A 72,089-nucleotide genomic window follows, 5' to 3' on the forward strand; every position below is an offset into this window, starting at 1 on the left:
AATGAATATTATTTCATGTACATTCGTTAATTTAGATAAGTTCTTTAGTTCAAAAATCCTAACGGATAGGGATGGCCGTTTGTCCCATCCAAACCCATCCCCGTGGGTACCCGTCTTTATTGGGTAGGATTTTATCCGTACAAACGGGATTGGGGTTGGGTATGGGTAATACCCGAAATTAGTGAAGCGGGGATGGGACGGGGATGGGATTCTAGGTCCCCGCCCCGTACGCTCTCATTTTAGGATTTTATATTTTTATTAATTATTTATATTATATTTAAACTAAGATATTATATTATATTATATTATAAAAGAAAAGGTAAAGGTATAAGATATCACTAATTATTTATATTATATTTAAACTAAGAAATTATATTATATTATATTATATTATAAAAAAAATGTAAAAGTATAAGATATCATTAATTATCTATATTACATTTAAACTAAGAAATTATATCATATTATAAAAAAGATACTTCATAAGAAATAATTGAGAACTAAAATGAGTGATGCTCGTTTATAGACCAATTTGTTTTTCTTTGCTTGTTTTACGATGAATTTATGAGTTTGAAATTTTAAATTATTATTATTATTGGTTGAACTTAGGTATTGATTATTAAATTAACTCATCATATTTGAGCTTAATGTTATGGGTAACCCGTAAAAAACCCGCCCCGTACGGGTATTTATCATACCCACCCCGTCCCAGATCAAACGGGTAATGAGGAGGGTGTGGATTTTTTTTTTTGAACGGGACGGTGACTGGGATACAAGATCCCGCCCCATACCCGCCCCATGACCATCCCTACTAACGGATACACCGAACAAAAGTAATCTTAAATGCACGTACGTTCAACTACTACCCGACTCAAAAAAATCCTACCTATATATTTTCTCAACCAATACAATACTTATGGCCACCTATAAAATAAATTAATATTGGTTGAGAACCCATGTGGGGATCTGGGGCTGATTGCCAGATCGATATTTTCTATCCAAACATTTTTTTTTATCGTGATATAGAGATTATAAGGAAGAATTAAGAATTGATTATCAAACTTAAACTTTCATGAGCACGGATCAAAAAGACGACCTAGAAGCACCAAATGAAACCCTTATTCATTGTAGTTGCTAAAAATCTAACAACCACACCCAATGATAAGATGAAGATCTACTCACAAATAAGAGATGAAGTGCATCAAAATAAACATGGACACAAGAGTTTTTACGTGGTTCGGCTATCAAGAAAGCCTACATCCCCGAGTTTCACTATGATCGAAAGTGTTTACAAAATTGGAAGTGTTACATACAAACTCCATTAAAAGGGATTGGAGTTCTTGTTGAGTTCTAGGTTGTGGGAGGATGAAGAAGGATCCCTACAATCATCTCTCTCTTTCCCTTATAAAGGGTATGGATAGACCTCAAGTTACCTTACTACTCTTAGGTCTGATTAGATAGGATAAGAACTAGTGAGAAAGTCTTATTTCCTATACACAGTTGCATCTAAACTAAGTTACTTTCTCCTGGATCTTTTGACACGTGTTCTTTAGATATTTTGCCACTACATTTATGTCCCTTTTCTTGAGGTTTGTTCGGAGAGCAATCCTTAAGAAAATTCTTTCCGATCTTGCGTCTCCGTTGTTGTTGTTGTTTTGCATTTGATACTTTTGCTTCGGGCCTTGGTTTACTGATTCTCTGTATTATCCAAACTGGTTGCTAGTGGACTATCAACTTGTAGCGACTTAGGCTTTCCGTTGGGCTGCTAGTTGTTGAAACATGGGCTTGTGGTAGCATGTCTTCGGACTAGATGAATCCCACTATTTTCTGGAAACCTATTTTGAGGCATACCGTGATTTTTCGAGGCATACTCTTCTTTCAGCCGAATTTATGTTTTTACTTAGATTCGGCTGATAACTTAAGGGTTCGGCTGGTAACTTTCAGTCGAACGTATGCCTCAAAAAATCACGGTATGCCTCAAAACAGGTTTCATTGTCTGTCCCGATCAATATGTACTTCCCGATCCATACATTTCAATCGCGTTCGTTGTTGTAGTGCTTTTTTTCCTCTTTTATTGGCTCTGGCTAGGTTCTCCCAAAATCGAAGGCGAACTCAAATTGCACTGAAGTAGATGACCGGCTCGGAGTCGACTGTATCGTTATATAAGAAATAATCTAATACTCTCCTTGGGTGGTTCTTAAACGTGCAACTCTGGTGGTATAGTTCTGACTCGATCGAAGCATCCGTCTGGAGTGAAGGCATCACAAGCTTCATTTGACTGGTACAAGTAGCGTTCTTTTCCGATGTAACTGCTTATGATTTTAATCATGCTGATATCTAGGGTGTTTTGACGGACCCGAGACAACTGAGTATGGATGGTTATTCAAATAAATCAAGCCTCGGTGACAAGTTCTCCTGGTCGTGGTTGCAAAGCTCTCTTAGTTTCTTTTTCCAATGCAAGTCTGGTGGTGTTTGCTTCTGTTGAGGGTCCTTTGTTGGGGCGAGTTGATAACTTCGACTTGATGGTGCATCGGATGGGCGTTGCAGTGAGCTTCGCGGCTTTACATTGTTGCTGAAGGAACTGAGCAGAAGAATACAAACTGCGGCTGCAGTATGCATACTTGCCCCTATTCTTATGCGAAGTTTCGAAGCAACTCTTGGTTCAAAGGTTGTTGATTGTTGTCGTCGCGCTGTGGTATTTCTTGTAACTCCGCTAACGAAGGATCTTACTGGCTGGTCTCCGCTAACAATTGTGAATCACTACATTTGCCCCGAGCTATGTGTCTGCCTTGGTAATCATCGAAGCTTCTTTCAAGATGACTTCCTAGTCTTTTGTGTGAACCACTCCCGAACTAATTAGCCCCGAGAAAATCTGGTCATGCATTCTTCATGTTCGAAGTTGTGATCATGCCTTGGTGGTCAATGCTCGAACTTTGCCTAGTTCAGTTGGCTTCATTTCTTGATGAATCGCAGTTGAAGTTCTCTAGATGAATTGTGGGTACCTGCTGCTCATGGAGAGGAGTGGTAATTGCAAACATTCTCACAAATATTTCAGATTCAAATACGAGATCCTACCATGTCTTGCAAGCTTAAACATTTCAGAGATTATATGATGCCGATGTGAGGATGTTAAAAAACATCCTTAAGTCAGTCACTTAATCCGAGTGTTATCCGAACTTAATAATCTAGCATACTTTCACGAAGATAAATCAATAGAATACATTCAATGCCTGACACGATTTTGAAAAAAGATGTAGTTCTAGTGTCTTATTAAGAGCTTGTTGGGTTCGACTGTTTTGCATAGAGTACATGTTATGCCCCGAGAGATTTATGTTTAACCTTAATAAAAAAGAGATGGTCTTTTATGTGCAGCATTTCTATGAATAAGCTCGTTACTATGCAACTGTAAATATGTGAAGCGAGCGTTCCAGTTCTTGCTAATGTTATTCGGTAAACATGCCAGTAGTATATGCAAATGAAAGTGAGAAGATGTATGCAAGTTATTCAATTTAATCAACATGGCATGTTGTTCTGATTATGCAAATGAATAGCCACTGAAATACACTGTATGACAGTTTCTCGAAATAGGTGATACTTAGCTTTCTTGTGAACCAACTAACGAGTTTAGTGTCCTTGATTTGCTTCAACTGATGAGGGTTTTCTTGTGCCGCTCCTTCAATTCATTTTTCTCGCATCAATATTGTGACCATCCAATTGCTGTTGAAGAGACTGCACAAAGGAATACAATCTGCTCCATCCTAGTGTAAGAATATCTCAGTCATACTTGCCCCTATTCGTTTGTGTAGTCTCGAGACGACAATTGTGCCCCATACTAGCTCTTGTCCTTAGCTTCCACGTCTTTATTCTCACCCGAAGATATGCGTCCAGATCTGTAAACAAAATACTTGAGCTCCTGCAAAGTCGGAGGGCTTGTAACAATTATAGCAAAATATCATCATGTTTGGTACAAACGATATCACATCCGTAATTCGCAATAAAGCATGTGATATGGGTCTGACAGGTGAGCTAATAAGCACACATGCTTGTTTTAACACTATTGGAACGAGTAATCACTTAAGATTTTATAGTGGCTGATGATGAACCGAAATGTGTGTATGACATGTCCCCTTTAGCTAAAACAACTTGCAGCCTTGGAAATAGGAGATACTTAGCTTGTTTTTTCGGTGATAGATTTAGGTTTTGCTGATGATGAAGTCCATAGGTTCCTATTTTCGACCTGGAAAGTCCAAGTAATCGGGCGCATCGTTCTGCTGCATTTTGCAACTGTGTGAAATGGCTAACTGTAAGCTATACTCCTGCATTGCCTCGTGACTGCATTACTCTTGTTTATGACTTTTAGTGATGTCGATACAGCATGTTAAATTGTGGCGTGTGTAACTCTATAAGGCTAAGCATTCAGAAATACTAATTCGAGACTTCAAAAACCACATTTCCACCATCAGTCAATAAATTCCGACACACCAGATAAAATTTCTGAGACGAGAAACGCTTAGCTTTGTGCTTTCATGATAAAAGAACTGATTGCAATGCCCAGAATTGGCATTCACGCTACCCTTGTCGGAGGCGGGAATCATCTTAGGCACGTAGAGCATAAGAGGACCTTCCGGATCACAGTTTCTGATGGCATTGGCATGAAGTTCCTCGTCGGATTTGCCGTGTTTCAACTAGTACCTGGGATTTACAGCTACAGTCAGAGATTATAAAGAATACTAGGCGGCAGTCATCCATCCTGCTTCAATTTTAACAAAGGTTGGCACCATTATGCCTGTTGCGGACGATAACATACTCAATTAAAACAAAATGTATCACCGATACGACATACGAAGGCTTCTTGTCTAAGTGCCATTATCAAGTTAGACATATCCACAAATGCACAGAGAGACAGAAAAATGTACGTGAGAATGGTATCGGGTTCTAGCAATTTTACTAGTCGTAGCATGCCACTAGGTATGCCGGCTCGTAACTATTTAAAACTCGAGACAAATGATCAGTTTGTTAATTCGTTTAAAGTTCTTGGTAGGCTAAGGAACCTAAGTGTGTCGTGGTAAATGTGGTTGTAATCGCAAGGATGTAAAATAACATTATATTTGTATTCATCTGTATTTGTCTCAAATTTCCCAAGAGTTTTTGCAGATGTTACTCAAACTATTAGTAATAAACGATTCGGAGACAAAAGGGAAAGAGTTCTTCCCTTTTATGTGTTGCTTATGAGGTGATGAGCCTTTCTAACCGAAACATGATCAATCCGAGTTGGCTACTATGGAGATATTGTTCGTACTGAGGAACTGTCCACTGCTAGGACCCGAGATGGATTTGAGATGTCCCGATACGGTCTGACACGAGCAGGTACAATTTGGTGTACTGCTTTGTCTCGAGATAACTGACTTTTGTGCATAATCCAACTGGCATATCCTAATGAATTTTGCAGACTTAAGCGACTGGATCGTTCTGTCGTCCACCCTTTGTGCAGATCTCCTTGTTCAGCCTTTCGAACTCCCTGTGAATTCAAATATGTAAGTAGCTGTGATTCCTCATTAGGAAGATTACATATGAAGAGCTGGCCTTATTATCCATGATATGCTTAAGAACCATTCAATCATAGATATATCAGCAGTGGTCTTTTGCCGTAGGGTTATATCACAAAAACAGGCTAAAGAAACTACGACATATTCACGAGTTATGGATAATAGTTTAGTGAATGTAAGTAAACAGGAGCTCCTAGATGATTGAGATCGCGAAGTGACACCTCAGGTTCAAGCAGGTTGCCCTAATCTTCAAAAAATCACTCTTACGCAGCATTTTCAACAACGTGCAAGTGGAAAGGGGTTTACAAGAATTGACTAAAAAATGGTATTTTCTCATGTTGTTTAAACAGAGTTCTATTGAACGTTGCTTACTATAGTTGCTTTAAGGTGACCTAGAATTGGAACAACTAGATGTTAATAAAGCTTTCCTTCATGGTGATTTGGAAGAGCATATTTATATGCAACAACCAAAAGGGTTTGAAGTTCCTGTCAAAGAAGATCATGTATGTTTATTGAAGAAATCTTTGTATGGTCTAAAGCAATCTCCAAGGATGTGGTACAAACGTTTCGATACGTTTATGTCAGCAAATGGAAATGATAGCAGTAAGTATGATAGTTATGTATACCACAGGAAACTCTAAGATGGTTTATTTGTGTGTTTTCTCTTGTATGTTGATGATATGTTGATAGCTTGCAAAGACATGTCAGAGATATAGAAGTTGGAAGTGTTTTCGAATAAGTGAATTTGGATTGAAAGATTTGGGTGCATCAAAGAAGATATTGGGCATGATGTTTCATAGAAACCGAGCTGAAGGCAGTTATATTTGTCCCATAAGGATTATATCGAGAAGGTGTTGGAAAGTTTTTGTAAGAAAGATGTAAAAACAGTAAGTAATCTTTTGGAAGCTCATTTTAAACTCTCTAGAAAGCAATCAACTCATACTGCAGATGAGGAAGAGTACATCTCTCTAGTTCCATATGCAAATGAAGTTGGTAGTATAATGTATGATATGGTTTGTACAAGGCCGGACATCGCACAAGTTGTGAGTGTGGTAAGTAGATTCATGGGAAGTCCCGAGAAGGCTCATTGGAAAGATGTAAAGTGGATTTAGGTATCTGAGCGGCAGTACATATATTGTTTTTTCTTTTTGACAAACATAGTGGTGATTCAGCAAATGTTGTGGGTTATGTTGATTTTAATTATGCAGGTGATATTGATAGAAGAAGGTTATTGGCATGTTACACTTTTACGTAGTGTGGTAGTACTATCAGTTGGAGGTAAATTTTGTAAAGTACGGTTGCATTGTCTACAACTGAGGAAGAGTACACGGCATCCACAAAAGAAATGAAGGAAAGTATATGATTGACGGATTTGGTTGGTGATACGGGGTTCAAACAAGAGAGTATAACTCTGTTCAATGACACTCAAAGTGTCATTCACTTGTCCAAGATGTATCATGAGAGAACGATACACATTAATGGCATGTATCATTTTATCAAGGATGCAGTTGAGGAGGGAAAGAAAGCGATGATAAAGGTTCATACAACGGATAATCATACAGACATGTTAACAAAGACGGTTCCAAGTATCAATTTCAAGCTTTGTTTGGATTTGGTTGGTGTAAAAAAGTGTTGAGATCCCATGTGAAAAACTTTGTTTCACAAAACCAAAAAGGCATCAGGAGCTTTTATGATAGGTATAAAAAAAAAGTGCCTTTTTTTTATCTTCTTAATGGAGAGAGAAACTCAGGCGAAAAGAGTGTGAGGCATCAAAAAGGATCTAGGGTTCTTGAAAGGGGATGGACTCAATAGCTTGTAAATTTTTTTGACCATAGTGAAACCATTTTGTTTCCTTCACAAGTGGATGTAGAGCATATTGACCGAACCACTATAAATCCGAGTATCATGTATGTTTTATTTACTTTGATTTTATTCAATTTCATATATGGATTGACTATTCTTGATTGAGCCATTTGTTATAATAATAACTTAGCAACACGAAAGACAAAGCGATCCAAATAAATATCGAAGATGGTCATCTAATAAAATTGGACTGATTATCATGTATTTTGATGTTTCTGTTATTTTTGTAAGCGATCATGTGATCACGATTTTCATATGAATAAATCGAAATTGTTGATTGACCAAAATTAAAATAAAATTACGCTGACTTTTACTTATACATCTTTAGATTAAACACGTAAGAAATCCACCAGTATTGGATAAAAATAAAAATAAAAATAAAATAAAACTATTCACCTAATGTCAGCCGTCAAGAAACTTAAAGACCCGCATAGTGAGATTATATTAGTTCGTAATTGCACCGGTGTGTCGAGATTATATTTTGCAATGAGAACTGCCAATAATCCTGCTGCCCTTAAACAAGCCAATGATCTTTTTGATGATCATTTATTTCATTATTTAAGACTTTTGTTCAAAAGAGATGGGGCTGGTTTTTGACTCTTGCAACCGACATTAGCTACTTTTCCTATCAAGGAAGGTGGCTTAGGCATTTACACTATGACAAACTATTAGGAAATAATATAGGAAAGACTATATTTAGAAGAGTTGTGTGAGTTATATTAGGAATAGAATATCTTGAGAACCAAGTCTTGTGCCTTGAAGATGGTGAAACAGGGACCGAAAATAGGTGAAACAGTGACCGATTGTTTAGTTCAATTTCCTAGAGTTGTGTGAGTTATATTAGGAATAGAATATCTCCCATATTGTTTCTTCAATTTCCTAGAATTTCATTTTGAACCCTTTGAAAATCAACAATGAGCAATACCAGTACTTATTTTGATGGGAATGGCGATTGTTTAGTTCTGTGTGACATACTAAGTAGACTTCCTGTGAAATCTCTAATGAGATTCAAGTGTGTGAGTAAACGTTGGGAATGGATGATCGCCAAAGATCCTTACTTCATTAATATACAACTTACAACATCGGAAAAACGTGGTTCTAATGAGAATAGCTATCACACCAACACCACCACCTTATTAATCTATCCCATTTGGCCTCCAACTTCTAACCTAAAAATCCAGAGGGTTTTGTTCTCCAAAGAGGACTTATCTTTTGACGATTCTCAAGGTGAATCATGAAACCACCGTCATCGCTTCATTATCATGTCCTTATTTCAGAAATGATATATCTATATCTCTTGGTATTGGGACACAAATGATGAAACCTGTATACGGTTTGGTCTGTTTCGTCTGTCTGGATGGTGTCAGCGAGGGTCGGCATTCTGTTCTAATCTACAACCCCAGCAACCGAGAAAAGACATCGTGGACCAAAACAAGAAGTAAAATGAATGCGTTCGAAAGCGTCTTTCATGAGCTAGAAGCAGGTAAACAAAATTATCACAGGGCAAGAGGGCTTACTACCCAGCGCCTCATCAACTGTATGTTTGCATTTGGAATGGACCCAAGTACTAAGCAACATAAAGTGCTATTCATATATACTTTACTTTACAGATTAACATCTTCCAGTTCCCCCGTCTCTGATCATGTTAAAGTTATTTGCGATGTCATGACTGTAGGCGAGAATACTTGGAGAAAGGTTGATTATAACCACACCCAGCTCAACACTTCTAATGGTACACACCCCGTTCATGTGAATGGATCTATATATTGGATAATGTCACCAGGTAAGGATGAGGATAAAGTCATGATGGTATTTGAGGTTGGAAGCGAAACGTTTTGGGTGATTCCAATCCCTAATTTCATCCTTGATCGTCTCTTGTATTTGGATGAACTCACACCACTTGTGAATATATTAGTAGAAGTTGATGCACATTTAACTATACTTGTCACAGAAGGGGATGACTTGCTCAACTTGTGGATTTACAATGATAATGATGGGGTTACAGGTGCTAATTGGACTAAAGAAACAATCCAAATGCCTCGTCATTGGGATGAAATACACTACTTAGTTTTCAAAGCCATTACTGACACAGACTTGATGATCATAAAATTCTTACCAGGGCCGGGATGCTTAAAATACGAGAGGCACCAATTGCGCGAATGTCTCTATTATTATAATCGAAAAGAGAAGAAATTTTACAGAAATCAGTTTGAGATTTTATTAGATGATGGCGGATATAATGGCGCACATCATATTACAATTTTCTTTGAGACTCTATTGCCTGTTCAGAGACCATCCAACACACTGAAGAAATTGTTACTTGAGAAACAAAATATGGAAAATGAAAAGATCAACTGGTTCTTCTGATCTTCAGCGCCATCATCAGTTTGTTAACTACTACTCTTCTTTCATTTTTTACTTCCCCTGCAGTTTTCCAGCAATTTTTTCTGCTGATGTTGTAACTACTACTATGTAATTTTCCTTTTGCAACTTAATATATATATATCTTTTGGCTGAAGAAAAATTTGCTCATGGTGTACATGACCCAGGAAAAATGTAAATTATCTGTCTAACAAACCCACTGCAAAATCAACGATTTGGTGGTAGCATTTAAAGTTTGATGTCGGTCTTTCTTGATTTTACCTTCATATCAATCCATTTCTGTGTTTAATGTTGCTTCAAAAGTTGGGTATGAGTTTCAGAATGGCAGGGTTCAAGGCTGGGTGTCTTTTATTTAGAGGAACATAAGGGTCAAATTCTTGAATCTTGATTACCTTAGTTCTACATGGAACAGACTACAGCTAAAAGGGAAATTAGATTCAAACTTACTAGAATTGGTTGTGCAATGCAGGAGAAGAAACTTGTTTCTTCTGTCAATTTTCTCAGTTGGCTTTCGAGACATCAACCCATCTGCCTTCAGGTAGTTGAGTCACGTCAGACAAGTTTATCCCATCATGCCAACTGCAAAATACAAGCAATCAGATAGCTAAATTTCTGGATTCGGAATGGAGTAATACACGGATATGCTTTAAGTTTGTCGTTTACCTGTTCATGACTGGAAAGCAACTGGGAGGACGGGCGATGGAAATAACCACCAAGTGAGCCACAGCAGCAATAGCAATTTTCCCCTTTTTAACTATCAAAATTTGGGAGTTGGGAGCAGATAATCGATTTCATGGAAACCCTGTTGAGAGTAGCAAAGAGTTACTCAGCTGAACATTTCAAACTAATTTCAATAGGTGGTAGGCTAATAATTTTGAATATAGTTCTTTGATCACTAGTAAACATACCATAAAGCTGCAACATCTTGGCTACAAGCACAGTGAGCTTTCCTTGACCGAAACCGCTCAATGCTGTTCCTCGCTGATGCTGAGATATATCACATGGTAGGGCCTTGAAAACAATGGAAATAATACTATTGGTTCCACCCGTTAAAACTTCTTCAACTTCCCATACCTGAATATTTAACGACAATGTTTGTTCAGAAACATAGACCAGGACAAGGAAACTCATTTCTTAGTGGTAACACTTTAAAATTCATTTGATTCAACAATCCTTACCTCAAAGCTTGAAATCCATTATCCTCCAGTGATTGAAAAAGTTCGACTGCTTCGTCAACTTTTTAGTTCAAGAACAGCCGTCCAACAATGCACTATATGTGGCTATGTTGAAGAGCTGTCCAGAAGATTCGATCTCAGTAAAGCAGTGTATTGTTCCATTGGAATAGTAGTCTTCAAAACTGCACATACATCCTTTTTGGGAACAAGTTCTCTTCCATCCATTTTATGAAGAAATTGCGTTGCCTTATCAACCTCCTGTTCATGAATAAAACCTGAAATGATGGTGTTATATGTGATGGCATCTGGTAAACAACCACTCTGTTCCATTTCCATAATAATTTTCTCAGCTTCAAATGGCCTTCCTTTCTTGCACAGGTTACTAATCAGTATGTTATATGTTCTAACATTCGGTGCTAATCCTTTATTAATGAGTTCAGTAAATAAGTTCCGCGTACTTACCGGTTTCCCAGACTTGAGCAACCCATCAATCAGTATATTATACATACAAATATCAGCTTCAAATCCATTATCCTCTAGCGCATTAAAAAGTTCGATTGCTTCGCCAACTTTTCGGTTCTTTAACAACCCATCCAACATTGCACTATACGTGGTTATGTTCAAGGGATGTTCAGAATATTCGATCTTATTAAACAAGTATATTGCATCTTCAACTTTCTTATTCAGGCATAATCCAGTTATCATCGTACTGTAAGTAAACTGGTCAGGTTTCAAACCCTTTCTTCCCATCCTGTCGAATAGTTGCATAGCTACATCCCATCTGTGAATACTGAAATACCCCTTCATCAGTGAATTATAAGTTACCACAGTAGGCTCCTCACCGGACCAGATCATTTGCTCAAAGACCTGATAAGCTTCTGTTATCCTCCCTTCTTTGCAGTAATAATTTAACAACACATTGAACGTAACTACACTTGGTGATATCCCTCGGTTCACTAATTGATTATAGTACTCCTTTGCTTCCGTCCACCGACCACACTTGCATAATCCATGAATCAAAGACGTACATGTGACAACATTCGCTGCAATTCCTCGATTAGACATCTCATCAAATATCCATAACGCTTCGTCTAACTGGCCAATACCGCAAAACCCATGAATCAAACAATTATAAGTAATCACATTAGGACTACACTTCCATTTCACCATCATCATCCTCAAAAACTCCACACCAATCCCAACTTCTCCAGTTCTACAAAGCCCACAGATCAGAGTATTAAACGTCACAGAATCAGGCCGAACCCCCTTCTCAGACATTATATCGAACACCTTAACCGCAACACGGATCTTTTTTTCTGCACAAAGCCCCTTAATCAGTGTATTGAAAGTGATTATATCAGAATTACACCCTCTCTTAAGCATTTCACCAAACAAACAGAACCCATAATCAATCTGACTTAATCTACAACAACAATTAATGAGAATGTTAAATGTATAGATATTCGGCACAACACCAACCACATTCATCAAATTATACCACACAAAAACAGCAGCAGAACAATGTTTGATCTTCGATACACATGTTAATAGATGATTAAATGTCTCTGTAGATGGTAATGGGTTTACTGAAATCATATCATTAAAGTAAACTTCTGCAGTATCAAGATTTTTAATCTCTCCAGACTTGCATTGGTTCTTTATGTAAGTTTCAAAAGGGGTTTCTTGAGTAAAATAGTTTCTGAGAAAGTTAGCTGATTGTAGGAACAGAGGAGAATAGTGATTGCTGAAGATTATTATTCTTCTGAATAATTTCATTAGTGATTTCCTTCATTGATGGGTATTTAGGCCAGACATCCTCCTCAATGTATTTAGGACATTGACAGTGGAAGGTCTTAAAACTGGAGTAACACTCAAGAAAAAACATTTAAAATTTTGACCGAGTCAAGGCACATTGAGTTTGATAGAGATTAGTGGGACCCACCAATTCTCAAGACAGGTTTGCCATGACCTTTAAATGGTTGGTTTATCTGGAAATGGTATGATCTCTTTTGTTGATTATATTGGTTGATGCACCAATTCCCACACCATCGCCGCCTTCTAGGTCTCTAGTTGGTTTTGGAATAAATGTTTCCTCATGGTTTTTCTGCAACTACTTTCATCTCTTTTGTTGATTATATTCGCTAATGGAAAATCTACGGGATTTTATCTTGTAAAGTTTAGGGATGTAATGTTATCTAGACTATGAACTATATATCATAGATAAATTGCTATTCAAATTATTGTAGTTATCGATTTTAAACTGAGATCGAAGGTGTCACCCAGTAATTTGTTGTGACATCAGACATAACTCAGGGCAGACCTTTACCGAGTAGGTTTAACGGAGTAACTTCATTAAAAAGGGACAAATTTTAGCAGATGGCGTCCGAAAAAAGCTGCCTAAAAAAGAAAATGAGTCGATTAGGAATCAAGTATCTCTATCTAATTATCTCATCTAAGAAGAAAGCTTAGCAGAACTAGAAGGAAAAATTACTCATTGACTTGTAACTCTAATCTCATAAAACCACTCAATAATACTTTCGAAATTCGCTTATGAGCAAAAGAAAAATTACAAATTTACGATGTGTCACCTCTGGTTATATTTTTATTAGGAGAGTTAGATTTATGGGCTCGAGACCCATCTTCACAGTCTCAGTTTGAGACCCAAGACCACAGTCTCAGTTCACAGTTATCACCATTGTTATGGACAGTCCAATAATTCCACTGTGTTGGACAGTCCAATGATTCAACTGTTATGGACAGTCCAATGATTCAACTGTTATGGACAATCCATTGTAAGGTCGAACTCTAGGGTTGTATATCTTGTATAAGAGGCAGATTGAATGAATGAAGGAAATACGAAACTATTTTGATATATGAGTTTTACAAAATCTAACATGGCATCACGAGCCAGAGTTGATTAACACGAATAAACCCTAGAACAGTAACCATGGCGGATGATACAGAATCATCTAAAAGAGGAAAAGAGGTAGAAAACAACATGCAAAAGAAGAAACCAGAATATCATCTGGGATCCAGTGATGGACCAGGGATTATCATCACACCTATTGTATTAAAGGGAGCAAACTATGATGAATGGGCTAGAGCAGTGAGAAGATCATTGATAGCCAAACGAAAATTTGGTTTTGTTGATGGAACCATCAAAGAACCAACAGAACCTGAGGAGTTAGAGGAGTGGATTGCAGTGCATTCGATGCTGGTCTCTTGGATCAGCAATACATTGGAGACAAATATTAGATCAACGTTGGGGGATTATGATGATGCGAGCATGTTATGGATGCACTTGAAGAGGAGATTTTGTGTTGTAAGTGGAACTCGGATCTGCCAGTTGAAAGCTGCCTTAAGTGAATGCAAACAGAAGAAAACTGAGGAGGTTGCAGTGTACTATGGGAGATTGAACAAGATATGGGATGAGATGGTGACGTACATGAAGATACCAAAGTGTAGCTGTGGCCAGTGCACGTGTAACATTGCAACACAGGTTAGTACGTTGAGAGAAGAAGATTTCTTACACTATTTTTTGATTGGTTTGGATACCATGTATAGCTCCCTGCGTGAACAATTACTGGCAAGAGAACCACTGCCATCTATAGAGTGTCTTATCAAGCTGTGGTTAATTCGGAACGTCTAAAATTGGGGGAAGGAGTTGTGTCGTCTCAGACACAGGAAAATATTATGGCGTTCAAGGTTCAGTCAGATCAGCGTCCATACAATAATATGTATGATCCTAACAAATTTTGCAAGCATTGTAGCCGAGAAGGGCACTCACAGGAAGGGTGTTTTCAGCTGATTGGATACCCGGAATGGTGGGGTGACAGACAAAGAGGTGGAAGAGGATATGGTCGAGGAGGCCGAACTGGTGGTAGAGCTGGTGGTAGAGGACGTGCTGGTGCCGGTTTTGTGAACAGCAGAGGAGGTAGAGGACAAGACAATATACGTGCGCATAATTTGAACATCTCGGGAGCAACAGCATCATCTCATCCTGCCACTGGATCTTCAGGAGATGCATCAGGACTGACAGGCGTGACTGCAAGTCAAGTTCAGCAGGTTCTTGAATATTTAAATTCAAGAAAAATCAGTTCCCAACTCCAAGGTAAGACAAATCAAACATCCTGGATTATAGACACAGGAGCTACAAATCATGTCACGTGTAAAAGAGATGATATGATAAATGTAAAGATATTAGAGCATGTTCAGTGGGACTGCCGGACGGAAAAATGCTCACTCTGAGAAAATAGGAACAGTTATTCTTCCTGGTGGTTTGAGATTGGACAATGTGCTTTATGTGCCACAGATAACTTGTAACTTGATTTCGGTTACACAACTCATTGATGAGGTAGTATGTAATGTTCAATGTACTAACACTTTATGTCTTATACAGGACCGGTTGACGAGGAAGGTGATTGGAGTGGGTGAGCGACGAGGTGGACTATATATGTTCTGTGGTGTGCCTCCAGTTAAAGTGCTTACGGTGAGTGAAGATACGTATGAGCTGTGGCATCAGCGATTGGGACATCCATCAGAGAAAGTGTTACAACAGTTACCAGGTCTGGGTAGATTATTGAAGAAAAATAATGATGCGTGTGATATTTGTCCACGTGCAAAACATCGTAGAAGTAGTTTTGCTAGTAGTTTGAGCAAATCCAGTTGTAGTTTTGATTTGGTTCATATAGATTTATGGGGTCCTTATAAGACGTGCTCGTCTTCTGGAGCACAATATTTTTTGACAATAGTAGATGATTTTTCAAGAGGTGTGTGGATTTATTTAATTCAAAGCAAAACTGAGGTTGCAACAATATTTCTTAACTTTATTGCGCTTGTGAAACGTCAATTTGGTAAAGAAATCAAAATTGTCAGAAGTGATAATGGAACCGAATTTAATGCATTGCGTGGCTACTTTAAGACTAATGGAATAGTTTTTGAGACATCCTGTGTTGGAACACCTCAACAAAATGGAAGAGTTGAGAGAAAACATCAGCACATAATGAATGTGGCAAGAGCTTTGAGGTTTCAAGCAAATTTACCGATCAGATTTTGGGGAGAATGTGCTTTGACAGCAGCGTATTTGATTAATCGTACGCCTACACCGGTTCTAAATAACAAAACTCCATATGAAGTTCTATTTGGGAAACCGACACCATATAGTCAGTTGAAAGTATTTGGTTGCTTGTGTTATGCACATGATCAAAGTAGTAAAGGGGATAAGTTTGCAAGTCGAGGAAGAAGATGCGTCTTTCTGGGTTATCCTTTTGGGAAGAAGGCATGGCAATTATATGACTTAGACAAGAGATAATTTTTAGTTTCAAGGGATGTAGAGTTTCATGAACATCAGTTTCCTTACATATCTAGGGTGCCTGATCATCCAACTGAGACAGTTCAGGCTAATAATGACGTGTGTTGGAGTGATGATGAAGAAATAGTGCAGCAAGAGAACCCAGAAGATATTACTGAGAACCCAATATACATTACTGAGAACCCAGAAGACAATACTGCGAACACAGAATATATTACTGGGAACCAGGAAGGTATTACTGCGAACCCAGAAAACATTACTGAGAACCCGGAAGACATTACTGATAACCCTGCAGATAATACTGAGAACCCAGAATATATTACTGAGAACCCTATGGTCTCGAAGGAAGTGACGGATGCTAGTATGGGTAAAGGAAGGAGACAGAAGATTCCGTCTAGTAGGCTCAAAGGTTTTGTAACGCACACTGTACGACAAAATAGTCCATCTCATGCTCACTCTCCACAATCGTCATCCTCAGGTACGCCGTATCCTTTGACATATGATTTTAGTTGTGATAAATTCTCTACAGTTCATAAAAAGTTTCTTGCAGCAATTACTGCTGGGTCTGCGCCTAAAAATTTCAAAGAAGCCATGAAGTATCCAGGATGGCTTAAGGCAATGGCAGAAGAAATACGAGCTTTGGAAGAACAAGGAACATGGGAATTAGAAGAATTACCGCCGGGAAAGAAAGCTCTTGGTAGTAAATGGATTTACACAGAGAAGTATGATGAGAATGGACAGTTGGTGCGGCTCAAAGCTAGACTGGTGATCTTTGGGAATCATCAAGTAGAAGGGTTGGATTACAATGAGACATTTGCACCAGTGGCGAAAATGACGACAGTGCGGACTTTCCTAGCTGTGGCAGCAATTCAGAATTGGGAAGTACATCAGATGGATGTACATAATGCATTTCTTCATGGAGACTTGGAAGAAGAAGTGTATATGAAAATACCACCTGGATTTTCTCAAGGTAAGTCTAATATGGTGTGTAGGATGAAAAAATCTTTATATCGTTTAAAGCAGGCACCTCGGTGTTGGTTTGCAAAATTGTCTGCAGCTTTGAAGAATTATGGGTTTCGGCAATCATATTCTGATTATTCTCTTTTTATCATGACTAAGGGAAAAACCCAACTTAATGTTTTGGTCTATGTGGATGATTTGATTGTTGCGGGTAATGATTTGGTTGCGCTTGATCAATTCAAACGTTACTTGGGACAATGCTTCAAGATGAAAGATTTGGGAAAATTGAAGTATTTTCTGGGTTTGGAGGTAGCACGGAGTGCACAAGGTTTTTATATGTGTCAACGCAAATATGCGTTGGATATCATCATGGAAGCAGGTTTATTAGGTGCAAAACCTGCAGAATTTCCAATGGAAACTAATCACCGTCTTTCTTTGGACAAAGGAGATTTGTTCACGGATGTGGAAAAATATCGAAGATTGATTGGGCGTTGGATCTATTTGTCCGTGACTCGGCCAGACCTAGCATATTCTGTTCATATTTTGTCTCAATTCATGCAACTGCCGAGAATAGCACATTGGGAAGCAGCTCTTCGTGTGGTTCGATATTTGAAGAAGAATCCTGGGCAAGTAATTCTGTTGCGCTCTGATAGTGGTCTTAATTTGAAAGGATGGTGTGACTCTGATTGGGCTGGTTGTCCCTTAACTAGACGCTCGTTGACGGGTTGGTTTGTTCTTCTTGGGTATTCTCCAATATCCTGGAAAACTAAGAAGCAACATACTGTTTCTCGTTCGTCAGCTGAAGCGGAATATAGATCTATGGCAGCGGCGACGTGTGAATTAAAATGGTTGAAAAAATTACTGGGTGATTTGGGAGTTCATCATCCACATGGAATGCGTCTTCTCTGTGATAGTCAATCGGCTTTGTATATTGCTCAGAATCCAGTTTTTCATGAACGAACAAAGCATATTGAAGTTGATTGTCATCTGGTTAGAGATGCTATCGTGCAGAAGCTTATTACGCCTTCTTACACTCCTACAACAGTGCAATTGGCGGACATTTTTACTAAATCTTTAGGGAAAGCTCAGTTTCAGTTTTTTATGTCCAAGATGGGCATGTGTGACCTCCATGCTCCGTCTTGAGGGAGGGTATTAGGAGAGTTAGATTTATGGGCTCGAGACCCATCTTCACAGTCTCAGTTTGAGACCCAAGACCACAGTCTCAGTTCACAGTTATCACCATTGTTATGGACAGTCCAATAATTCCACTGTGTTGGACAGTCCAATGATTCAACTGTTATGGACAGTCCAATGATTCAACTGTTATGGACAATCCATTGTAAGGTCGAACTCTAGGGTTGTATATCTTGTATAAGAGGCAGATTGAATGAATGAAGGAAATACGAAACTATTTTGATATATGAGTTTTACAAAATCTAACAATTTTATTAGGTCATTTTGCATGGCTACTAAATGGGATACTAAATAACGCGATAAGGAGAGCTCGGTATCAGACCGGGGCGGAGCCATGATTTTGGGAGAGGGGTGCAAGAAAAAAATACACAGCAAAATCAAAAATTAGAAGAATTTTTTTTATTGCACAACCAAAAATATGTTACAGTCACCTAGTAATGGTAAATATCAACAATGTCACAATACACAAGGTGCAACCTCCACCACCGAAAAATATACTACATTTTGATCTATAATCTACTGATACAAATATTTGAAGACTTTATGTGAGGATAAATACCCTTGATCGACAACTATCTATATAACTATCTATTAGAGATAACATTCAAATGTTGTATTCTTAATTAAACTCCAAAATTAAATTGAGAAGGTATCTGGTCCTCATGATGTAATCTACACAATTCTAATTATCAAAACACTAGCAGACGTACCACCTAAGCGCTAAATCCCGTGATGTAGCTGGGAATAGAAAAAAATCTTAGCCATTAGAATATATGTGTTGCTGATTCAACGACTCCACTCGTTACGCCAAATTATTAGGCGCGGATGTGTTAACCTAGTGTGTAATACCCCGATTTCGGCAGTGGTTGGCCGAATGAAATATAAGTATTGGTTTGTTCTTTCCTAACACCAAGGCATTTTCAGCGCAGTTGGCTCCAAAGTTGGCAGAAAACTTTGCAGTTAACAGTGCTCGGGCGGGAGTTATCCAGGGATGGGCGACCTTCCGGGAAGTTTCTGCTGGATTATCGCAGCGATGTCCATTGAAAACCCCATACTACTGGATAATCGTAATGGCTAAGTGGGACAGTACCGGTGGAGGGATGGGTCATTACAAATGGTATCAGAGTCGATGACACGGACGACGGGTCACTTCCTAGGGTGAGAGAGTACGTTGGAAGGATTGAATGTCAGGTATTGGTCTCATGAGGGGCGGGGAAGGACGAAGATTTGGGCTCTTATATATTCCGAAGTCGAGGACGACTCCAATTTAAGGTAGTAGTATTGTAATACCCCGATTTCAGCAGTGGTTAGCCGAATGAAATATAAATAATGGTTTGTCCTTTCCTAACACCAACACCTTTTCAGCGCAACTGGCTCCAAAGTTTGCAGAAAACTCTACTGTCAAGCGTGCTTGGAAGGGAGTAATCCAGAGATGGGTGACCTTTCGGGAAGTTTATGTTGGATTACTGCAGTGATGCCCGTTGAAAACTCCACATTGTCGGATAATCGCATTGGCTAAGCGGGGACAATATCGTTGGAGGTACGAGTCATTAGATAGTGGGTCTAAAATACTTGATTCAACGAAAACTACGAAATCTAGCTCCTAGTTAAAGCTGCCATGTAATTACTTGAAAGTTAAATTTACTCACCATAAGGTCCGTTTTTATGGGCATAGCAAATTGGCCGATTTTCCGGTTTTGCACCTACTGTGGAGCTGGCAAACCAGCAAAAAAAAACCCTGGTTAAGTAGCCAATTTTCCACTTAGCCAGGTAAGGATGAGTCTCTACCGAGCAGTGGAGTATCGACCGCTCTGTAAAAATTACACCGAGCGGTCAAGAACCGACCACGTGTATATCTCATCCAATGGTCCTAAATTAATCACCATATAAATACCGAATTCCAGTTTCATTTGAACTCAAACCTTCACTCCAATTTTCTTTCTTTCACTGAATTTTTTATACTTTCACTATACAAATTCAAAATGGCAATTCGAGCTCGTAGATTTTCCTTAGCTAAAGATGAATGCATTTGTAGGAATTGTGTATTTTTTACACCGGATATTATCAATCGTGCACATCGACTACAACAACAAATCACTTTTTGGGAAAACATATTTCAAAGATTTTGAGAAGAAACATTCAACCTCAATAATCGAGATGCAAATCGGTTGTGTGGTCGCTTCAAACTAATCAATTAGGATGTATGCTTATTGGTTGCCTTTCTTATGCTAAGCAATCGAAAACCGAAGAAATGACAAAGAAACTGATGTGTAACAAAGATGTCGGGCAGAATGACGCAATAAAAACGGAAAAGATTTCCAATTCGCCGAGCTTCAAAATTTTAAATGAAAGATTGATTGCATGATAAAATTGGTGTATCAGATAGTGTTTGTTTCTAATATATTTAACTTATTTAACCAGGTGCAAGATCATTTATATTTAGGGAAAGTCACGCGACATCATGAAATGCTTTTTCTTTGAGTTATTCCGCTTAACTCTTTTGCGTGCCTCCACAGATGAAAATGATCCGTTTCCTTGAAAATTTGAATCACAGTTTCAAAGCCCCAACTTTAGTTTCCTCCGGCATCCTAATATAAGCTTTTACTTATATAGAGAAAGTTTAGACTTCATATCATAGTGTTGAAACTTGAAAGGGCACCAAAATTTACGAACAACCAACTTCACCGTACAAGTTTAAACAAGTAGACAAACTCAAAAAAAAGGAAAATGGGTTATTTGTCCAAAACATGGTTCAAATGGACGAGTAAAAATTAGTATGGGTAAAATGGACACCAAAAAAATAGAAAGGATGAAACTGGATTCATCCTGGCTTAAACTTAAAAAATAGGATGGATGAAACTGGATGCATCCTGATGTAAATTAAGAATAAAAAAAAGTATTTGAAAATGGGTAGGATGAAACTGTTTACATCCTGACTATTTTTACATTTTTGTCCATTTAAACAGTATCAAAATCTAGATATCTGTTTCACCCAAAAATTATTGATTTTGGTCTTTTTGACCAATTTTGTGAAAAAAAAAAGTGTAATATGATTTTAGGTAGTTTGATCTTTGTAAATACATGCAAGAAAGATGACGTACGAAAGTATTCACACAAAAAAAGAATAGTTCAAATGAAAAAAGTCAAGTCCCTTTCGATATGTAATCCATGAAGAAGTATCCTTTAATAAATCATGACAACTGACATGGAGCCAACAAAGTATTTTTATTTTATTTTTTATTTGTTTGTTTTCCATGACATTAGCATACCAATTTGTTTGGAGTGTACCAAATAAAAGATAACACAAAGGCTAAGTCTTATGTGGTTCAACTACAAAATTGAACTTGAAAAAGCAGATGATTCAAGTTTCGGTTTCAGGAGATTGTTGAACGTAAAGATAAATCAAGTTCTTTATGCCGGTGCAAAAAATATGAGCCATTAAATTCACATGTCCATTGGTGATCCAATCATTCTATTCTTCATGCCGAGTTGTTGGGAGTAGCTTTGCCAAACCGTTGGGTGCAAAATGCTTCATTCAAGTAAAACCATACTCCCTCCGTCCCACTATTAATTAACCTAACAGTACAATTTATAAATGATTTATCTCTCAAACTATACCACAAATATTCTTAAATTCTATATCATTGAAAAGCATCTTAAAACACCTACATAAAGAAAATAAACATGAGTATCAAATGATATAAAATCAAATATTAATGGGACAAAATCTAAAAATAAATAGGTCAATTAATTGTGGGACAGAGGGAGTATAATTTATCTTCTAATTCAAGCTAACGTGTAACAACTTGACAGTTATATTACCTAGTCATACGTGGAAATTTGGAACATTCCCAAATGAATAGATACCTCATATTAACAACGTTGTTGTTTTCCGAAGAAGAAGTGATGAGTCGTAAATCAAAACAAAAAAAGAAAAGGTTGACAGTAGGAATGAGGGAGTTCGAGCCGAAATCACTTTATAAGGTGTCCCAAATAATTGATTTCATCAACAAAATTATGACCAGGGAACTTCATAATGGCAACTGACACTATTAACATTAATTGTCCCTAACCTATTTAGGTGTAACAATCTGCCATGCGTCCATATTGGTTTACCAGCATTATGCTAAGAATCCAATATTGGAGCCCATTATAGCAGAGTGTCGAAACCAAGAGGTAGAGTTTCAGATGAATTTTTGGGTTCTACAGATGCTTATCAGGAAAAGATAAATATCCATCTGTTTCTAGGTGCCACAATTCTAGTGGCAGACATCTGCAGTGCACTTGTAATGTAGTACAAGTTTCACATTCGAGAACGGATAAGCAGATTCCTGAAATTCATGGTAATATGGGGTATACAGCTTACCCTGTAATGGTATCCATTTCCACCCCCAGAAGATTTCTCAACATGCATAGCAATTGCAAACCTCCAGAAGATTTCTCAATATACATAGCAATTGGAATGTCAGTACGTCACCGGTAGGATCTGTTAAGGTATATTTACGCTATACAAAGTTATAAACATCGAGGAATTCAAATTCAATGATTCAGAATGTTCTTACTCCATTTTCTTCTTTAATCCAGCTATATCCGACTGTTTTGCTCATCCTTCTTTCACTCAACATGGTTCTAACTCGAGCAGCATCATCCCATTTATGTACTGAAGCATATATATTTGCCAAAAGAACATAATTTATGTACTCGGCCTAGAAGGTCGACCATGCACGCAATATGTTCATGGTTCAATCTTGAAAATTGTTGTCATTAGCTTGAAATACTCGTACCCTTGTTCCACGAGTCCAGCATAGCTGCACGCATTCAAGACTCCTAAGAAGGTAACTTTATTTGGTTTTACTCCCTCTTTCTGCATCTTTGAGAAAAGCTCCAGAGCTTCTTGAGGCCTTCCGTGATCAGCAAGAGCAGTGATTAGGGCACCATGGGTGATGACATCTCGCTCACGCATTTTACTGAATTCTAGCAATGCTTGGTCGATGCTTGCACATTTTGCATACATGTGGATTAAAGCATTAGACAAGATAAGTGTTCGATCTGCATTGTTCAAACAGAGAGTATGAACTTCTACATAGGAAAATCGAGTAAACATGACAAGTACAATGAGCCGCTACGCAATTGTTTATGTTGGATTAACTTCAACATTGAGACTGAGATTGTCTCTAACTAGTTTGGTCAGATTAAGGAAAGTCTAGCATGTATTCCTAAAGAGAATTAGGTTCTAACTTGTTCTAAGAAAAGGAATTACATGTACAAAAGGAATGTGGCTAGGAAAAGGAAATCCTAAGCTCTATATATGAATCTCCAATGTTGTGGATGATCATATGGAAGATTGATAGCTTTGTGTTTAGTTTTGAGTGATTTTCTAAACATAATAAAGAGAGTAGTCTTTATATAAGTTGAGTTTTGATCTACCTAGTTACCATTAATTGGTATCAGAGCTTGTTTCTGAGCCATGGAAAACGAAACCACCATTATGGGTGCAAAAAATTTCTCACTTCTGCTAAAAAAAATTTGTCATCACTATTGACAACCTTTATAAGAGTTGTCATAGAGGTATAAACACTTCTGCTAAATTTTTCTCACTTGTGCTAAATTTTATTCACTTCTGCTAAAAAATTCTCTCTTGAAAAAGGTTTGTTTAAGGTTTCAGAGAATATTTCGATGGAATGTTACCTATGAATGGTCGGTTTAATCGTTCTCACTAAGTTTTCCATTTGTAGTAGTCAACTCCCCGCCAGGTTTCGATCTCGAAGCCAAGTTATTTCTCGTAGTCGCCAAAAAAGGGGTTTGTTTAAGGTTTCGGAGAATATTCCCATGAAATCTTACCCTTAAATGGTTGGATTCATCATTTTTGCAAACTTTCAGACTTATATAGTAGTCCGTTCCTGGACAGGTTTCGATCTCTGAGCCAGTTTCTTTCTCGAAGTTGATGAACTTGTGTGTTTTAATTCCACACAAAAAATTACTATTTATGTAATAAAGTTAAAAAGTCATAATTAAGTTCAAACTCAAATTTCAAAATGATTTTTTAAAAGCAAAAGAGTAACCTTTTTGTGAAACTTTTTTATTTTTACTAATGACTTTTGAAACTAATTTCGCGATTTTTTATTAACCACTCTTCGTGTACATGTATCTTAATGTTTAGAGGATTAACGATTGTGTAAAATTTATATAACTTATTATTTATTTTTGTTTAAAGGAAATGGCAATGCTTCATAATTTCATTACTGTAAAATTTTGGTCACATCATGATCATTTGTATTAGAAAATAGAAAGAAAAAAATTAACACTAAGTTTACAAATTTCGAAACTTTTTAAATTTTAAAGAACGAAAAACTTAATTGTAACAAGGTTTTACATTTCGATGAAGAAATTGATATCATGATAATATTTTCAAGTAATTTTTTTTCTTGATCATTGACATCATATGTGTTATTCAGATGCTTCCAAAATAGAGAAATAATATGCCCAAATAGATGTCACAGCGATCAATATAAGTCTTATTTCCCAAATCAGATCGTCTTCTTTCAAAACATACTTGATATTAATGCAATAATACCACCAAAATTCCACTAAAGCTATATATAACAAGTCTGTTATAATATGGGCATCCAACTCAAAACCAATTGGAAATGAGTGGAGTGGCCCAAAATATTATGAATCGCAGGATCTTCGGTAACCCACACAATGTGGGGCTAATAAGCTCAACACGTCCCCTCACATGCAACCTCGTTGTGTCTAATACGTGGACAACAAATCGGGAGATGCGGAGTAAAGGTGCGATTGAATTATTCGACATAAATAGCCTGCTCTGATACCATGTTAGAATATGAGCATCCTACTTAAAATCAATTGGCAATGAGTAGAGTATCTCTAAGGATTATTAACCGCAGGATCTTCGATAACTCAAACAATGTTGGACAATAATCTCGACAAGTCTTGATAACATAGATGAGTCATCTGAGCGATTCGAAAAATAAAAAGAAACCACCTAAAAGATAAAATCAAAAAAATTGTAATTTTCTTATTCAAAGCATTAAATATTAATTATTCGAAATATTTAATATCTCTCATCATATTTGATCGAATCTGGGTTTGGAGATTTGAAAATGGGAGAAAACAAGTTTTAGATAATAATTATTTGGAAAAAAAAAATGGGTTATGCAAAGAGAAAAGTTATTGATATCAGGAATCTAAAATTTAACCTAATATAATCAAAGACTTGGTTGTGTCAAAAAAAAAGAATTTTTTTTAAAAGCTTGGTAGAATGTCCTATAAACATGATCCATTTAACTTAAGATATAATTAACATTTTTTGAATCAAGCCGCTTAATGTATAACAACCTTAGCACTACTTAAACATGATCAAAAATCGATGAAGTTCCAGATGTTCGTTGGCCCACTTATCTCCAACATGATATGTTCTGTCAAGCATGTACACTCTTTTCAAACTCATAGTAATCAAAATCTAATCAGTAACTTCATTATGGTTGTTGCACAGCGAAAAAAACCACTGCAAAAGCTATGTCGTCAATCTTATTGTTCAAGACCATGTAATACGTACTTAATGGATTGAACTTCACGGTTTTTTGAAATAACTTCATTGTGGTTAATTTGTTTAGTTAGGTAATCAGGTTTAATCCTCCCTTAGCCATTGAAATATTAAGGGTTCGGCTCTGGTTTCCTCTGACATCTCAAGTTTTAATCCCTGGATTGTTGTGAACTTACTTCTAATTTCTTTAATTTGAGTTATCTAGCTGATTTGGTTTCGATAACTTTATCCCTTGTTTCTTCCTTTCCTTTTTTCCCTTTTTCTGTGTATCTTTAGCAGTCCTATGAAGTTAATTACATTCTGCAAAGGAAAATTAAAATCTTTAACAAGTATAATGCATACTCGTCTGATCCCAGGTGCCATTTGCTACAACTGGAAAAAGAGGAAGCTACTAGAAAAGCCAGAGCTTCAAGATAATATTGAAAAGAGGAAGAGCAGTAATTCAACATCTAATGAGGAGGAAACTTCAAGGAAACTTGACTCAGTAAATCCTTTCAAAGCTCCTACCAAAAATATGGAGAAAGCCTAGAGTACAAATCAGGTAACAAAAATCAAGGAGGGGGTTTTCACTCAATCGCCTGATTGCGATAATCTCTACCCAATTTCTTCTGGTTCTTCCCATTATGATATTGAAATTCAAAGCTCGGTTGAGGTAATCCTAAACCACAGTATTTATCTATCCTAGTAACATGATGAATAGGAACACATCAAACCATTCGAACAACAAGATCTCTATTGACTGTCTTTTAATCTGTGTCTATAGGAGAAAGATGGTTAAAATGAATAGAATCAATTACTCCGTTTATACAATTAGAAATTGCTAACTTGGTATGTATTTTTAGATAATATGCTATTTACTCTAACTGTTCAACATAAGTCACAATCTAGAAAAACTAGTATATCCTCATGTATCTTATTTCTGGCAGTTCATCAAGACAATTGCGTGGAACTGTCAGGGACTAGGTAATCCCAATAAACCTGAGACATACTTAAGTTTGAATGACCTTCTAAACAAAGAAAATCAAGATATCTTGCTTATCTCAGAAACTAAACAACAAACTAATAATGTAGAAATAATCCTTAGTAAAATTAACATACACAACTATTGGATTGTACCTCCTAGAGGTACGACTGGAGGTCTTATTCTAGCCTGGAAGAACAATTTAAATACAAATTTCATATTGTCCCCCGGTATGACCAAAGTAGCAAGCATGCTGCAATTTTTTGGGTTTCTTGTGGCTAAAGTTAGCTGAGAAAGTAATAATCGGTACTTCTGCCTGGTAAAATTGACATTGTTGCCTCTAATATCAAAAATTTAAGAATTGCAAATTAGAAATAAGTACAGTAAAATTGACATTGTTGCCTCTAATATCAAAAATTTAAGAATTGCAAATTAGAAATAAGTACAGTTCATTCTTCATCCCTTATAATATGAAACCATTTTTGAAGGAATGATGGACTTTGAAGAGACCCTAAGTTTCCTTTACTAGACTACCTCGTTCAGATTGAGGTTTGGAGGATTACATAGAAAAAATGGTAGATAAACCTTTATATACATCATGCATTACATTATCTAACATAAGTTCGGTCATCACACAACACACCCAAATGTGTCTATTTTCTATTCCCATTGAAATAAAAAATTGAACCTAACAATCAGAATCGATGCACTTTTATCTTTCGAAGCCATCACAATATCTTCAAAACAAGTTGGGTTTCAAAAATTGAAAATACATCAAACCCATCCTTTATTAGCTGACGAAATGAAACATTAATCATAGAACCTGTTTTGAGGCATACATCTGTCGAAGTTCGGCTGAAAAATTATCAACCGAACCTAGACAAAAATATAGGTTATCAGCCGAACTTTGAGTACGTCTAAAAATATGTTTCTTAATCATTTAACCAATGATATCATAGAATAGTTCACAAGCCCGTCTTCTTTAACACGCAATCTACATTTGAATATTAGCTTGAAAACTAAACCTAAGCTTGAGGATATGCAAAATCCAACTACGAACATACATATCAAAGCAAACCCCATTTATCTTATGCTTCATGTCTCATGTGCATTTTACTTTTCTCTTTTCGTTTCTAAATAAAACTGATTCCTTTTCTCTAAGGAAAGAAACAAAGGATGAAGGCTGCAAATTTGGTTTTCTCCAACAGCTCAGGCTTGCAGGTATTAATTTTACTAGTAATTGTTTACGAAGAAAAAGTAAAATTTCAAAAGGGTTAGCTCATAAACTCAAATATATAACCACTAACCATTTCGACAACACTTGAGTTAAATGACTAATGAATAATCTATAAGCTCTTATTGAACAACCTCATTAAGTTCAAAGCTTTTAATGTATTTTATCCGAACAAAAAAAAGAAAAAGGAAAAAAAAAGCCATGAGGGGATGAACAGACAAACATTTGATGCCTCAGATGCAAAGATAACTAAACAAAAGAAAAAAAATATAAAAAACGGAAAATGGGTCATTTGTCCAACTATTTTTAAAACATGATTCTAATGAACGAGTAAAAATTATTACGGGTGAAATGGACAAAAAAAATAGCAAGGATGAAACTGGATTCATCCTGGCATAAACTTAAAAAATAGCGAGGATGAAACTGGATGCATCCTGATGTAAATTAAAAATAAGAAAAAGTATTTGAAAATGGGTAGGATGAAACTGTTTACATCCTGGCTATTTTAACATTTTTGTCCATTAAAACAGTATCAAAACCTAGATGTCTTTTTCACCCAGGAATTGTTTATTTTGGTCTTTTTAACCAATTTTGTGTATAAAAAAGGGGAAGGATCCGTTGACATGGTTATAATAACATAACCCGTTGACATGGTTATCATTTTTTCTACCAAACCGAGACGTCAATGAAATTTAAACCAATATTTTGGTGACATGTTCCTCATATAAAACTCTAGATTCCTACAAAAAATGAGAGTATTCCGAAATACGAAACTTTACCATTCACAAATTTTAATTTCAACCGTTAATCTTGGACGATTGATATTCAAAATGGTAGACGGTGGTCTTATACATTTTGGAATGCTCTCAATTTGGTGTGAGTGTAGAGACTTATAATAAGAACATGTCATCAAAAAATTATTTTCAAACTCATTGCCGATTGGATTTAGTAGAAAAATAGCGCCAAAATATCAAAATTATGTCATTATAACCATGTCAACGGATCCTACTCCTATAAAACACACAACTTATTAATTGCTTACCTCTAAATTTTCATTATCACACGAAAGCCATGGAAACCACATTCCCACGTTCGATCTAAATTTGTTGGTTTCATTGGATTCACTAGTGTGGTAGAACTCATAGGTCCCACTGGCATCGGTGGACCCTCTTCGACCTACCAAGTTGTTATATGTGGGACCCAATTAGTGTAAAGTTAGAACTTAGGACAGACGTTGTCGCTTGAGCAGTAAAATTTGACTTTGAAATAAAATAGAGAAGTACACAGGAGAGAGGAAAGGAGCTCAGAAGAATAATCATGGCTTCTTCTTCTTTAGCATCTAAGTCTGATCAACCTCAAATAGCTAAGGTGATGATCAGTTAAAGCACCTGTTAATTTCAAATTCAAATTTTCAGTTTTTGCAGTTTTATCACAAATTTATAGTAGTAATTTTTTGTCTTTTTTTATCTTAATATAGTTCAAGATCGCTCTATGTCAAATCAGTGTTTCATTAGATAAGAACACCAATATCGATCGTGCTCGTAAAATGATCAAAGATGCTGCAAAAATGGGTGCGAAGCTTATTGTTTTGCCTGTAAGTGTTTGTAGTTTGATTCACACATATTATAATGGATTTCACAGTGGTGTTGGTTTAACTGCTTCAGTTTGCATATGAAGTGTTTGTGTTGGGTTCTAAGTAGCATTGTGATGCTAAAATGGGTGTTTCTTTTCCTTTTCTTTTGCAATGTTTTGGTTATGTAGGAAATGTGGAATTGCCCTTATGCAAATGAGAATTTCCCTATATATGCTGAAGATTTTGACAATCGAGAGTTTTCGCCATCATTCATGATGTTGTCTGAAGTTGCATGTAACCAAGGAGTTACGGTAGTTGGTGGGTCGATACCAGAACGATGTGGTGATCGGTTGTATAATACTTGTTGTGTATTTGGCACCAATGGAAATTTGATTGCGAAACATAGTAAGGTTAGCATATGCTCAATTTCGATGAAACTGGTAATTGTTTTGCGGATTCTGCATTTTCCTGTGTCTTGTTGCTAACTTATAATTAAACTGGTATAATGATGATATGTGCAGATTCATCTGTTTGATCTAACAGGAGATGTTTGCTTCAAGGAATCTGACACCATTGCAGCCGGAGATCAACCTACCATTGTCGATACAGGTATACTCATTGGACTTTGAGACTAGGATGATACAATAACTGAGATACAAAAATGTTGCACTTGTACCCAGCTAATTTATGTTATAAAATGCTACTACTTAGAACCAGTATTTCATTGCAGATGTTGGACGTATCAGAATAGGAATCTGCCATGATGTACGCTTCCCCGAACTTGCAATGCTGTGCAGAGAAAGAGGTTTCATTGATTTCCTTTACCCGTTAATTTGTATTTCGTATGCATTACTCGATGTAGGGGCTTGTATATAAAATTTAGTTCTAGTTGGAATCAACTGGATTTGTTGCTTGGATACCAGGTGCTGATCTAATATGCTATCCCGGGGCGTTCAACATGAGTACTGGTAACTTGTTTTGGGAGCTTGTACAAAGAGCAAGGCAAGAATTCTTTGCTATACTCTCTCTTGGAGGTTTTCTTTAGCGGGTCAATACAAAATCGTGATTTCTCTTATGAAACAAGTAATTCTAGACTTGCTGGTCATATCATATGCATTTACTGACCTGATTGATTATCTTAACTATTCCCACAGGGCTGCTGACAATCAGGTAAATTTATGACATTTTGTGTTTTTCATATTGGGTGGTTCTAAATTATCAATGAATGAAATTTCAATAATTTTTTTGCAGTTGTTTGTGGCCACTTGCTCACCAGCTCGAGACTCTAGCGGTAGCTACATGATTTGGGGACATTCTACTCTTGTTGGACCTGTAAGATTGAACTTTCCGCAAAGCAATTTTTATTCTTATACTCTAGGATCCCTTGAAAAATGCAATGAACACTCTTTGTGCATTGCAGTTTGGTGAGGTGATTGCAACTTCAGGACCCGAAGAAACAACTGTCATTGCCGAAATAGATTACTCTATGTGTCAACTTCAAAGGTATTATTCTCCCTTTCCTTTCTCCAATCGATAGACATAATTTAAGGCATTCTTACAAATATGCTTATATTTTGATGAACAAACCAAACTTAAGGTTTTGCAAGTAAGCGGTGCGGCTGCAGGAAATGTAATTATATTTCTTACTGCTTCTTTCACATAATCTGATCTGTATGTGAAATGCGCAGAGAAAATCTTCCACTTGAAAAACAAAAGAGGGGAGACATCTACCAGTTTATTGACTGCACCAATGAACTGAGCTCCCAGCAATGAGAACTCGATAATAGACCATTCATATTTTTCATCCACCATTCTCAGGTTTGGATATGCTTCCATTATTTACTTAGTTTGTATAGTTTTTAATAGTACGCTTATAGACAATCTGTTGCTCAATATCACTGAACATATAATTGTAATTCACGGGAAGTACGATTGTCCTAGCAAAGTAGTATGTACTCCCTCCATTTCTGTAAAAGTGATAGTTACACTTCTGCAGAAACGGAGGTATTGCCTTTTATCCTTAGGGCCTATTTGTCTCGACTAATTGTTGCTGAAACTTGTTTTTCTACTTCGCAATTCTGATGAATAACATACTTTTCATTCATTAAACTTATATACAAAGTACAAACTAGAACATGCAAAGAAAGAAAAAAAGAAACTGATAATCTCTTTATCTAAGCAGTTGTGATTAACATCCCTTGGATCTTTCTCAGGCTACATGTAATGGAAGAGAATGACGGTCTGATCTTGGTGTCTTCCGCCCATGAAAGGGAAATGAGTTCAATGAGCTCTTTTAGTTGGCCATCATCAGCTGCAGGTAGCTTTGGCCTAAGCTTACAGTTTCCAACTTCTACTGCTATCTGTTCAGATTAAAGCACAATCAAGTAGAACCCCATTGATTAACTTGAATAATTAGAATTTACTTGATAGATTATTGCATCTTTCTTTATTTAATGACATTTTTTATATTTGCAGAATAGTTGCATAAAAACTCGGATTAGAGAATAATGTGTTCCGATTTGTGTATTTGCGTACTTAATAGTGTAGCTTTTTTGTTACTATTAATACATGTCAAATCAACAATCTGCAGATGGAAAATTTTATAACAAATGTAATATTTTGCCATCAACTACAAGCCTGTTCATATGGAGGACATAAGAACAGTTTTTCTATACCTTGGAAGGCCCAAAATCAGTTTCTATGTAGGGATGTTCGCCTGTGATAAGTTCATTTAGGACAACACCATAACTGTACACATCACACTTCTCGTCGTAGGACTCAAACCTGATTACCTCTGGTGCCATGTGAACATATGTCCCTGCCAGCAAGAAAATATTGTCAGATACTGAATTGACTTGGGTACCAGTTGGCCAAACCTGATTCTAGGACTCGCAGTCGACCAACTATAAGGCCTCCTACCACGGCGTGCACACCTAGGGTCAGATTCCAACATAGAATTCAGGTGCAATTTGTTTTTCACTCTTAGAATTTAAAGAGTTAAGGCCTCTAATGTTTGAGTTATAGTATGTCTGGCATAGGCGGATACTGAAAGATACTCCTGACTCGTTAGAGAACATATCTAAAGAGGGGAAAAGATAAACAGTGCAATACCTGTTTCCCCGCTTTGTGCCTGGTCACCCTCCTCCAAAAATCTAGCATGTCCAAAATCTGCAACCCGTACGTGCATTTCATGGTCCAGGAAGATATTGCTTGGCTTTAGATCTCTGTGAACTAACTTAGGATTCTGACCATGAAGGTATTCCATAGCTTCAGAAATCTCCAGAGCCTTTGCTACTCTTTCTTGAAGTGGATGAAGAGGAATCGATCTCTCTTTCCGCCTTTCATCATCAGGTCCATGCAACCATTGCTTCAGTGTCTTGCTCACAAATTCTGTAACCATCCATCCAAACTCTGGCGGGTCTAAACAAGCACCCATAATGCGTAGCACATAGGGGTGGTCTTGACGTGATAACGTATCAATTTCTTGGACAAAGAATGTTACTCGGTTGTCGTTTGAGTAGAAAAATTCTGGGTGTATGCATTTTACTGCGACGACGTTTCCTTTCCATAATCCTCTGTATATCACGGCTGTACTACCTTGGCCTACTTGTTCTTTAAACTCGATCTGCTCATTTGATCATATTATTACTATTATCCGTTAGTTTTCAAACGTATATTAGAGTTTGCAGGGACAAAACAGAGTCAGATATTGTATTGGATTGCACAGACCTCATGTGGCTCAATGTACCAGCCATTGAGCTTAGCTTGATCAGCTATAGCAGCTAAACCTGAACTGCGGCGCAGTGAAGATGGTATCCTGGGAGTGATCGGCGAAGATAGGCAAGAGTCAAGTACTGAGCTCACGATCGTTATCTCTCTGTTAAGTATTGGACAAAAACACTACAGGTCAAAAGGAGGAAAAAAGTTCTAAGAATGATAGAAATGTACATCTGATTCGATATTCATGTTGGTGAGTACCTTATATAGTCTTTCACCCTTTGCAGTGGAGTTCTCGTGGTGGATTCGATTCTTGTTGTTCCTTGAATTTCCCTCTCTTGGTCATAATTAGAAGAAGTTGAATGACCTGAGAAGTAGGCTCCCATATGTATTTTAGCTTGTTTGTTGAGGCGATGGGGCATTTCTTAAGAGAGAAGTTGGAGAAAGGGGGAAAAATCAGAGTAGAAGAAATGGGCATTCTTATACTCTTGACAGTTTTATTGTTTGGCCAAATAGACAGAATTCAGCGTGGATCATATGGATGTTCGATAATCACGGTAATGCCATTTACAAACAGTTATCTGAAAACAAAGGCTGTTTTGTTTTATTGAAAACATTCAAAGAAAAAAACAATCAAATTCAAATCAAACCACTGTAATGAGAAGAGGGTCTTGGAATTATCCAGGATGTTTTCAAGAAGGTTGAAAGCCGCCTTGAGGTTGTTCCAGGCGGTCTCGAGCTGCCTGCCTTGTAATGGACAGAGCAAGGAACCTCTTGCAATCATTGTATTACTTTTCGAATGCAGGAAAGATTTCTCAAGTTAAAAAGGAACACAAATGGGTTGGATTCATCCTTTCAAATACTAGATTTATTAACCGAAAATAATCTCAAATCACACAAGATATCTTATCATATATTTCTTTCGAAGTCGGGTGTTTGATTGCGCATAATCATACTTACATGAGAGAAAACTAAAATTACATTCTCCTTAAGTTGTCCAACCTTGCTTGAAGATCCATATCTATACCACCATCGTCATTACCTCCTGCTGCTGCAGGTTGTTCAGCTTGAGCTACTTTGGTAGTTGCGGCTGGTGCAGCTACCGCTGTTGCAGGCGCGTTCATGAGCTGTACAACAAAAAGGAAAAAAAAAAACACGTAAGTTTCCTTTTTCAAACCGGAGAATAGAAACAGAGGTTCCACGCCCTCATAACCCCGTAACTGAACCTGGACCAATTCTTCCAGTTCTAATCCCCAGTAACATAATCCACTTAATGAACAATGAAGGACTAATTTTACGAGAATCAAAACAGAACCACCCAAGAACCCGACAAAAACCTCGAGGTAGTTCAATGACCAAACAAGACTGCCTAACTAAATCACGTCTCCTATGTTTTACCACAAGTAAAAAAAACGGTAAGTGAAAAAGGGATACCTCTGAATTGATGTCAATTCCAATCTCATCGAGGACCTGGTTCACAAGATCCTCGGTTTCCTGCTCTTCCTCATCTCCCTCCAAAGCATCATCAATGGCATCAGCCATTACCTCACTTGTCATTTCCATCTTCTCATTTTGCCTCTCAAACTCCATCATTATCTTCTGCAGTGAAGGCAAATTCATCTGCCTATTCATCTGTCCCATTGCCTTGGTTACACCTTTCATGGCCTCTCCCATTGCTTGGGTTGATTTCAATGTCTGAAAAAACAGTTCACACAAGTCTTAGCATTCAGCACAGAAACAAAAAGCCACAAGGTCGAAACATGCTGGTTATATACACATTCATGGCCTAAAAGGTCAGTAAGTTGGATGCTAAGAACCAATTCAAAGCTGCAAACATTCTTTCCCTCGTTAGTACTATATCACATTGCTTGTCAGGTTATTTGACTAGCTATCCCAGACTTAAAAAAGTCTACGAGACCGAGGACACATAACACACAAATATACCAACCCAGGCAATAATATTCAAAACTTCACTACGCACAACAAGCATATTCTAAAAGTCAGAGCAATTTGACAGAGATTAAGAAGATGAGAATGTTACCTGAATTCTGAGAGATACCCCTTGGAGTTGTGATTTGAGTTTATAGAACTTTTCGACTTGGTGTCTTGTTCTGATTAGATCTTTCGCCATAACTTTCACAGCTCCCTAAAACAGTATATATAGCACCATTAACGCACGCTTAACAAAAAGGATGATAGAACAAACAAGTATGCTTAGAAGATGCAGCATTAAACACCATGGGGCGTCCTTTATCTAACTGGTTCAATGAAGTATGAGAAGTTCACATTCGAAAACAAAAAGTACTTGTCCTGCAGACAATTGCGTACCTTTACAAAATCACACCTACCTAGTTCATACGTAATATAAGTATACACAAAAGGGACTGAAGTCTAGAGAACCTCATCCAATGGGTTACAAGTCTACACTATAGTACACCATCCTTAAGTATATCACCACGAGTATAAAAATTCATCAAAATCAGTCCAATCTCCAACATACTAGATACAACAAATTGCTACGCTCTTCAAATGCACACTTATACGCAGGGGAAATAGTTACAAAAATCAGGTAATATCAAAGCTCACAGAATATTTTGCGAAAATCACTATACATTATAATGCAATTACGATTTACACAAAAATCCAGTAAAGTAAACAAATTCGTACCATCTGCCCTTGCTTGGCGCTTTTCTTAATCTCCACAATAAGTTTCTTCTCTTGTGCCTGTAACCCTTGTCTCTCCCTCTCAATTTCTCTAATAGATTTATCCAGCATCCTCTTATTCTCCCGCAGAAGCTCTAAACAAAACACAAAAAGATACAAAACAAAATCAGCATTCTATAGCAAGCACTAGAATTTTTAAAAAACCCCACATTTATTCAAAAAATCAGTCCTCATAGCAGAACCCCACACAATCAAATCAAACTAAATTCAAAACCCACACTTCAAAATCATAACTTATCATCCATCAGTCAGAAAATTATCAAAATATCAGGATTCCATAACAAACCCTAGAATTTTCACAAAAAAAAAAAATCCCAAAAATTTCTTCAAAATTGGTACAAATAACAGAACCCCGCACAATCAAATCGAAGTTTATTCGAAACCCTAACTTCAAAATCATCTCTTTATCAATTAATTCCCAACATTCCATATCGAACCCCCAAATTTTACCTTTTTCCCCAATTTGATTCAAAAAATCAGCATAAACGGCAGGATCAAACAATCAAATTCAAAAGCCTAACTTCAAAATCATAAGTCTACAATCTCCTAATCAATTAATTCTAAAAAAGTAATCTACACATACCTGCAGGAGTCTTCCTTTTCCCGAAAAGAAAACTCATATTGAAAGATTGCCCTCCAAAAAAAAAAAATCCTTGAACTATCAGTTGTTGATGATATTGAATCGAGATTGATTAATCGATAATTGATTTATGATGTATCTTTTGATCGTCTTCTCTGTGGATTTGAAGAGTTTGATTTTTGTGCAGCTTTTCTTATTCGGGTTTTTATATAAAGTGGACCTCTTTTTCTTTTTCTAGTGATAATCAATATAAGAAGTTGTGTATTATTCTACTTACTCTATCTGAGGCATGGCCCGGCACGGCCAAGCAGGACGTAGGAGCGAGTAACTGAGAATTTGTACATGGTTCGGGTGCGACTCCATATAGCAGACTTAGCCAACTGGATTGACCTTTTGGCTAGATCCAATGGCCCGGCACGTCCAAGCAGGACGTAGGAGCGAGTAACGGAGAATTTGTACATGGTTCGGGTGCGACTCGGCAGAGCAGACTTAGCCCGCTGGATTGACCTTTCGGCTAGATCCAAAGAGTCATCGTCTAACTATAAAAAGAATTTTTCATTATTATAAAAAGGCGTGGTAATTGATTTCTTGATTAAAGAGTTAATAAGTGGATATGATTTACCGGAAAAGGTCATCTCGCGGTCCTTATTGTCTGAATTTCGTTTGACTTGGATGGCTGCAAATGATAAGGGTCACATTTATTAAACTCGAGTTTTACCATATATATCACCTCACGGTTTTACCATAATAAAAACATCTCCCGCAAGAGTTTTACCATAATAATAGAAGCATAGTTGAGTTTACGAAAATCTGTAGAGAAATCAATAAAGAGTTAATTAGTGTTTGGGTCGTTACCCGCTTAGTCAGGGTCAAACTGTTAGCTTCCGTTAATTTTATTATGGTGGTGAACCAGAGCATCATCTCTCTCGCAATTTCTTGTTCCTTCAGTTCTCTCTAAACTCTCAACTCAAGGGGGTTAACTTGGAAACATCGAGACAGTTTCTTGTTCCAAATTTAGTGTTCGTCCAATTTCAAATTTAGTTAAATTTTTATTTTCCCGCATTTTCACATTTCTAATTATCTTAATATGCAATTTTGATATTCCAGTAGACTTTTGATATATGGATACAGAGGAGGAGGATCAAATACTTAAGACGGAAGAATCCCTCCTCCTTCTAAACCCAAATAAAACCCACAGCAATAATTTCAAGTTTTCTTCTGGCTGTGGTGGTGATCACAATACCAATTAGGTTCCCAAGAGCACGGTGATCTTAATCTGAATAATAAAAGGTCATTAGGCCAGCGGAAATGATGGGAGGAAAAAAAAAAACAGGAACAACTTATTCAGAGTAGCCAGAATCCAGAACAAGAGACAGATGCAGTCTTGGTAGAAGTTGCACATTCTCTGCAATTCAATGTAAAGCGTTGGCTATTTTTATATGATGTGTTCATGAATATGCAGTCTTCTTGCCAGGATACATAATTCGTACATAATTAACTGCATTGTTTTGATGGTCTTTTAATCAGAATCAAAGTGTTGCCAAGCAAGTAGGTTCCCAAGAGCACAGCGATCTTAACCTTTGTAATAAAAGGGACTTAGGCTAGCGGAAACGATGGGAGAAATTTTTTTATAAAGATGTGTTCAGGAATATGCAGTTATCTTGCCAGGATACATACATTAGTACATAATCAACAAAAAAAATCATATCTACAATAGTACTAATTAACTTTAAATTAACGGCATTATTTTCTTGGTATTTTATGAGAATCAACCCGTTTCCCAGCAAGTAGGTCCGCAGAATAAAACTCGGTGTAAGAGAGATTTATTGATCAAAGAGGTATACAACATGTGTTATTATTTCAAGATTTCTAGAATAAAACTCGGTGTAAGAGAGATTTATCGATCAAAGAGGTATACAACATGTGTTATTATTTCAAGATTTCTAGACTAGACGCTGAAAAAATTAACTGTATATGTTATAGGCTACCCATACCAAACAGAGGTGCACATGCTACACAAACGACTTCCACAATATTGATGGCTCAGATAGTCCGGTAAATACCTAAACATATTATTCACAGGCCTAGACAGCTGGGAACATCTAATTGATTGTATATCGATGTACAGGGGAGTTCAAGCATTTTGGTACAAACATTCCGGGCAACTACGCATCCATGGAGCCCATGGAATCAACTTATATCCAAACGTAACATCTCTTTTGCATAATTGTTCATCTCTATAATTCTTTTGTTTATCTATGTTTGCTGCTAATTCAAAAAAAAAAAAAAAAAGTGCTTTGAACTCATGTGGATTCCTGCGGTTCAGTCAGTATTGGTAAAATAATGTCCAGATAAGTTTTTTATATGTCTAACAAACAAGGTCATAATTAGGCATTACCAAGACTCCCCTGTACATTTCCTCAAAAGAGATGACACGGGGTTCGTAACAACAGCAGCAACAGATGACACAACTACTACCCTCTTTTGCCTCACTACATGTTGTTATAACATTATGTGTCCCCATTATAGTGGTCTTGGTATCCACCTACGACATAAGTTTACTAATGACTGAGAATGTAACAGTTAAAGCAAATTTTATTTATATGGAACGTATGATAGAGCCCCCGGTAAAATAGAATTTAGTGTAAGCAAATCGCATACCTCAGGATTGGCTGTGCGATCGGCAGGAACTGGACTCGCAATGTGGAAAACTCCATTGCATTCTACAATGGCAGCACAAAGGCTGTTGTAATCAAGCAACTCTACCTTGAAGAGTTGAATGTTCTCAGCGGCTTTCTTCAGTATTCTCAAATGATCGTTCTTTTCATCACCTGATAAGAGGTTTAACGGAGCTTAAACATAGAGTTCTAAAACACAAATCTTCCTCAAATGGGGGTAATTCTCAGTTGAAATTTAGTAAACCGTGCAAACAAGTTGAGGACTATTACATATATAGCAAGCATGTTTTGATTTTGCAATCACTCTACTTTAAGCAGCTGATACTTCATTATTAATTACCACTAACTATGTGTAAATTTGTTGGCGTGTACAGGTCAGTTGCTAATGAAGATTTTATATCAGATGGTTACGATGAATTATGCGGTCTTCGGATGACGAGGTTGAGCCCCGGCCGTAGGAGGGAGAACTCACGTATTCAGCCATGGCAAACTATACGTAGCTTTGTCAAGATGCACTGCTGCAAATAGAATAACGGTGGTACTAGGAGAGGATACTGAAAACCTTGAAACAACTAACATTGTTTATCCAGAAGTTTTACTTTAAATTACTCATATTTATTTGATTTAGCATAACTATTGACTTTAATGTTCATTTTTTCGACATTCATATTTAGTTTATTCAGTTCTAGCTTGAGGAAACTAATAGTTTATCCATGTTCTTCAATTTGAAAGCTATTTTATTTCCCGTATATCTTCTATTATTCCAGAAACTGATCCAAAAAAATAGAAATCTATTGTCTCTTTAGAGAATGATTTTGCTTAAACTAATACCTTGAAGAGATCATAAACCAAAGGTCGTAGCAGTACCTGAAGTAAAGACTCTTGCCAATTGCTGAGGTTCTCAAGTGACTTGACAACATTCACACCCCACCACGGCAGAAAAAGCCCCTGATCTAACAGGTCTCTCTTCCTGTAATAAGCAATTTAACTCTGTAATTGAGCAGCAAAACTTAATGCCATTATACAATTGAAAAATGGACAAATAGAAGAAACCAAATTTGGGCTGATTAGAGAAAATGAACTTCCTCTTGATATATAGATAAAATTTTAGGGACACCTAAGAAGATAAGTCTTAATATTGAGTTTCTATTTGAATGGCATGCAAAAATAATTAATAAAAGCTTACATACCTGAAACTGCCAAATCTTGACACTCATCAGCTCCCATTCCTCAGTAAAATGGATACTGACAATAAGTAAAACCACTAAAAGCTTGACATTGCAGCTAAATGCCCACTTCATTAGGAACTGATAACACTCATTTACATCCTCCTGCAATGTGGACAAAATGTATAATAACAAATGACTCTTTTGTATCCATTTTACTGCTTCTTTACGATTTGATTCCGGGAATGAAAGCTTACAAGTTTCAAGATTATTTGAGATTAGATTGTAAGTTTCTCAAACATCAAATTTCCGGGCCACAAAAATGCAGGCAACACAAGAAAATCGGTTTTGACCCAAGAAATCCGTATCCAAGACAAAATGTATACTATCTTTGACTGATTGATGTCTATAATAGCTTAGGTTCATTTGGTCATACTAAAACTTCAAACACGCTATCTTCTTATGATCTAAGGGAATAATACAACAACATTTTGCTTCAGCAAAAAAGAAGTTGAGCTCTCTGTCTATGTATGTATACAGATGGTTTGAAATTTTAGGGCTAAAAGTTTCTTAGTAAAATTTGGACGGAGAAGAGATAAGAGATGAAGGAATTTTAAGAATTTGGGAAATGACGGAGATATCCATGGTTTTGGCTACCAAACATTTATGAATAAATATATCCACGTGTTGCTATAATCTATATTCCTCTTTATAAAACGGATCTTTTAAAAAAAAAATTGTATTCAAATGTATATATAAATTTGGATCCTTACATCAAGGCGTGTTTAGGCTAAGTCCTATGAGCTAGATATCTAGCTCCTAGATTGGTCATCCACGTTATCCAGGGCAACCTCCTAAGTCCTATGGGATGTCTAATCTAGAAGTTATATTAGAAGACCACGTCAGCGGGACCACCATCTAGCGCTGAAATGTTTGGTTCGGCACTTTAAATCTCAGCCGTTAAATCAGAAAGTTTTCTCTCAGCGCCGAATGGTTCAGCGTTTTGGTTACTTTTTGAGCATTGAACGGTTCAGCTTTTGAAACTAGCTGCTAGTTGAACTGCGAGCTATATGCTAGGAGAGAAAAGTAGCAGGTACAGGTGTTAACTTTTTTCCCACACTTATTTTTTGATTTGCAACACTTTTTCGCCAATCTAGCAGCTCAATCTAGCCCATAGGACTTAGCCTTAGAGTGTACCAATGTCTGCAAAGGTTCTCCAGTTACGCTAAAATTTGGAGAAAAATATTAAGCTTAGGTCATTTTTAGTGTTTAGTTTTAATGCTCGAATGATAGTGAAATTATAGTGATGACTAACCACTATTTTTTCTGTCGAATTGATTAGCCTGACGTCATTAGGGATGACCCGGAAAGAATTAGGGGCAACTGAATAAGACTAAATAGGTTGAAAATACTTATATGTCCCTTCATAATCGGTAGTTTAGCATACGTTCTAAAAAACAATCGGTAGATAAAGAACATAACGAAACTTCCAATTTTAATCGGTAGATAATAAACGTCAGAAAATTACCTATTTCAGAAATAGAGAAATTCGAAATTCCATTGGTTTTTGAAAATTTTGAATTTGGGGCTACTACCACAATCGGTAGAAAAAGAACATCACGAGACTACCGACTGTACAATCGCTAGATAATAAACATCACAAAACTACCGATTGTGCAAATGGAGAAATTCAAAATTCCGTTGGGTTTTGAAAAATTCGAATTTGGGGCTACTACCACAATCGGTAGAAAATTAACATCACGAGACTACCGTACAATCGGTAGGTAATAAACATCACGATACTACCGATTGTGCAAATGGAGAAATTCAAAATTCCATTAGTTTTTGAAAAATTTGAAATTTTGGGGCTACGATCACAATCGGTAGAAAACTAACGTTACGAGATTACCATTTTAACTACCGATTATAATTTCCGTAATACAAATCAATGTACACCGATATAAACTATCGATATTGTAATATTGTCTACCGATTATGGAGAGTATTTTAGCCATTTCGACAAATTTGAGATAAAAGATGGTTTTATTTAATTTTGGGGTGTCTTTTTAGTCGCCTCTAATTCTTTCAGGGTCGCCCCTAATGATGCCAGGTTGATTAGCCTCCAATTAGTATCATCAAAATAATTTGAAATTTTATGGGGCTATACAGTTTTTTCAAAAGGTTATTATAGTAAATTAATCATGCTTCTTTTTAAACTTGATTCCAGAACTAAGTCTACTTATGAGTTAAATCATACAACAAAAAATAGTCGGACAGGTTGAGCCACGGCCGTAGGAGAGAGAAAAAAATATATGGTACGGCGCAACAACAAAAAAGCCTACAAATGGCGCTTTTATTTCCTTGGCAAAAAATCTATGGTTTCCAAAATAAAATAAAATGAGTTGGAACGACATATGTAGGGAGAACGATATCAGTATGAAATCATTTTTTCATAGTATGTTCTATGATTAATTTTTCATATCAACATATATTATATGAAATAAATGTGAATATCATGGGGATTTAAGTAACTAAATTACTTACTTATCTTTTAAAATTATTTGGATACGTTGATTAAGATGTAGAAAATTAGTATCAAAGTTGATTGAGCGGGGCCTTAGAGCATCCACAGTGGGCGAGTATAACCAAAAATTTGGGATGAGATCGTAACGCAGTGGGACGGAGTAAAGATTAAATCCCAGCCAAAGATCAAATTTCAGATCATATTTGGTCGCGACCAAATCCCAAATCCTAATATAGTCGGGCGTAAATTTAAAGTACGCTTGTTGCTGGGCGTATACCAAATGTACGCTTATCATCAGGTGTGACTTTAACCATCCGCCCGTTCACTTACTCAATGGGGCATACACCCAACCATCCGCCCCATTCAAAATGAAATCTCATCAGGCATACACCCAACCATCCGCCAGTTCACTTACTCAATGGGGCGTACACCAAACCATCCGCCCCATTCAAATTTCGGGCGTAAACCAATTTTACGCCCCATTCAAGCGTACACCAAATTTACGCCCGTTTTCGTGCGGTGATTAATTTTATGCTCAACCAAATTTAATCTTCTGCCCGTAGCGTCACAGTACAGAGTAAACTCAAATTTGATCATTTCTTTTGGTCTTTGATCTTTGGTTATACTCGCACCACTGCAGTTGCTCTTACGGCGGGGAAAATAAGTATCAAGGGTTAAAAGTTAGTATTAAGGGTTAAAAGTTAAGAACTGGTTTTACTATCCTATGGTTTTTATGTGGGGTCAAATGCACCTTACCCAAGGAAAATAAGTAGGATTTCTCTCATAGTTTTGCTTGTTACCTAAAGTAGCATATGGGATCTCTTCCTCTAACTAACTAAAGCACGGAAAATCCCAACCTGTCATCCCAACACCAAGCGAGATGGGACGGATATTTTTTTTTTTTTTTTTTTTTTTGATATACAAGGAACCTTTTCATTAATGGGATTTCAAGGTTACAATGAGTTTAAGATCGAAATGAAGAGAATATAAAGTAACGAGAACATACCGTAAGAGTATAATACTGAGAAATCCGACAAGAGAAAAGAGAAGGACTACCGGAGTAAGATAAATACAAGTACGAATAACATCCGATAATTCCAACCATTTAGTTTGTTTTTCTTCTTTAGAAAAAAATTCTCCCAAAGTAGGAGTGATTTGCTCAAATCTCTTGTAACTTGTGATGAAGCTTTCGTCGTTAAAAAGACCACCGGTGAAGATTTCGTCGCTGGATAAGTTGACGATGAAGAGTTCGTCGTCGGAGACAAAAAAATATGGAGATTTCGTCCTTGGAGAGCATCACTATTGATCTTAAAACCCAATCCAATGACCAAGCATCACCATTAAAGCGAAGATAAACCTCAAAAGAGTAAATAAAACCACCACAACGGTGTAGATAAGTAGAAAACATAATAAAAACCAAACTAACCTACTAACTAACCTAGAAAGCAAGTAACAATGAAGAAATTTGCTCACATGTAGTCCAAAAATGGACTTTATTTGAGCAGAAAAGAGTTGCTTTTGATGGTTTTGTTGGAGAAGAAGGAGTGCGAGAGAGAGAGGGGAGAGGGAGAGAAAAGTAAATGGGACGGATATCACAAGTTATCCCTTGGGATCTCTTAAATGGTAAGATTACTTAGCATGGTTATATTGATATATTCTTGTATCATAGGTTTATAGATTAATAATTAATTTATACTTATCCGAATATATCCCGATCAGGGATGTACAAGAAGCAAGAAAAAGGTAACAACAGAAGGATTTTAACATCAATCTTCAATCTTCTTGCAATAATCTTCTTGCAACAAAGTATTTTAGTTCAGGTTTCTAATATAAGGTATTTTTTGTGATAAATAGATCTTCTCATAACGGAGAATTTTATAAACACAAATGAGATCTTCTCGACAATAAAACTCATGCATTATTTCTTTCTTTGGATAACTCCATTTCATATACATTACAAATAAAACATTTTCTTCTATATCATCCAACACTTGGCCACTTTAGACGAACATATTCACAAACAGTAACATGTCTCTCCACTTCAGTTTTCACATCCACAACCCATATTTTTCTCTTTTAGTTTAGTTTTCTCCAATATCTTAGGATAATTTATCTCTGATGTATATAAAGTATCTAATAAACATGTTAAGTTTTAAAAGCAAGAGTTCGACGTTTCCCTTATTTATGGTTGCTGAAAATACAAATTAATAATTTTGAAGATCGATGAAAAATGGAATTAAGATGTTTCAGGTAAGTGAAGGTTAGTGAAACATGAAAAGTTACTACTTTATGACTATCAAGTAAAAACACATGGCAAGGGGAGTAGTTATAGTATATTTAAAATTTATTAGCACATTTCGCCTTGTACAAGTACGTATACATAAAGAAGTATGATTCATAATTTTTTTCTCTTCTTCATTTATCATATTTTATTTTCGTTCAAAGATAAATTGTTTATGTCAAATAAGTGAATGATGAAAGAAAGTGAAAATAAACTTTAAAGCACTTAATATATATAACTAGTGTGCCAGTGCGTGTTTGGTTTTGGTACTAAAAATACAAGTGGAAACAAAAAAAATATATATTTCCATCTTTCAGTGTCAAACATTAATAGAAAACTGGTCAATTAACCTAATAACGATATCACCTGGGTGAAAAAGACAGGTAAAACTTGATATTATTTAAATGGACGAGAATATAAAAGTAGCCAGGATGTGAACAGTTCCATCCTATCCATTTTCAAATACTTTTTCTTATATTTAATTTACATCAGAATGTATCCTGTTTATCCTCCATATTTTTTTAAGTTTAAGCCTGGATGAATCCAGTTTCATTATTGCTATTTTTTTGGTGTCCATTTCACCCATACTATTTTTTACTCGTCAATTAGAACCATGTTTTATAAATATTTGAGCAAATGACCTATTTTCTGAAACTTTAATATGCAAACTTGTGAACTCTATTGCGACCCAGTGATGTATTGGAGGAAACCAAAATCTTCAGGGAAACAAAAAACCACAATAGCTCACTCTAAAAACCACAACAGCAGATCAAATAATCAAATTCAAAACCCTAACTTTATAATCATAACTTTATCATCTCTAAATCAACCAATTCTCAAAAAGTGATCCGTACATACTTGCAGGAGTCTTTCTTTTCCTGAAAAGAAAACTCATATTGAAAGATTTCCCTTCAAAAAATATATTTCAACTATCAGTTGTTGATGATTTGAAATCAAAATTGATCAGTTGATAAGAGATTTATCATGACTTGTGATTTTGATCGTTTTCTATGTAGATTTTCTAAGAGTTTGGTTTTTGTGCAGAGTGTGTTAAAAACTTTTCTTATTCGGGTATTTTACGCGTTGGAGGATATAAAGTAGAGCTGGTGGAATTTGGGAATAAACCGGGAAGGAGATGTATCTACTGACTTTATATGTGGCACGGTCCGTCCTATTTTGGATGGTCGTATAGGCGGATAAGGGAAGGTTTGTGCATGGTTTGGGTTCAACTCCACTGAGCATACTTAGCAAGCTGGACTGGATTGGCCTTTTAGCCAAATCCAGACTATCATCACCAAGAACACGTATTATTTTTGTTTCAAAAAGATACGTTGGTTGTATGTATGAATTACACATGAAACTAGCCTATTATTTTTTAAAAGAAAGAGTATAATATTAATATTATTTTTCAGATATACGAATTACAGATGAAACTAGCATATTATTCATGTAAGACCAAATGTCGCTTTCCAAAGAAAAATTAATAGGATTTCTCTCAAGGTTTAGCTCATTAAGCGTAGAAGGGTTGGAAAAACAATTAGAGAAAATATGTGATCCAGTCCTCTAATTAACTAGATCAGGGCCAACTCTAGCCTTCATCCTAGCACCAAGCGAGATAGAAATGGATATCGCAAGTCAACCCTCAGAATATTTTAAAGGGTATTCTTCAGCATGGTTATATTAATATTATTTTTCATCGGAGTTTACAGCTTAATAAATGATTTACATTTACATGAATATATCCAAATTAAAGATGAACAAGAAACAAAAAAAAGGAGACAAAATAAGGGTCTCAACAATCTTCAATCTTCTCGTAACGATGTATTTTAGTTTAATATGAAATGTTTTAATATGAAATGTTATATGATAAGATAAATGTTTTCATGCGGATAACTTTATAAGTTCATTGTGATCTTTCCTGGGCATAAAACTCATGTGTTATTTTATCGGATAACACCATTTTGTACGCATCATTTGTATGACAATATCTTCTTTGTCATCCAACATTTCGGCACTTTAAATGAATATCCGTAGATAATTCCTCTATTTTAGTTTTCAACTCCACAACCCATATTTTGTTCCTTTAGTTTAGTTTTCTCCAATATATCACGATAATCCGCCTCTCAATGTGCAGAATGATTGTAAACATGTTAATTGTTAGAGTCAAGTATTCGACATTGTCCGTACTTATGGTTGCTGAAGATACAAATGGACAACTTTAAAGAACGATGAAAAATTTAAATGTTTCAGGTTACTGAAGCATGAAAACTGACAATTTTAAGACTTAGAAGTAATATCAACGGTCTAAGGGAATAGCTCTAGTATACCTGAAAATAATTAGAACATTTATTCTTGTATAGGTGCGTGTATATATATATTTATATATATAAGAAGAAGTATGATTCATATTTCATTTCTCTTCTTCGTTTTTTCATATTTTATTTTCCTTTAAATATATAGTTTTTATGTTAAATAAGTAAATCATGAATGGGAGTGAAAATAAACTTGCAAACACTTAATATAATTTGTGTGCCTATGCCATTTGGTTTTTGTAAAAGTATAAGTGGAGGGGGAAAAGAGCATATCAAGTATCAACCATCTTTCAGTATCAAAACTTTAATATGTGGACTTGTAAACTCAATTTCGACTCCAGCGATGGGTTGGAGAAAAATCACAGTGGCTCGCTGTAAAAATTCTCCAACTGTAGGCCGTTTTTCTTGGTTTGGCACTCGTAATCTAAGGTATTTCGTTCAAGAGGTGGAAAACCAGCTTAAGCTGGCTGTACTTGTCAGCTTAAGCGTGCTTCGCAACTTTTTTAGTTTTTTCACACAACAAAGGCATGATAGTGCTGTACTCACCTCACTCATGTAAATATCCTTGTTTAATTACGGTTATTGAATCAAATAAAACTTTGATGAATAATTGATTTCTTTTTTCACTTTCAGTCATTCTTTTCACCCCTAGTCTACTAGGGTAACAGAGAAAAGATCGAGAAAAAACAAGAGCAGGAGAAGATGATGGGAGTAAGTTTAGTTTTATTTATTTTGATTATTTTTTTTTCATTAAAGAGGCGTACCTCAAACATACATTAAAGCCGGTCTGAAAATATCGGAATTGTTACAGCATTTGTTCAGATTCATCTTACAATCAACAAAATTAAAGGATATCCACCAGTTCTTGACGATCAAACCTATCTTACCAGACCCATCAACTATTTCAGATTTCCCAAAGAACAGTACCACATCAAGGGGTCAAACTGATTTTATTTGGAACCGAATTAAATCAATCTGCAACAAAGCATTTAGCAATGAGGGGATCATCTGAAGATCCAACCAAAGTTTTTTCAAAACATGTAATCTAGAGGGCAAAACCATATCAGGAGGCTGAATATGTTTTGAAACCAAACAAAACTGATTTGCATCACTGCACATATGAATTAAGGGGTCTTGAAAAGATCCAACCAAGTTTTTCCTAATACATGTAATTCTAAGTAAAAAGAGTTAAAGAAGTCAAAGAAACAACATCTGAATTAACATAGGTCATCTGAATCGGTCTGAATCGTCCTGAAACGGAAATGGAGTCTTAGTAACACTTGTAGAAGTTGAAGAACTTGTTGATGAATTGGATCTTGGACCTGTTGTTGTTTTTGTTGTTGTAGTTGAAGTTAGACTTGTAGTTTCAGTAGATGTTTTTTTTTTTGACAAGAACAAACACCCATATCTTGATAATCAACAACTTTGAAGAAACACAAACATCATCAGATTTAAATCTCACAAACCCTAAGAGAAAAATTTTCGAAAAAGGTAAACAGAATAGCATAAAAACGAATGCAAATAAGAGGAAGAAATATGCTAGGAAGATTAAGGATGATTAGGGTCTGCTCAGATCCGCTCCTGTTCCAATTATCAATGGTCTTAAGCTTGGTTAATTAATAGGCTACAAACAGAAAATTTTAAATATTCACCATTTTGTTCTTTTTTGGATGAAAAAACAAAACCTATATATGATTGCGCCACCTTTTATTTTAATTAGTGGCTTCCACTCTTATGCAAGAAGTATAAGAATAATTGTAAAAAGTATTAGTTTTTTCTATTTTTTTATACCCCTATTTTTTCTATCTCATATCCTCATTAATCCCTATCAGTGATTACTCTAAGTACCACCCACATAAATTTTATATGTCCTATACACAATCTCTTTTTTATTATTATTATTATTTACATCCAACAATAAAATTACCATGCCGTTAAGCAAAACAGAAGAAAAAAAACCCTGAATAATCAATCACATTTTCATCTCCACAACCACGACCACTACATATTCTTCTCTATCTACATATATAATGCATTATCACCTTAGTTGGAGCCAATATAGTCAATATAGGCCGATTGATCATTCGACATATTTCCGTATTATCAGTAATTGTATTTGATACTAGTGATACGAAATATGCACGATAATATTGGTTGATATACATCAATACGGGTCAACAAATTTTCCGGTATGAATAATTTTAAGGCATTTTAGGTCCTTCAATGGAAAAGAATGGATAAATCGCTAAATATTACAATGGCTCTTATGTTTTTAATGAATACTTGTTTCTTTTAAAATTGATGGTATCTATTAAATCTTAATAGAAAATGTGTGAAAAATATTTTTTATAAAAATCATAGGCTTAAAATTTGCAACCGACATCGTACTAGTATTTCAACGATAATATCCCCAGTACAACTTGTATTGGTCCCGACCGAGATAAACGATATCCGATATTAACTACATTGGTTGGAGTATATATATATATATGTTGTGTTAATGATTTACGTTGTATTAGTTGAATCATCCACTAGTTCTTTTTGTTAGGCATAACTTGGGAGCATAGTATTACCGTGCTATCTTTTGTTTTAAATTCAAATAAACCTATTGTTCGCTATTAATAGTATGATTTGATTAGCACGTTCTTGTAGGTACACAAGTAATTCGAGTAATGAAATTAAGGTTTAGATAATTTTTCTTTGTTTTTTCATAGCCAAATATTTCATAATAATGATTTAAGGATTAATCACCGGTTAAATTAGTAGTTGCATTATAATTATTAAATGAAATTTTACCGACGGTTTCTAATATGAAAGTCTTATGTTTGGTTTAATAAAACAAAGGGATTAATGAAGAAAAAGAAGGCATTTAAAAATGATAATACTCATGGTCAGAGTCAATTTGACTTGATTGGGTAATACATAGGAAAAAATACCAATGATAAGTAAATTGATTTTAGACATTCATAAGGACATAGGAAATTCGTAAACGGGGATAAGAACTAGGAAAATAAAGTATTTAACTAAGGAAAAATGTAGAAAGTTAAGTTCAGAATTAAATTTCGCAATGAATTTGGAAACTTTACTTCTCAATTATTTATACAGTTTCTATTTTTAAAGGAATGATTGGAAAAAACTTTCATAAGATAATTTTCAAGACCAATTGTAAGCCAGTAATACAACGTGTCAAGAAAAGGATTGGTGTTTCGCGTATTTCACGTTGCAATTTCTTGGTGACTTTGGAAAGAAAGGAATGATAGAGCTTTTCCAGATACTAGCAAGGAGTTTGATGGCATTATTGACTCAATGAAGTTCACGGTGACTTATTGGTTGCATAACAGGGGAAATTTTAAGGGAATTTCCTTAGATAAGTTTGTCATTAGTTGGAAAGAAGTGTTATTCAAATCACCTTGAGTGTAGTTGAGACAAGTTTGGAAGAGTGCAGGGAATTTTACGGGTGTTTCTCTTCCTCCTTTCTTTGTGGTTTGTTGGATTCAGTGCTGCGACAGTGGTGGTCTTCTTTGACTTCGGGTTGTTGTGTTTCAATCTTTTTTTTTTTAGTTACAGGAAATCCTACAACTAACACCCCTTAACAAGAACTATAAAGATCCTAAGAAATCATGATGAAATACTTGAAATTCTTTTATTAAGTTTATAAATCAATACAAAAGAGATAAAGTAAAATCATAACTTGGAAAACAAATAACTTTTCCTCTCCTAAATTTCTTGTCTAAGCCCTCAAAAAGCTCTCTCTCTCTCTCTCTCTCTCTCTTACAATGGTATCTTGTCCTTTTTATAGGAGTTTGCATACTGGTGGACAGCTAATAAAGCCCCTAATTTCGGATCTGGAGCGCGTCAACGTCGCCTAGCTTTCTATATTACCGCACTGACTCTTTACTGCCGCGTGGATCTTCATATTTTTGGTGTGGTCGTGTAGTCATTTCGTTCGTATTCTTGGATGTATCGTGTGCGTTCTTCTTCGGTTGTTATCATAGTCATTATTTCGCATAACTAATAAGTGTGCGATATTTTGCACCTACACTTTTCCTTTTCTATTATCGATCTTTCTGAAGAAGTAGCGGTAATAGAAACCCTGATACTCCATCTTTTCTAACTAGCCCATCTCTTCGTATTCTTATAATCGACATTTCCCCGGAATTTTAGCTTAACCGTCTACACGTGTTGACTTTTTCCCCTTTTAACCGACACATCTTTACTTCAACCAGATTTAAGTAGTTACCTCTTTTACCACATTTTCCTTATTTATTAACCTGAGTCAGTAATTCCTCAGCTAGTAATATCCGTATCAAGATTGCGAACCCTAATTCTTCTAAGGATAGTGAATCTCACAAGCGGAAACCTTCGCATAACAAGGCTGTAATAAATACCTTTTGATTTAGAGAAAAACAATATTGTTTCCTCTGTTTCTTATCTATCTGGTATGTGCGAAGGATTCTAGGAGCGAAGCGAACCCCGAGAAAAAGAAGGTTAAGAGATTTCGTCGTGTCCCCACACTCAACACTTCCCCTACTCTGCCAGAGCTCAACTATAAACCTCGTCCCCAACAAAAGGTTTCCTCTGGCTAAGGATGTTTCCGCTCAGGCTACTGTGAATGCTCTCGCGTCCTTGATAGATTCTACCGCTTCTGATGTAGTTGTTGATACTCCTTTGAAGGATGTTGCTGCCTCAGTTTCTGAGAATATTGACGAGTCGATAAAATACGCTCATTTCTCCACCTCTGCTGATGTTACTGTTTGTGCAGAGGGCGCTTCTACTTTGTCTTTTGAAAATGTCACTACGTCCCCGATGGATGTCATCCCAATCTTCACTATGGGCGTTGTTATTCATGTTCGTCCTTTTTCTGCAGCTACCTCCTCTTCTTTGGAAACTACTCCTGCTACTCAAGTTTTCCGTGGAGGGGTAAAATCTGGTACCCAATCACTGTTGGATATTAACAATGTCGCTCGCTCATCCATTAGCGATCCTTCCCAAATTCGTATCTGTGATGCTCTTGCTAAGTTGTTGTGTGAATATCCCTCGGATAAATAAACTAGGAGAGAAATCGTCTCACAGTTGGATTCAAGCGTTAATCTCGCCTTTGATCGTTTGGTAAGTGTTCTTTCATTTGTATTTTTTAGCTCGTGCCATTTTACCGCGCTCTTATGTCGGGTGCTGCTTCTTCTTCTTCTTCTTCAAGAATCTCGTCGTTGTTTAGTTCAAACTGAGGGATTCTCTGAGTCTAGTAATACCATTCGACAGCTTTCCTGTCAAGTTAATAAGCTAAAGGAGGATCTTCAAGCTGAATCCATTGTATCTAAGAATCTTCTCTCCAAAAATCGAGAACTCAGAGGTATGTATTAGCTTCCCCTACTTATTTCTAGATTTTTCCGCACTTGTGTTTATTTTTTCGTATTTCTTCACACATGTTGAAAGACCTAAACCAAAAGCGCGTCCTGGGAATATTTAGTTATCAACATTCTGCCGAGGACGCCATGATGATAATGAGAAGTTGCATAATCAACTAAATCAATTAATCAATAACCATTCATATCTTCTTAACCAAATCGACAATCTAAAGTGAAAAGGCGTGGGTCTAACAACCACACTGAATTTTTCGCTTAGAAATATGTATGGACTAACTCTAATATACTTTTAAGAGAATCAACTAGACAGTCAGACTCAATTTTAATAAAGAGTATATAAAGAGTTAATATCTCAATCTCTAGATTTGATTTATACTCAAGAAAATATAAATCTGCGAGTCTTTATCAAATACAATAGATATAAACTTGGATGGTACCAAAGACCAATATCCAAGGATAAATCAATTTCCAATCAACAACCAAAGGTTGGATTTCATAATTGATCGATACAACGCACAACCTGTGATATTTCAATTATATAAAAAAATATAATGTGGAATAGGAATAACACAGACACCATAAGTTTTGTTAACGAGAAAAACGGAAATGCAGAAAAACCCCGGGACCTAGTCCAAATTGAACATACAGTGTATTAAGCCGCTACAGATACTAGCCTACTACAAACTAACTTTGGTCTGGACTGCAGTTGAACCCCAATCAATCTCACACTGATCCAAGGTACAGCTGCGCTCCTTACGTCTCTGATCCCAGCCGGATACTACACACTTGATTCCCTTAGCTAATTTCACCCACAACTAAGAGTTGCTACGACCCAAAGTCGGAGACTTGAATAAACAAATCTGTCTCACACAGAAAAGTATACAGTAATAGATAAATTTGTATTCCACAGAAATACCTATGAGTTTTGTTCCGTCTTTTGATAAATCAAGGTGAACAGGAACCAATTGATAACCTGGACTTGTATTCTCGAAGAACAGCCTAGAATTATCAATCACCTCACAATAATCTTAATCGACTAGCGAAAGAAGATATTGCATAATCACAAACGATGAGACGAAGATGTTTGTGACTACTTTTATATCTTTCCTATCGGAGATATCAATCTCGAGCCAATCTTACGATTGTACTAACTACGATAAAAACAAAAAGATCAGATAACACAACTATGAGAAAGTAGTAACGGTCTAGCTTCACAATCCCAATGAAGTCTTTAAGTCGTTAACCTACAGGGTCTCGAGAAGAAACCTAACTACACTGGTTTCACAATCCCAATGAAGTCTTCAAGTCTCCACATACCTTTTAGTGGATGAAGTTCTACTAGTTCCTTGAGTAGTTCTTCTTCTTTGTATGATGATTTCCATGGAGTCTTGAACTCAACTACACTTTCTATCCTAGTCTGAGGATTAGATATAAGTAGCCTAGAAATAAAGACTTATAATTTTGATCACTAACATTGAAAAACATGCTTGAGATAGCGCATGCGAGATTGACCGAGAAGTGCTCTAACAATCCCCCCTTTGTCACATTTAGTGACAAAATTATCAATACATATGAAATACAAAATAAATAAAAAATAAACTTTGTAGCTGCTTTTCCACATGCTTGATCTTCTTGGTTCTTCAACATTACTCGAAATCTTCGTCACTTCCAAGTATTCCAATGATCCCGAGGGTTGTAAGTTTAGTATCACCGTTGTTGAAAATCCGTAGTCATAACAATGAGAAAACAAGAATTCTCTATCATTGTTATACAGTTTCATAGTATTATTATACATCATCAAAGTTCAATTGTATCACAACTTCGACAATAATACTATGGTGATATGTATCACTCCCCCTTAGTCAATACTCCGTCTCACATGGAAACCACTCCCCCTTACATAATGATCCGAAAACCATATGTATTTGTAGTGTGAACTACACATTAATTCTCCCCCTTTTTGTCAATAAAATTGGCAAAGATACGAAAACTAGTGGGATCCTAATGAAATTTCCATGGAGATATATCATGACCAAAAGGTGTATTAACATACCAACAAATTTAGATGCAATCATATAGCCGAAGCTAAATCCATTCATCGATTTTATAAAGATACAAGATAAATCCTATAATATTCCACAGCCGCACTCCCCACAAATATTTGGCAATTAAGTACAATTTCAATTAAGAACTCTCCCCAATATGATGTCATTCCCGAAAGAACAACAAGAGCGACCTTACTTTCATAAGGAAAAAAGGATTTCTTTGGACACCAAAAATCACAAAGGAAATAATTTTGTATCCAAAATTCTCAATTAAACTAATCACAAGAGAACCCATGATTAATTTAATCGGAATACACAACCAAATTAACCACAAACGAATTCATGATTAGTCTAGTTGGAAACGCTCACATAAGAAGACTTATGGAGACGCACAGTATATATATAAAATATGGATCAGGGAAGATCAATACCGCGAAATAGACAAAGATTCATTCTGTTTTCATCACCATTTGCATAATGACATAATAAGTTCAATTTTTGTATGTCAAAAGTTCATCGATCTTTTATCAATACGTACATATCGACATATGAAAGAGATAACTTTTGACAAAGTATGGGACAATCATAGTTCACGGACGCAAACACACATATCTCATAACACATTACAATATATAAAACCACAAAGATTAATACTGCAAAATAACCTTTTCCCTTTGAAGGTAGAATCAATCTTTTCCGCACGGATTTACACCAAGAGTGGTTACCAAAGGCGTAAAAAAATATTTTCTTAACAAAGAGGAATATACGAAGTCATTAAATACCATGCATCGTAGTTCACATAATATGATTGTGAATATTCAAGAATTACATAGCAATGCGTACTACTGTCCATTTTTGAACTTCGTTCTTTGCGATTCACCAACATCATTATTGTAAAAGATACAAATGATCTTCGAATATAATTACTCCAAGAATCCAAGTGCCCAAGTCCAACAGAAGTAGAATGAGTGCGATAAAACGGAGAAAAACACTTAAAAACAAGATACGGGACAAAGACCAACCTCAACTCATCTAAATTTATGATTTACCATCACCATTTTAAAGATAATTCAAATAGGAATAGGATTCAAAAAGAATGAGGTCATTCCGAGTTCGGACGAAGAAGTTACGGCCAAAACAAATTTACCGAATATCGACGTCAAGTATGCATACGGGTTTGCAAACGAATTTTCGTATCTTGGAGCAGTATGCAAACGGTTATGCGTACTTAAACCCATGGATTTTGGTTTTAAATGATGTTATGCATCCCTGGTATGTGTACCATGAAGTCCAAACATCCCGAACTACTATTTTCAAACCTAAACATTTAAGAACCTTAAACACAGATCAAGTTAGGTAGAAATGAACTATAAGAAAGGTACGTGGATCATTATAAGTTCTCTTAAGAAAATAAATAAAAGCACAAATCTTGCTCAAGTTTATAGACATACCTTTATAGATGAATTCAATTGAATTCTACAACCTTACCAAACATAATTTGTGCGCCCCAATTCTCGTGCTTCGCTCGCCGTATACATAACAAGGCATTCCTTAGTGAGGATGCACTTGCGACACAATCAAGTTTTGTTGAGGTGCACAATGTCTTGCTCACGACAAGTGACTTTTGGATTATCATGAAAGAGATCGCTTTTAAAACCTTTCACATCCAAATCCATCTTTCCAAAAGAACTCTTTAAGTTCCAACATCATGGATACTACATTCTCCATGGTCATGGAATTTTCTGGGAAATCATTCCTTTTCACACTAAAAACATCATTGGCTTTCTTTGGCACTTCTGAGTGTGTTTAGGAACTACCGGAACCTTCTTCCCATTACTCTCTTCTAGATTTTTCGAAAGAGAATTGGATTGACTATTTTTTTGAAAGTTAGTCAATCTCCAATTGGGAGCACCGAATCTCGTCTTCATCTTTACAAAGTTATCCTTTTGATAACCATTACGATTGTGAAAAGTCTTCGTATGACGTTTATAGGAAAATCTGGGTTTATCACAACACAAATTCCTTTGCCTAAAGGTTGGACGTTGACAACCCGTAATGTCAAGGGTGTTAGCCTTAACATATGATTTAGGCTTAATCACTTCTTTTGACACCCAAACAAGAATATCATGAAGTTTTTCATTCCTTATACGAAAACGACACCTCCTTTCCAAGTGACCTTTTTTTTCGCAATAATGACAAGTATAAGGAACGTTCTTACCTGGATTCATGTGTGCTGGTTTTGGAGGTTCATATACTTTGCTCTTTCGAATCTAAACTTCCAGTGAAGGTATTTCACTTTTTCCATCAGTGGAAAACTTTTTCTGAAAAGAGTCACTAGCCTTAACAAATTTCACCTCTTTGCTAGTACTTGGAGCATCTATTCCCTTATAGCCCAATCCTCGTGTATCACGATGATTTTTACTTGCTCCTAGCATAGTGGATAATTTGCTTGAGTTAGTATTGAACTTTTTCAAGTCCTCCTCGAACATCTTGATTTTATCAACAACAACAGCTAAATCATCTTCAAGACGTTTTTCTCCAACAAGACAAGCACTTTCTCTGTCATCAAAACTAATTTCTTGAGAGTTAATCCTTGCTTCAGATTCTGCAAGTTTCTCTTCCAACAAAAAGCACTTTTGATAAATATTATCACATTCAAGTGACTTCATACGTAGGTTTTCCTCAGAATCCTTGAGGATCCATTCGTTAGAACGATTCGAAACATAAACACCTGCGTAAAATCTTCTCAATTTCTTGTTTTATCGACAGAGAGGAGTAAGTAGAGGTATGACATGAGAAGTTGTAATATTCTTTATTTTCCACGAATCCAAAAACTTAACATACTCTGACACTTCCTCATAAACATCTCTATCAATATCTGAATCACCTTTATCAGAAAGTTCGTCCAACTGTTCTTCTAGGAGAGTTCCCCAATCAACAGTTTTTACATCAAGAGAATGTTTAGATATTGACTTAAATGTGATAGTTCTCTCAGGTGAATCCAAGATTTTAGAATCATCTGGTAATTTCTGAACTGGTACGTTATTAGAGATAGACTCGTCCATAATCAGATCGCCACAAACACAGACTTATAAGGTCTTTAAATGTGTTGGCCTTCTATGATACCAATTGAAAAAGTGGAGGTATAACAACCATACCCAATATTTATCTTAGAAATATGTATGTTCTAACTCTAATATACTTTTAAGAGAATCATCTAGACAGTCAGACTCAATCTTAATAAAGAGTATATAAAGAGTTAATATCTCGATCTCTCGATTTGATATATACTCAAGCAAATAGAAATCTGCGATTCTTTATCAAATACAAGAGATATAAACTTGGATGGTACCAAAGACCAATATCCAAGGATCAATCAATTTCCAATCAACAACCAAAGGTTGGATTTCAGAATTGATCGATATAACGCACCACATGTGATATTTCAATTAGATAACAAAATATAATGTGGAATAGAAATAACACAGACACCAGAAGTTTTGTTAACGAGGAAACCGCAAATGTAGAAAAACCCAGGGACCTAGTCCAGATTGAACACACACTGTATTAAGCCGCTACAGAAACTATCCTACTACAAACTAACTTCGGTCTGTACTGTAGTTGAACCCTAATCAATCTCACACTGATCCAAGGTACAGTTGCGCTCCTTACGTCTCTGATCCCAGCAGGATACTACGCACTTGATTCCCTTAGCTGATCTCATCCACAAATAAGAGTTGCTACGACCCAAAGTCGAAGACTTGAATAAACAAATCTGTCTCACACAGAAAAGTCTACGATAATAGATAAATCTGTCTCCCGCAGAAATACCTATGAGTTTTGTTCCATCTTTTGGTAAATCAAGGTGAATAGGAACCAATTGATAACCCAGACTTATATTCCCGAAGAACAACCTAGAATTATCAATCACCTCAAAATAATCTTAATCGACTAGCGAAAGAAGATATTGCGGAATCACAAATGATGAGACTGAAGATGTTTGTGACTAGTTTTACATCTTTCCTATCGGAGATATCAATCTCGATCCAATCTTACGATTGTACTAACTACGATAGAAATAGCAAGATCATATCACACATCTACGAGAAAGTAGTATCGGTCTGTCTTCACAATCCTAATGAAGTCTTTAAGTTGTTAACCTACAGGGTATCGAGAAGAAACCTAAGGTTAAAGGAGAATCGACTCTAGCTATACAACTAGTATCACACAGGAGGTGTGGGGATTAGGTTTCTCAGTTGCTAGAGTTCTCCTTTATATAGTCTTTCAAATCAGGGTTTGCAATCAATGTTAGCTTAGTAACAAAGCATTCAACATTCACCGTTAGATGAAAATTACCTGATTAGATTCAAGTTAATATCTTTCAACCATTCGATCGAAACTTAGATTGTTACACACAAATGAAATGAACGTTAATGTAGGTTTGTGTTACTGTACCTAAACATGTACATTTAGTTGGTTCAACAGTAGTTAACCAAATGGTTAGCCATATGAGCACTTCCATATTAACCATATTCTTCTTTACCATAACTAGCTCAAATGACATGACTTCAAATGAACTAGTTAGAGAGTTCTTCAATTGCTTAGATCTTATAGAAGTATACAAGACACAATCGAAGCAAAAATGATTTGATTCACTTGAATGGATTCATGAACTTTATAACCACGGTTTGCAAACTTTCCTTCCTTAGTTAATATAAGTTTAAGTTCACGAATAATCGTTTTTAGAAAATAACCAACTTAGTACGCGGACTTAAGTACCCGGAATAAGTTTGTGTTCAGTTCACAAACTCCAGCAGAAATTCTCGGGATGAGAACCTCCGGTAATACTCGGACTGGGTACGCGGACTCTAGTTCCGGTTTTCCTGAGCTGCAAAATACGCATACTTTGGTTCAAGGAAATAAGGAATTATACATATATGAGTTGCCTCACAATGTCTATATCCATGGTTATATAATCTAAACTCTCATTTCAATTATTGAAACATTCTTAGAGGACTTATGTGATTGTTACTCACTAACCATTTTTCGTCAAAGCCATTTTCAAGTAATTGAAACATAATATGACTTTTATAACTAGTAAAGATGAACTTGGCCAAAGCGAAAGCTTACCAACACATATTTCGAGCAATATATAAGCAAGATAAACTTGGCTCGAAAAAGCAAATGTGTATAATCAAAGTCTATATAGAAAAACGACTTTTGTCTCAAGATAGGAGATAGAGTAGATAAACTTTTTAGTGATAGATAAGTTCAAGTATCCACATACCTTTTAGTCGATGAAGTTCCACCAGTTCTTTGAGTAGTTCTTCATCTTTATATGATGATATCCATGGAATCTTGAGATCAACTACACTTTCTATCCTAGTCCGAGACCTAGCTATAAGTAGACTAGAAATGGAGACTTATAGTTTTGATCACTAACATTGACAAACATGCTTGAGATAGCAACGCATGCGAGTTCGACCGAGAAGTGCTCTAACATAAAGTGAAAATCTCTATCTGTGTGACCAATTCGATATTTTGGGTTCCCAAGTGTCCAATCTTTCAGGATTACTGTATAACTCTAATTTAAGGAATCGAACTCTATCAGATGAAAACCGCACCCTTGCTGAAGAGAGGTGATCTTTTTAAAACCAGAAGGATATGTTTACGCATCATTATCTTGCTCTTAAGAAGACTTGCATTGATCAAGAGGCATCTCTTCTCTCTTTGAAAAACCAATATGATGAAGATACAAAGAAATTAACTTTGGAAAATGATAAAATCATACTGAGCAGAATAAACGTGACCGTGAATATGAATAAACTCCGAGAACAACATAAACAGTTAAAGGGGTCTTATGATATCTTAGCATAGGAGAGTGTTTCTCTTTCCCAAGATGAAGAGAAGATTCGGTCCCGTCTCCAAGGTTTAGTTGGTGATGACTTTGGTAAGTGCATGGAGGAAATGAAAAATAGTGATCTTTCTTTATCCCAGTATTTCTTTTCTCAGAAGGAAGGTAGTCGCGTTGAGTTGACTTCCTTAATTTTTACTTACCTTGAATTTTCTCATTTACTTTCATTTTACCGCTCCTGTTTTAATTTGAAATCCTTTGTATTTGTATCATTTGAGAGATAATATCAATCTACCATCACAAAATTAAGATATGATCTTGTGAACGCGTAAAAGAACGCGGAAATCTCTCTGTGACACTTTCATCCTTTCAAGACAAGGCGAACAGGATATGTTTGTACCTATAGAGGTTGATGGATGTTTCGGTGGAGAATTCCAAGAAAAGTTCCGCTCGTGATCTCCATGGCAAGTCTCAGGCTCTTGCAGATAGATTTTGCCTCACTAATTCATTTCTTTTGTTAGACGTGGAGCCTCTTGAGGTTCCTGAAGATGAGGAGCTTCCCGAACCTGATAGTGACTATCTTGATGAGAGCGATGATGATTAAGAAGAAGAGATTCCTCCCCATGAGGGTTAGACCAAAGAGAATGACGCTGGCGGTGAATCTGCTAAGGATCTGAATCCTAACGCTGACTCTAATGTTGAGATTAACGCTAAGACCTCTGCGCCAAACCAAGATGCGCCCCGGAATGATTCTTAATTATGACTTTTTTTCCTGTTCTTAGCTGCACACTAAAAAAATACATTTTTCTATTTTCTATACTTTAATACATTTCGCCTATATATTATATTTTTTTGCTTGTGTCTCGTTTCTGAGAAGGATGATAATATCTCCTTTAAATAATTTATTCCCATACTTTCCTCTATTATTCTTCTTTGAAATTGTCATTAAATTTATAAGTATCTTAATTGGGCGTTAATTACGCCTTATAGTAAGATTTTGAATGCATACCTGCCTCTGCCATGTACCCTTGATTTCTCCTCCTTTCCTTTCATTCTTTGTGCGGTACTTTAAATTTCTCCAAAGAATAAAGTATTTTTTCTTTAGTATTTTTTTCTTAATTACGCCTATCATCTTTAGTATTTTTTCCTCTGTAGTATATACTGATGTATCAATAGAAAAATCCTACTTACTCCCGTGAGTAAAAGTCCTGCGATATTGAAGTCTTTGACACAATTCAGCTCCTTAATGGATGGGGCCCTCCTTTTATTCCCCATGAATGCCCCTTCAAGGAATATTACCCCTACCGGGTTAAGGTGGGCTATAACCATCCAGTTATGCCAACAATCAGTTTCTTTCGTGATCCCTTATCCCTCCGCCGATATGGATGATGGTTACGATATCACATCTCTTAATACCAACTCCGCTGGTTGAAACTCCCTCTCCTTGATGTGTTTGTTATATTATCGAGCTAGCCTTTTGTGGTAATTTTCAACGTGCTGTAGTGCTAATTCTATGTTTTCTTCTAAGTCATCAAGCTTTGTCAGGATCATATCTGTGTTCAGGTTTTTTCCCCATGCTTCTTTCTTTGTTGTTGGTATGGTAACTTCAATTGGTATTACCGCTTCTACTCTGTATGTTAAACAGAAGGGTGACATTCATATAGCTTCTCTTCTTGTTGTCCTGTACGCCCATAGAGCATTATGGATTTGTTCGCACCATCCTTTATTGTGTCCCTCTAACTTCTTCTTCAATATGAAACCATCTTATTTGTTGCCTCTCCTTGCCCGTTACTACGAGGATACAAAGGGGTTGATTTTCCGCTCTGGATTTTGAACGCGTTAAACTACATCTATATATTTTCTCCTTCAAACTATTTCCCATTGTCAGAGACTATTTGGACGGGAATTCCAAATCTGCAGATAATATTTTCAAATATGAAGATGAAGACATCATGATCTCTTATATGTTGAGTTGCTTTCTCCTCTTCCCACTTTGTGAAGTAGTCTGTTGCCACGATTAAATACCTTCTTTGACATGTTCCTGGTATAAATGGTCCCATAATGTCCAAACCCCATTTTCCGAATGATCATACACTTGTTGATGAGTTCAGTGTTTCTCCTGGTGCATGTATTGTCTTTCCATGACATTGGCATTCTTCACATCGCCTATATACTTCTTTTGCATCTTCATGCATCTAGGGCCAGTAATACCCTTGCATTTTAGTTTTGTAAGATAGTGATATTCCTACGTTATGATTCCCTGCGTCTCCGTAATGGATAACTTTTAGTATTTCCATTCCTTCGCTTCTTGTTAAACATCTGAGATATGGCCCGAGGAAGGATCTGCGGTATAATACGCCCTCTCTTAATTCATAGTTTGTTGCGTTACTCTTAAGTTTATCTGCTTCCAGCCTATTTATGGGTACTTATCCCTTTTCCAGGTAATATTTAAGAGGTACTTTGCAATATTTCCTTTCTTCATTTTGCCGCTCCTATTGATTCTCAACAATCATTAGTTCTGAGTCTTCTTCATCCTTTTTTATTGATGGAGATGTTAGCATCTGTATCTTTATGTATCGTGAAGTAGGATCCACTAACATGGAGTATACGAAAGCCAAAGCATCCGCGAATCTATTGTCACGTGAAGTAGGATACACCTTGTATTTGACATATCACCAATTGGGAGTCGCTAGTCACTCTGATATCTTCCAATTTCATTTCAATGGCCAATTTTAATGCATGTACTGTTGCCTCATATTCTGTTTCATTATTTATGGACTGGAACTCCAATCTAAATGAATCCACCATTATTGCTCCTTACGGGGAAATGAGAACTATCCCTATCCCTTTTCCTTCTCCATTTGCTGATCCATCCACCAATATTTCCCATCTCCTTGAGATTACTCTCCGTTAATAGATCTTTTCGGTTTCCTCGTTCTTCATCTATGTCCACCATTTCTTCTACATCTTCATCTTCTTCTAATGGAAATTCTGACAGGAAGTCTGCAATAACTTGTGATTTTGGTGATGATAATATTTCATATTTGACTCCAAGTTGGCCTACCTGTGCATTTCATCTTTCTATTCTTCCTGATCTTTTTGGATTCTTCATCACCGATTCGATTAGGATTTTAGTTAACACTTTGATCTTGTTAGCTTGAAAGTAAGTGCGAAGCTTTTATGTCACATAGACCAATGCAAGAATGATCTTTTCAATCTTGGTGTAATTCGTTTCTGCGGAGCTGTACGTTTTACTTATGTAGTATGGCTTTTCTATCCCTTCATCTAGGCTTAGTAAAACAACACTTAAAGCATGGGTTGTGGATGCAAGGTATATTAATAACTCTTCCTCTGGTTCTGCTTTCCGTAAAATAGACAAGTTAGTTAAATAATCCTTGATATTTTGTAGCGCCTACTCGCACTCAACAGTCCATTCGAATTTCTTTCCCTTTTTTAAGATATTGAAGAATTGCTTGCATTTGTCCAACAAGAGCGAAATAAACCGCCCTAATGCAGCCAACAGTCCATTTAGTTTCTGTACGTCTTTTACTGTTACTGGTGATGGCATATCTCGAATTTCTTGCACCTTCTCTAGATCCACTTCTATTCCTTCCTTGGATACAATATAACCTAGAAATTTTCCTGATGCTACTCCAAAGATACATTTTGCCGGGTTTATCTTCATTTTATATTGACGCATCTGCTCAAATATTTCTCTCAAATCATCAACATGATCCACTTCCTTCTTGCTCTTTACCAGCATTTCGTCCACATAGACTTCCAATGTTGTATGCACTCACATAACAAATATTTGATCCACCATCCTTTGATATCTTGCACATGCATTTTTAAAACCAAACGTCATTCTAGTATAACAATATAATTCTCTTGGCACGAAGCAAGCCGTGTGCTCTTGATCTTCTTCTGCCATAGGTACTTGGTTGTAGCCCGAATACACGTCCATCAATGAGAGTCTTTCGTTTCCTGCTGCTTTATCTACCATTAGTGGTATGTCCGCTAGTGGGAAGCTATCATTTGGTAATGCTTTGTTTAGATCACTGAAGTCGATGCATATTCGTATTCCCTTGTTCTTTTTTGGTACCACCACCATGTTTGCTATCCATTTTGGGTATTTTGCTTGTCTGATTATTCCTGCGTCTATCAACTATCATTTTATGCAACTCTTCTTCTATCCGTGGGTGGTACGTTGTTTCTATTCTCCTTATACTTTGTTTGAATGGATTTGCGTTTTTGTTGATTTCCAACCTGTGACATGCAATTGAAGGGTCTATACCTTGCATTTCATCCATGCTCCATGCGAAGACGTCTATGTACTCCTTAAGCGTGCTTATCAGCTTTTTTTTCTCATCCTTGTCCATTTTTGTTCCTATATTCAACATCTTTGGTTCCTCTTATGGTCCTACATTTATTTCTTTAGTTGGTTCTGCTGCGGTCAAATTCTCCTTTGGTTCACCTAATGGTGATGGTTCCTATGTTTCATGTATTGGTGTTCCTTCCTTCTCTGGGATTTCTCTTGGTATTCCTTTTCCATCCTTTTCCCTTACCATGTATACTCTGATTTCCTCCTCTTTCTTTGACTTCTTTGCCTCTCTCCATCGGTCTTTTCCCCTTTTCGCTCGTCTTTCATAGTTCTTCACATCTATTTGACTGCATATTTCCGCATTCTTCATGTCACCTTTGATTTCGCCTATCCCACTTGGTATTGGGAAGCGCAAGCATTGATGAAGAGTTGATGCTACACTTTTGATCCCGTGCACCCATGGAAGCCCTAGCAGCATGTTATATGGTGACTCCACATCCACTACGCACAGAGTTACATGTGTTTCTATTTCTTCTAGGAGTATGCTTACGATTACCCCATCTTTTGGCTTTGTTAACGCCTTGCTAAATCCGTGTATGTTATATGTAGGCGTCATTAAGTCCGTGTCACTAAATCCCATACTCCTGAATGCGCGGTAATATAAGATGTCCACTGATCTTCCTGTGTCGACCAAGGTTTTGTATACCGCCCACTCTTATGATGTTTTCACTCTTTCCTCCTTTTCTGTTCGACTTTTGGTTACAGTGACTACCAGCGAATCTGTTCGCCTCAGGTTTTCCCCTAGTATATCGTCTGCTACGAAGGTTATCCTTTGTTTTTGCCACTCCTTTAGAGGCGATATTTTGTCTACGGTAAAGATTTTCCTCCCTTCATAGTCACGCTTGTGTATTTTTCTTGAAATTCCTGCATGAAAATCTGCAACATTCATATTCGATTTTGTTTTGGAATTGCACTGTTTACACTTGCTTCCTTCTCTTGCTCCAATAATCCTCATCGTTTTGGCTGGTCCACTGTTATCCTCCTGTCTTTGTGTTTTCCTCGTGCAACTCCTTTTTCCATTTGTTGATTATCCTTTTCCACTGATAAATCTCCTCTTCCTTAGCCTTAAGTTCCTGAAATTATACCCTCTATTGACAAGGTAGAAGACTTTCTGAAAACCACTTTTCTGAGATAAAATTTTCTGCTTGTTTTTTAGATCTAAAACTCAAAATTTCTTAAAATCCAACAAAAAACATCGACAGAAGTTTTAACATGAAAATGAAACCAATAATTATTTAGAAAATGCTCTAGAGATTTTCACCACCATGGAACATCTAGCACAATCGCTTAAGTTGTTTCTAGCGCAAAAATGTAGTTGCATGAAATCATACAACTAACACCCCTTAACAAGAACTATGAAAGATCCTAAGAAATCATGATGAAATACTTGAAATCCTTTTATTAAGTTTAGAAATCAATACAAAAGAATTATTATTGGTTTAAACGATGAGATCCTTGGAAAACCAACTAACTTGGAAAACAAATAACTTTCTCTCTCCTAACTTATTACGGTACTGACTCTTTACTTCCGCGTGGATGTTCATACTTTTGGTGTGGTCTGGTGTAGTCATTTGGTTCGTATTCTTGGATATACCATGTGCGTTCTTCTTCGCTTGTTATTGGTCGACCAAAGGGAGACCTACTATAGGGTGATTCCCTTGGATTTTGTCTGTCACACTTTCATGGTCCTCAAAATTGAGTTTTAAGAAAAAAAATTGATTTTTCGAAATTGATTGATTCTCAACCGTTTTTGTTCAAATTTTAATTTGTAGTAGAGAGATCTTAATCGTAATATCTATCATAAATTGAAAGAAATCACAAAAAATATCATCCATGATCAAAGAATTTGAAGATTAAAATTTTATTCAAAAAAAAAAGTTTTCATAAAATCTTAATTTTTTGATTTTCCTCGATTCTACGTCGTTTTTCCTCGAAGATCTTCCATAAGAGAGTTAATAAACATTGTTTTTCATATGGGTTGCAAGGAATTTGGTTAAATTCGACTCAAATCGAAGAACTGTGAGTTTCAATATTACCCAGAAAAATGGATCACGTGCAGCAGAACGGGGAGAAGAAAAGATCCATGCGTTATTTTGCAACAATTATAAAAGTTGCGAAGTAAGTGAACTTCGACAGTTACATACTCTCATTATTATTATTGCTGTTGCAAATATGACAAATACATTTGTTGCAATTTTTTTTTTTTTTTTTGATGCATGAGTTTTTTGAATTCTTAATCGGCCCCAACTGCTATAGCAGTAAACTAGTCATAGTCATTATTTCGCATAACTAATAAGTGTGCGATATTTTGCACCTACATGTTTGGTCGGTTTTCATTTGAGTTCATCCAATATGCATTAAATCTTCGCCTTTCATTAAACGTTTGATTTACCAATAAAAAAAAAACAAAAATCAGTAATACAAGATGCCTTACTAGTGCAAGATGTTGAAAGGAATGATTGTCAATAATACAAAATAATTTTCCCTGATTGAAAAGACTTTAAATTATGGAAGATACCTTGGTATGCCATTACAAGATGGATGAATATATGTGATCAAATTATAAGATGGAACTTTATATATAGTTATGAAGAAGTGAATTTCTTTGCGGATAAACTGGTTAAGAAAGGATCTAGTCTGCTAAGGGGGTGAAAATTAATATTTGATATTAAACCTTCATTTTTAGATAGTATGAAAAACTCATATCAACTTCACTTTAGATTCTGTTAGATTACAATTGTAATTAGTCGAATGCCCGGGTAAATAAAGGCTTTTATGTCAGTCTAGTCTTCTCATATGAGGAGGTTGTCTAAAAGTTACGTGGGCCTACACTAAAAAAACCATCTCACATAACTTTTAATTGTAGGGCCCAAAAATAAAACCCCCGTTAGTTCCATGTGAGCAGTGATTCTAAATAAACCGTTCGGTTGAACAGAATTAAAACCGCCCAGACTCATTGGGGGACCCGTCCCGGTGAATTTGCAGGGGCCCATGGCTTGTGGGACCTATTAATGTGTCTGTGTTGTTTTAATTTTGTCTAAACACTCGGTTTGTTTAGAGTTTTTACGTTGTGACTAGTGTTGTCTAGAATATTGTATGCCTAGAATTGCTCTTCCAACAATTGATGTGAACAAAATCCACCTCATAAATGAAAGGAAAGGAAATCATCACAAAAATACTAAAATTCATTCTGAAATTCATAACAAGTACTGATACAGGAAGATGGATTAGGTAGTAACAACAAATAATACAATTATAGTTTTACAAACAAAATTTAAAGAATTACATCCCCACTGTACACACTAAAGGTGGATTTGGATGGTGGATGTGGGTTCCACATCACTCTCTCACTCGGTGATAACCGCGGGAAAATGTCCCGGTGAACAAGTCATTTTCGTTTTTCTTGTTATTCTGCTTGACTGGCCGTTGTTTGCTCCTTTTAGAGATTCTAGGCCCGTAGGTAGAACGAACTATTTCCCAAAACAGTGGAAACTGATGGAAGACAAACGAAGACACTGGAACACAAGCAAAGAACGATACAGGAACTGTTACCCATGTTAACTCTTTTCTAAGTAAAATAGAAAGGGCTGCCCCAAAGGCTACCATGAGGGTAGCTAGAGAAAAGAAGAGAGTTGCAAGACCTAAGATCAACTTTCTAGGCAACCGTTTAAGGAAATCTACCTCCGCATACCTTGAAGTTAAGATGGATAAGAACATAAGAAGAGAAGTGATGGATGAGAATAGAGATAAAGCATCTGCTATTGCAAACACCAAATGCATCATTAGACAGAAAAATCGGGAGGCCTGCGAGGCTTGGGGGGGCTAGGGGAGCCGTTGTTAACACTTGTACTATCAGCACTATTATTACCACCCGGTACTGTAATGGCGGCAGCAAAAGTTACAGTGGCGATGAGTGTGGTTTCAATCATGCACGAATTTGATGTATCCTTCATCCAGTCCCTAGCTTCCTTCACCAAGGTCGTGTGTTCCTCTGTGAATATCTGTTGAGCCGTGTTGCCATCTTTGTTGCTCAGTAGCCTGTACTTTTCTGGTAAAAGATTCTCCACTCCCTAGACCAAATTAGATATGTTAGCTTGGTATATATCCATGTCTACCTAAAAGGTTGAAGTTGCAGCGATAAAACCTTTCTTATGATGAAAGTACAAATCTGACAGATAGTTTTGATACGCACCTTATACCATTGCATCTCTCGTTGCATTTGTAGTGGTGCACCTGATACCTGTTTAAGGTGATGAGAAGGTGCTAACTTGGCAGCATAATGTAGGATATTGTTACCATCCTCATCTCTTCTAGAAACTAAATCATCCTTGTGATCCCCACTCAACTCGCATATCAGATTCAATATCTTGTCATTTCTTTCTTCTATTGCAATTTGCAATATTCTCTGGTTCTCCGTCTTATACCAAATTAGGTCAGGAAAAGTTTTAAGGCACTCCACCACAAATTCAGTTGTCCCAGATTTCATAGCTATCTTCAAGACATTAGAGTCTTCAAAGAACTTCAAGCCTCTGTCTGGTCCTCCAAGTTTAAGATTAGTGAGGATACATTTTACTAAAGTTGATACTCTTTTGTGCATCATCTTTTTATTGTACATTCTTTTTCCAGCAGGGACTGAAGTAAAATATCAAAGTAGAGTCATCAATTGATAAGATTAATACCAATAAAGGGGCACGAGGTAGTTATAAGAATAATATCAAACCTCCACCGAAGGAATTCTGGAAAGCGGAGTAGAACTTTCTCATGGTTGCTCTGAACCATGTTATTTTTTCACCTCTATTTGTGCAGTTTTCCAAGAATACAGGGTTCTCCACGTCCCCTTTCAGAAGCTGGCAAACTGGAGGAGGCAGCAAATCCACTGTAATAACTGCATGCATGTACGTACGTAGTGGCGGACCCAGTTTATTTACAAAATTAGGGGCACAAAATGTTTGTAGTGAGACTTGAAATTAATATTGAACTGAAAGTTAAATGACTGACCAGAGTATATCCAGCGCTCCCATAAGGTTAACTTGCATCCGCTGAGAAATGTAAATGGCCTCCCTGCAATCATGTCTAATGCCCTAACTTTGCTGTTTTTACTTTCTTCAGTTGCCAAGCTTGGATACATTTGGACAACACATAAGGCAGTATCTTCAAACAAATCAAACGGAGAGGAATGGGTTAGTTCTCATTCTACTGCTGGTTTGTAATGAAATTTATGCCATTTATTTTATGTAGTTCTTCCGTTTTTGTCATTTATAATGATCTTTTCATACTATTTGTTTACTATCTGCCTCCAAGTCGTTGGTTTAGCAAGTCAAGCTTTGGAATTGTGGGTTTACCCACCACAATGATCAGCAATGCAAAATCAGTTACGTACCGTAAAGATTGGCATCAATTAGGGAGCACAATAAAGAAGCGCCGTCAGGACCAGAGAAAGGACTGGGTTCCTCGTTTGTAGTGACTGACCAAAGATAATTCACCATCTCCTCTTGTCTATCTGTTACGTAATCAGCAGCAACTTTAAGTGGTACAGATCCATTCTTTTCACTTATTTGAGTCAACTTTGAATGTTTGTCCACCATTGCTTTAGCGACTTCGACATTGCCTTCTACAACAACAGTATGAAGTGCGGTATAACCATACTTGGTTTCTTGGCATGATTTTTAGAAGCTCCTCCACGAACATCCATTGCCCAGCATTAGCTGCAATATGCAGTGCAGTGTCCGAATGTTCAGTGACCATCGCACTAATTGCTTTTGGATCATGCTTGAACATTAACTTTGCTGCTTCCCTCTTACCCTGCTCAGTAAATACGAGTAGTTCTCGGTAATCATCATGAGACCCCTTCATCCCTTCAAAGCCATTAGCCATGCGACATATACAATAACAATTGCAATCAGTTAGTCATTTATATGAGTAACGATAGACTCACCATAAGAAGTGCATATACAAGCACAGACGCATCTAACTGATTACCCAGACACCGTGACAAAAAAGTAAAATGAGCTTTGCATTAGAATGTAGCTATTTTTGTAAATTTTATCCCAGAAACCATCTAAGAGAGCTTGTAATAACGCCACTATATGGTTGAGTGTAACTCATGCGTCCATTCTTAAGATGCAGTGTAATTGTAATTGTAGTTAACTTCAGGATCAAGGGTATTAGAAAAAAATCAAATTTAATTCAAAAAAAAAAAATTACTTTTGATATTTATTTAATTCAAGGGTATTACTTCAGGATCAAGCTAACTCTACCTTCCATGTTAATTACTACAATATTACGCCATTGAGAGCTCGAACCTGAGACCTCCTGGAGGGAATGAAACTTTGGGAAACGGGGATAACCAGCTGAACTAGGTGTCCATTTTTGATAATTATTTAAAGTAAAATTAAATAGTTACGATTTTATCGTATAAGATAACTTAAGGGTTAAATTCTATACTCGTGGAGATAATTTATTAATTATAAGATCCTATATTTACCACACGTCTTAATAAAAGACTTCCACGAGTTTTTACACTCATTATTAGAGACGCTCTTAGCAGAATCTGGAGATGTAACTAACAAAAATTGGTGACATTTCACGGTTTGTAATCAAAAAGGAAAGAGAAGTAGGGTGTTGACTTAACTTTGGAGGTGGAAAACGACCTTTTCTAAAGACAATTATAAAAGTCTTTTTCTTCTTCTAATTTTTTT

General features: G+C 36.3%; 5 protein-coding genes across 6 annotated transcripts; 1 reads left to right on the forward strand and 4 right to left on the reverse strand.

The window, feature by feature from the left end:
- Window positions 1-9,644: 9,644 nt before the first annotated feature.
- Window positions 9,645-12,768, reverse strand: LOC113300589 (putative pentatricopeptide repeat-containing protein At1g12700, mitochondrial). 2 transcript variants are annotated; one of them, XM_026549793.1, is made up of 5 exons: window positions 11,429-12,768; window positions 10,970-11,241; window positions 10,700-10,865; window positions 10,455-10,593; window positions 9,645-10,370 (listed from the first exon to the last, which is right to left on the reverse strand). In XM_026549793.1, exons 1-2 carry the CDS (start codon window positions 12,740-12,742, stop codon window positions 11,143-11,145), a joined length of 1,413 nt encoding a protein of 470 aa, XP_026405578.1. In that variant the 5' UTR covers window positions 12,743-12,768; the 3' UTR covers window positions 9,645-10,370; window positions 10,455-10,593; window positions 10,700-10,865; window positions 10,970-11,142. The 2 variants fall into 2 exon arrangements, with proteins under 2 accessions (XP_026405578.1, XP_026405577.1); XM_026549792.1 differs by having other exon boundaries at window positions 10,970-12,768.
- Window positions 12,769-29,452: 16,684 nt separating this feature from the next.
- On the forward strand, window positions 29,453-32,291 carry LOC113294455 (omega-amidase, chloroplastic-like). The gene is made up of 11 exons (XM_026542847.1): window positions 29,453-29,561; window positions 29,671-29,787; window positions 29,955-30,176; window positions 30,288-30,375; window positions 30,497-30,571; window positions 30,690-30,768; window positions 30,921-30,936; window positions 31,018-31,098; window positions 31,187-31,269; window positions 31,455-31,584; window positions 31,980-32,291. The coding sequence occupies exons 1-10, from the start codon at window positions 29,511-29,513 to the stop codon at window positions 31,537-31,539; spliced, it is 897 nt and encodes a 298-aa protein (XP_026398632.1). The 5' UTR covers window positions 29,453-29,510; the 3' UTR covers window positions 31,540-31,584; window positions 31,980-32,291.
- Window positions 32,292-32,401: 110 nt separating this feature from the next.
- Window positions 32,402-34,093, reverse strand: LOC113294454 (serine/threonine-protein kinase STY13-like). The gene is made up of 4 exons (XM_026542846.1): window positions 33,745-34,093; window positions 33,496-33,643; window positions 32,878-33,391; window positions 32,402-32,584 (listed from the first exon to the last, which is right to left on the reverse strand). Exons 1-4 carry the CDS (start codon window positions 33,903-33,905, stop codon window positions 32,436-32,438), a joined length of 972 nt encoding a protein of 323 aa, XP_026398631.1. The 5' UTR covers window positions 33,906-34,093; the 3' UTR covers window positions 32,402-32,435.
- Window positions 34,094-34,324: 231 nt separating this feature from the next.
- On the reverse strand, window positions 34,325-37,011 carry LOC113294456 (vacuolar protein sorting-associated protein 2 homolog 1-like). Its single transcript, XM_026542849.1, has 5 exons — window positions 36,791-37,011; window positions 36,151-36,281; window positions 35,525-35,629; window positions 34,918-35,178; window positions 34,325-34,610 (listed from the first exon to the last, which is right to left on the reverse strand). The coding sequence occupies exons 1-5, from the start codon at window positions 36,825-36,827 to the stop codon at window positions 34,461-34,463; spliced, it is 684 nt and encodes a 227-aa protein (XP_026398634.1). The 5' UTR covers window positions 36,828-37,011; the 3' UTR covers window positions 34,325-34,460.
- Window positions 37,012-68,730: 31,719 nt separating this feature from the next.
- On the reverse strand, window positions 68,731-70,976 carry LOC113293892. The gene is made up of 6 exons (XM_026542338.1): window positions 70,772-70,976; window positions 70,390-70,542; window positions 70,112-70,276; window positions 69,584-70,023; window positions 69,236-69,461; window positions 68,731-69,146 (listed from the first exon to the last, which is right to left on the reverse strand). Exons 1-6 carry the CDS (start codon window positions 70,974-70,976, stop codon window positions 68,731-68,733), a joined length of 1,605 nt encoding a protein of 534 aa, XP_026398123.1.
- Between the last annotated feature and the right edge of the window lie 1,113 nt (window positions 70,977-72,089).

Source organism: Papaver somniferum, chromosome 7 (genome assembly GCF_003573695.1).
Source record: "Papaver somniferum cultivar HN1 chromosome 7, ASM357369v1, whole genome shotgun sequence".
In the NCBI taxonomy this organism is placed as follows: domain Eukaryota; kingdom Viridiplantae; phylum Streptophyta; class Magnoliopsida; order Ranunculales; family Papaveraceae; genus Papaver; species Papaver somniferum.

Excerpts from the sequence above, each read along its gene's own strand:
- LOC113294454 (XM_026542846.1), bottom strand. The coding sequence starts at position 33,905 with ATGCCCCATCGCCTCAACAAACAAGCTAAAATACATATGGGAGCCTAC. Across the intron at positions 33,644-33,744 it reads AGGGTGAAAGACTATATAAG|AGAGATAACGATCGTGAGCT; the intron begins GTACTCACCAAC and ends AATACTTAACAG. Across the intron at positions 33,392-33,495 it reads GGTACATTGAGCCACATGAG|ATCGAGTTTAAAGAACAAGT; the intron begins GTCTGTGCAATC and ends TCAAATGAGCAG.
- LOC113294455 (XM_026542847.1), top strand. The coding sequence starts at position 29,511 with ATGGCTTCTTCTTCTTTAGCATCTAAGTCTGATCAACCTCAAATAGCT. Across the intron at positions 30,177-30,287 it reads TGATTGCGAAACATAGTAAG|ATTCATCTGTTTGATCTAAC; the intron begins GTTAGCATATGC and ends TGATATGTGCAG. Across the intron at positions 31,099-31,186 it reads ATTCTACTCTTGTTGGACCT|TTTGGTGAGGTGATTGCAAC; the intron begins GTAAGATTGAAC and ends TGTGCATTGCAG.
- LOC113294456 (XM_026542849.1), bottom strand. The coding sequence starts at position 36,827 with ATGAGTTTTCTTTTCGGGAAAAGGAAGACTCCTGCAG. Across the intron at positions 35,179-35,524 it reads GGGTATCTCTCAGAATTCAG|ACATTGAAATCAACCCAAGC; the intron begins GTAACATTCTCA and ends CTGTTTTTTCAG. Across the intron at positions 34,611-34,917 it reads GAATTGACATCAATTCAGAG|CTCATGAACGCGCCTGCAAC; the intron begins GTATCCCTTTTT and ends TTTGTTGTACAG.
- LOC113300589 (XM_026549792.1), bottom strand. The coding sequence starts at position 12,742 with ATGAAATTATTCAGAAGAATAATAATCTTCAGCAATCACTATTCTCCT.
- LOC113293892 (XM_026542338.1), bottom strand. The coding sequence starts at position 70,976 with ATGGTGGACAAACATTCAAAGTTGACTCAAATAAGTGAAAAGAATGGA. Across the intron at positions 70,543-70,771 it reads AATTGATGCCAATCTTTACG|ATACTGCCTTATGTGTTGTC; the intron begins GTACGTAACTGA and ends ATTTGTTTGAAG. Across the intron at positions 69,147-69,235 it reads TAATAGTGCTGATAGTACAA|ATGCTTTATCTCTATTCTCA; the intron begins GTGTTAACAACG and ends TTGCAATAGCAG.